Genomic DNA, 69,232 nt, shown 5'->3' on the forward strand with positions numbered 1-69,232 from the left:
ATGGAGGGGATAACTCTTGGAACAGAGGCATAAATGATGAGACCAAGACACCCATGGTTAAACCTGGGAAAGAGTGTTCCATGCAGAAGGCCCGGCAAGTACAGAGGCCCTGCTGGGCTAGGTGTGGAGTTGATGTACTTGAAACATAGAAAAAAGACCAAGGTAGCTACAGCACAGTGAGTAGAGAAAGGCAGGGTATAGGGGTGCTGGGGCTTTAGTGTTGGTTAAGCATCTGCCTCTTGGTTTCAGCTCAGGTCGTGATCTCATGGTCATGATATCAAGCCCCATGTAGGGAATCCACACTCAGCGGGGAGTCTGCTTCAGATTCTTTCTCCCTCTCCCTCTGCCCCCACCCCTGCTGTGCTCGCGTGTGCGCGCGCTCTCTCTCTCTCTCAAATAATTTTTTTTTTAAAAAAGGGAGGCTATAAAGTTGAAAGATAGCCAGGGACCAGACAGGCCACAGAAGACATTCATGTTTCACTCTAAGCACATAGTAGGAAGGTGCTAGAAAACTGTGAACTGATTGCCTTGGGTACCACTAGGGCAAGAACACTAGAGAAGCAAGAGTGGACACTGGAAGTCTAAATAGGAGGCTGGATATGGTGGGGAAAGTGGTAGTATTCAAGATGTATTTTGAGGGGCACCTGGGTAGCTTGTTAAGCATCTGCCTTTGGCTCAGATCATGATCCCAGGGTCCTGGGATCAAGCCTGGCATCCAGCTCCCTGCTTGAGGGGGAAGCCTGCTTCTCCCTTTCCCACTCCCCATGCTTGTGTTCCCTCTCTTGCTGTGTCTCTGTCAAATAAATAAATCTTTTTTAAAAAATTGATTTTGAAAGTTGGGATGCGGTGGCTCAGTTGTTTAAGTGCCTGCCTTCAGCTCAGTCCCAACAGGCTCCTTGCTCTTCAAGGAATCTGCTTCCCACTCTGCCTGCTACTCCCCCTGCCTGTGCTCTCTCTCCCTCTCTCTGATGAAAAATAAATAAGATCTTTAAAAAAAAAAAAGAGCATTGGATAAAGGACTTAATGTGGAAATGTGGTGGGAAAGGGAAAAGGAACTATTAATGATGACTACAAGGCTTTATACTGGGCACCATTAACCAAATGCCATCAGCAAAAATTAGGAACATGAGCAGGTTGGGAGAAAATTTATGGAAACAAATGCACTTATTAAAAAAAATTTTTAAATAAAGATCTTATTTATTTATTTATTTATTTGACAGGGAGAGGGAGCATAAGCAGGGGGAGCTGCAGAGGGAAAGAGAGAAGCAGACTCCCCGCTGAGCAGGGAGCACATGAGGTTAGATCCCAGGACCTGAGATCTTGACCTGACAGAAAGGCTAACCCACTGAGCCACCCAAGCGCCCCCCTCATTAACATTTTCATTTCACAGATGAATAAATAGCTTGAGAATGATCAAATAACCTGTCCAAGTTCACACAACTGGTAAGTGGAATTACTATTTTCACATGAATTTATTTTTACCCTCATAGTGCCCAATTATTAATCATCTCCAATTTACAGATAAGGAAACAGACCCAGAGATGGGAAGCCCACACAGCTAGCAAGTGGCAGAGGCGAGCAGTTATCAGATCTAACAGATTTATTTTCCAATAAAGGAGTCCGGCTGAGAGACTGATAAGGAATCCCTGCAGACCAGATAGAAAAGAACGTGAAGTTTGAATAAAAAAACATCCTCAGATTCTCTTTCAATGTTTTGAAATTCCCGAATATGATTCAAGGACAAATTCCAGAGGCCAAGAACTGCGGAAAGGACAGCACCTTTGTCCTTTGTAGCAAAGTGGTTCCCCAGCCGCCACATCAGAATCACAATCGCTACCCAACAAGCAGATTCCCGGCCTCCAGCCTAGCCGTCGCTGTGTAACCATCAATGGAAGTCAGACCCGGAGTCTCCAATCTACACACTAGCGCTCCAGAAATCGTCGTCGTATACTTGACTTGAGAACCGTGAAGTATGCACTGAATCCCGGCGGCTACCCCTACACTAGCAGCCCTGCTACTCAGGATACCCCAGCCCTCCGGGCCTGTTTCCAAAACTGAAAGAAGGGGAGGGAGCGGGGCAGGGGAGGGGCGGAGGAATGGTAACCAAAAACTCTGTCCCGGACCCTCGACCTGCCCCCAGCTGTGAGACCCGAGCCACACCACTGGCCAGTGCAAGCCGGAACCCCGGCCACCCTGCGATACAGAAGGGCCGAAGCGGTACCCGTGAACCGCTACGGGACCGGGAGAGGCCGTCACCTCTCCCCGCCTCCAGCTTCCAGTGCACCGCCGCCACGTTTCAAAAATTCTGGGACGCCCTCTGGGGGCGTCGCCGGATGCGCCCGTGACGTAACTGTAAACACACCCCCGGCCTTTTAGCTCCTCGGAAACCGTGTGTAGACCTCTCAAAGAATAGTGACGAATTTCCGGGTGTGCCGGAAAGTGCTGTGCACTTTACGACTCGTGCGTTCTGCCATGGATTCCACAGGAAGCCAGAGGGCAGTTTACGACAGCGCCGATTGTGTTTACGGCGCCGGCCGGTGCGCGCGCATCTTTCTTCCTTTTCCCTGTTCCTTGGAGGGTAACCGGGTGCGCGGTGTTCGGCCTGGACCATCTCTCGCCATCCGGGCCCGGCAGAGGCCTTTACAGGTGAGTGGAATGTTCCCTAGGGTTCCGTGGATCTCTGGAGCCGGCTTGGGCTAGGCCCGACCTTCGGAGGCCTCCCGGAAGAGACCTCCCGTACGTCTGCGGCCGCCTCTGGCCCTCCACTGGGCGGGGCAGAATCCACCTTCGGGGACCCCAGGCCGGACACACTTAGGGATGCGGCTCACGGCCTTGTGGGTGAGGTCCCTCTGGCCTTAGGCTTCGCTTTGCGTCCACGGGCTGAGGGACTTTGATAGTACTTGTTCACCCCGTTGGGTCTCAGGGTCTTCAAAGTAGCCAGAGGCTCCCAGAATGTGAAGGAGGTATTTGGGGGGGGGGGGTCCAGGCTGAGCAGTGTTTGAGCCTAACGTGAGGAATTCACAGTCCAAAGGTTTTCTTCCCTTTTTTGTAAAATGGAAGGCTGTGGTGGCATAAGTTTGATCTCTGCTCTGAAACTCTCTCCCCTCTGGAATGATGGCATCCGATCTGGAGTGGCTGTGATAATCTACACAGCACCGTGGCCTGTCAGCCACAGGGCACCTTCTGAGTGCCCTGGGGTGCCTCTGCTGCCCAGGGTGCAGCTGTCACTCCGATGCAACTGACCGGCTGTTTGTGCTTCTGGTTCCATTCTGCTCATGGTGTATGTGTCGAAGTCCTGCGGATTCCTCCCACCCGCTGGAGAAATGCATGCCAAGCCTTGGGTCTGTTTCCTTCTTGAACTGTAGCAGAACAACTGGATTTTTTTTTTTTTACACCTTTTTGAAATATTGTTGACTGGGTTACTAGGTAGGGATACAACCCCATTTCTTCTCGGGTGGCTGCCGAGCTATAACATAAAGGGAAGAATGCTGGACTTGGGGCAGACAGCCCTGGAAATCAGCTGTTTTGAAACAGTGGCCAGATCAACAGCTTAATTGGTCGAGCTGCAGACTTTTAATCTCTGAAGTGTGGGGTGTGGGGGAGTTAGTGCTGTTAACTCATTTAGCACAGTGTCTGACACTCTGTAGGGGCTCAATAAGTAGTCACTGTAATGAGACTTGTCTTGAAGCTGCCATCTCTTCTCTCGGTCCTCTTCCCGTGGTATATCTTAAGTTTAGAGTCGGAGGGTGAATCCCGCTGGTATGTTTCCTCTTGCTGTCACCCCGGTTCACTTCTGCAGGAAGCCTCAATCTCCCCATCGTGAGACACTGAGGAGAGCTTTCTGTGATCACTGTGCTGTGCACTTCGATTGCTCTGGAAATATTTGTGCAACGGCTTTTCGTCTAGAACGCACCTGAGGATTACAATGGATGATCAGTGCATAGGTTTTTGTTTTGTTTTGCTTTTTAGATTTTATTTATTTGACAAACGGAACACAAGTAGGCAGGGCGGGGGCAGGGGGGGTGGGAAGCAGGCTCCCTGCTGAGCAGAGAGCCCAACATGGGCCACGATCCCAGGACCCTGGGATCATGACTGGAGCCGAAGGCAGAGGCTTTAACCCACTGAGCCACCCAGGCGCCCCAAGTGCATAGGTTTTTGATAGGAACTGTCAGGTGAAGATCTATTTCAGAGGAGTTACAGCATGACCAGAGCGCGGATTCCAGCCAGACTGCTTTGGTTCAAATTTTTTCATCAACTAGCATTGCAAATTTGAAAAATTTCTTAGCTTCTCTGTGCTTCAGTGTTCTGATCTGAAGAGCGGGGTTGATACTAGAAGCTACCTCAGGATTGTTCGGGGCATTTACTGGGTTTATGCAGGGTAGACACCAAGAACAATAACTGGTACTTGTGAACATCTACAAACATGGGACGTATGGACACTTTTAGGACCTAGGGCTTACGGTAACCTCATCTTTCTGACAGGCTTTTTGCTTGGCTCTTTGTCCCCTTGTTCTGCATAAGGATTTGGATTGATGACAGAAAATCAGAAGAACCAAGAAAGAAAGGTTACACATCAGGCTATACTTACGGACTTCTTTTTTCTCAGCACCCTGTGTGTAAATACATTTTTTGCAAGTCCCAGATGTAATTGTGTGGCATTTTACAGTCAAGCATTTTCATATGTATAACTACCCAGTCTTTAGCAATGATTTCGTGCTGTGAGTTAAACCAGAGTCTTATTCACTTAACAGATGAAGTCTTAGAGAAGCTACAGATTGTATGACTTGGTGAAGGTGTTTCTGAGAACTAGAACATGGTTATTACACTGGAGAAAGGTTACTACATTCCATCAAAGCTGAGACACTACTGAATTAAAGAAGCAGCTGTATGTTATGTAGCACCAAGAAGGACAAACTGCCAATTAGGATAAGAGAGCCAATGAAGCATAAGGTGCAGCCTCATTTCAAAGACATTATAGTGGGGAAAGTGGGTGTCAGAATTGGTGCAGTATGGTAGATCAGTTTTGTTTTTTTTTTTAAAGATTTTATTTATTTATTTGACAGAGAGAGATCACAAGTAGGCAGAGAGGCAGGCAGAGAGAGAGGAGGAAGCAGGCTCCCTGCTGAGCAGAGAGCCCGATGTGGGACTCGATCCCAGGACCCTGAGATCATGACCTGAGCCGAAGGCAGCGGCTTAACCCACTGAGCCACCCAGGCGCCCCGGTAGATCAGTTTTGTTAGTGGTCTTCAACGTCTTAAGTATTCACGATATTATCTACGAGAAAACAAACTCAGTAGGAGGTCAACAGCGGAGTGTTCCATTTTGTGTGTTGCCTTTCAGATGTTGTCATTATGTCTTAGCTTCCCGCAGCGGAAGCCTGCTTGTACTCAGAGGCCTTTCTTCATGAAGCTACTCACATTTTTTGTATTTTTTAGGTTTTAGAAGATGGCAAAGTTCATGACCCCCGTGATCCAGGACAACCCCTCCGGCTGGGGTCCCTGTGCCGTGCCCGAGCAGTTTCGGGATATGCCCTACCAACCGTTCAGCAAAGGGGATCGACTAGGAAAGGTACTTGCCTGTTCGTGAAAGTGAATCTTTTAAGCTGTGACTGCAGCCCTCCGTTACTCCATTTCGGGTTTGTTCTCTCCAAAGTGTAACTCCTGTGTTCCTTAGGGGGACACCAGCTGGGGAAGGCTGTAACGCCTGGGTACTTAACAGTAGTCCTAACAGAGCTAGGCATTTAAAGGCCTTACTATCCCCAGTCTGTCTTACGTTCTTCCCAGATGGCATCTTCACTTACAGGGGTTTCTGGGTCCGCAGAAACGTGTCTGACTGACCTGTGTGCTCTCCTCTGCTGCTGCTCCCACAGGTTGCAGACTGGACGGGTGCCACATACCAAGATAAGAGGTACACGAGTAAGTGTTCCAACGGACTGCCCAGACCAGGGCCTTGGGAGGATTGTTGCTTTTTCTAGTAACCTCCATCCAAAAGCATTCTAGAAAAGGAACAAAATGATGATGATGATAATTCGTAGTTTTTAGGGCTGTCTGAACTGTAGGCAGTATCCACTTTTTTTTTAATGGCCCTAAAACTTGGACTGCTCATTGAAGTGATCTAATCTGTTATAGTGGAATTTTTTTTTTTTTTTCCCTTCCACTTTCAGGGAGCCATGAATCTTTTTACATATCCTTTGAACTCATTCCTGTTTTGTAGTGCAGTGCCTAGGATTTTCTGAACCTAGGAAGCCAGTCAGAGGACTCCGCATATTAAGATTTCGATCCAGTAAATGGGGGGCGGGGGGTTTCTGTGCCAGCTGAGATTGCTGGAAGGGGCTGCTTGTAACCCAAGTGACAATGATCTGAGGCCGAGGTCAGCAGTAAAGTGTAACATGACCTGTTGGACGTGTCTGCCTCAAGCACCCGGTGGTGCAGGTGTTTGCCGTTTGCATAGCGCACGCCCCATGTCTGCCCCTTCTGGGAGAGTAAAGGTGGACTCCTCTTCTTACAGACCAAGGCAGGGCATGAAATGGGCTTGACACCCTCAAACTCTGTCTTGACTTAGAAAGCTCTTTAGATCAGAGCTGTTCAGACTTGAATGTGCACATGAATCACCTGGGGATCTTAAAACTCTGATTCTGATTTGGTGGATGTGGGGTGAGTCCGTCAGCACGCACCTCTGCTAAGGGTCCGGGGCACAGTTTGAATAGGAGGGCTCTAGACCAGCATGTGTGTAAAGTAACTGTAGCAGCTCTTACACATCCCTGCCTTTGCTTGCAGATAAGTACTCTTCTCAGTTCGGTGGCGGAAGTCAATATGCTTATTTCCACGAGGAGGACGAAACTAGTTTCCAGCTGGTGGACACAGCACGCACACAGAAGACCGCCTACCAGCGGAATCGGATGCGATTTGCACAGGTAGGCCAGGAACCAGCAATCCGACCGTCTTGGGGCCATTACCACTGGCGGCTACCTGCTGAAAATGCTACGTTGTGTGTACTGATGAAAGCGCGTTTTCGTGGGTCTTCCAGTGACTTCCAAGTGGCTGACCATTGATACGTTGTGCTGAAGTAAACTTACTGGGTCCAGGGATAGGTTTAAATGGTTTGGCTTTTTGTCATAGGCTAGGACATCGTACCTCTGTGCCAAGAGGGGGTGCATGTGTCAGGTAAAAAGGTGCCTGTTGCTTCATTTAATCGCTGTGTGCAGGCTTTATTAAGTAGATGGTCCAGTTGGGCTGCATCTTACTACATAAAGAGCCAAACTGCAACTCTAATAAAAGCCCGTAAACCTACTTCAATAAAAAATACGTGACTGTGTGTCCATGCGAATGCCAGGGAAAGCTCTCCCATTAAGCCTTGCCTCTTGTCCATCAGATCCCCAGGATTTTAACACGGGGGTTTTTTTCTTACTTCGCAGCGGAACCTCCGCAGAGACAAAGACCGACGGAACATGTTGCAGTTCAACCTGCAGACCCTGCCTAAGAGCGCCAAGCAGAAAGAGAGGTGAGGTTTCCTGTCCTCACCCTTCCAGGGCCGAGCGTACTCTGAAATTCCTGGGCCAGAGCAGGAGGACAGTTGTCTTCCCCAGCATCGCAGACAAACACAAAAACCTTCCTGACACCAGCAAAGCCACTGTTTGAGCTTGTCCTCATTCTCCGAGGGCCATCGTTGGCAGGTAGCACAGCTGGAGAGTACTTGGCAGTGGCCGTGCGCTGGTAAGAAATGAGGGCCGGTAAGAAGAGCTCAGGTGCTTCCCTTGGTCAGTTGTGCTGCGGCCCGAGCCCAGGGCCTCCTTCACACGGGGCCCTGGGAGCCACGTCGGCCAGCAGCCCTGCCCAGGCCGGGGCTGCTAGTGGCCAGTGTGGGGGCGGTGTACCTCTCCTGGCCCTCGTGTGTACACTCCTGCTCGGCTCTTTTTCACGAAGCCCCTGTGTTCTTGGTTCCAAGAAGTCAGTGACAGTGTTGCAGGTTAGCAGAAGAGGATGGCAGCTTCTGCCTTTCAAAAACCCGCCGATTTAAAGATCTGCACCAAAAGCAGAGTCTTCTTGTCTTTCTAGAGAGCGCATACGACTGCAGAAAAAATTCCAGAAACAATTCGGAGTGAGGCAGAAGTGGGACCAGAAGTCGCAGGTAGTGTATCCACACCAGAGTTCTATCTAGAAATTCAGTTTTGTCTGCTTATTTGGTTTTATAACTGCTTTATCGGAATCTTCACGCTCTGTGTAGTCCACCCATTTCAAGTGTACAGTTCGGGGTTCTTGGTATGTTCATGGATGCGGGCCTGCAGCCAGCAGAACAGTCTCGTCATTCTGGAAAGAACCCCATGCCCTTCAGCAGCCAGCCTTTGCTCTCTCTACACAGCCCTCAGCTACTACCAGTCTCTTCTGTCTCTGGGTTTGCCTCTTCCAGACATTTCCTATACATAGACTCCTGTGACATGCGGGCCTTTGTGTCTGGCTCCTTCCACGGAGCACGTTTTCAGGTTCATCCAGGGCCTCCTTATTGCCAAGTCTGTGGTACGAGTGTACCACGTTTCATTACCCGTTCCCTGGGACACAGACGTCTGCGTGGGTTCCGCTTGCTGCTGGTGGGGAAATGCTGCTGTAAACGTTCGTGCACGCGTGCTTGTGGGGATGCCGTGAGAGCGCGAGGCGCACGTGAGCAGGAGACGGGCTCCGGTGGCAGCAGTTAGGTTTTGCGGGATGCGATGCTTGCTGGGCTGACATCCTGTGAGGCATAAAAGAAGCTGCTAGAAGTTCTATACGTGTGAAAGAGCTGGTGTGCCCTGGGTGCCGACATCACCTAGGAGGAAAATTCCTGGTTGTTTTTGACCTCTTGCCCCCTTCGGTCCTTTTCTAGACTACAAAGCCCAGAGTCGGGGTGCTATCTTAGAAAGCAGCCAGCGTGTGGCACCGGCTCTGGAGGGATTTATTGAGTAAGAGCCCTCCACGCTGTTAACCTGTCTTCTCCTTCTGTTACACGCTGGCTGTCGTTCTCCCTCCACTGGTTCTGCACAGAAACCCCGAGACTCTTCGGTGGAAGTCCGTAGTGACTGGGAGGTGAAGGAGGAGATGGACTTTCCTCAGTTGATGAAGATGCGCTACTTGGAAGTGTCGGAGCCACAGGACATGTAAGTCGTGTCTTCTGCCACCTTCTGCCACGCACGTGTGTGTATGGACCAGCGAGTGGCTCTTTCGGCAGGAAGAGAAAGACCGTAGTTCATCAGAGGCAGAGCTTCTCCTGATGTCACAAAGAGCTGTTTCCCTCGGGTAGTAGATAGAAGTCAGTCAGTGGGGGCCAGAGTGCCAGGCCAGGAACCTGCATGCCCAGAGGCCTCCGGAACTGCCCATGTCCCTGTCTTGGCCTTAGTCTCCCCGTCATTAAAGTGGGGAGTCTGTGTCAGTCAGTTGTGTTCACGCTGTTCTGTGGAGCCGTATCCAGAGCTTAGCAGACAGGAATCTGCGTGAACTCTGGGAGCTTGTCTCTCCTGTTCCCGACAGAGAAAAAAAAAAAGCCCTCTCTCCTTTTATAGGTGGGATTTCTGGATAAGACTTCGGATTGCACAGCATTTTCCTTTTTTTTTCTTTCTTTTTTTCCTAAAAATTGGTTTATTTCTTAGAAAGAGAAAGCAAGCACCGTAAGCAGAGGGAGGGGCCGGGGGAGAGGGAGAGAATGTCAGGCAGACTCCGAGTCCCCTCCGGGCGCAGAGCCTGCTGAGAGCTTGGCCTGAGCCGAAATCAAGAGTCAGGCACTCAGCCGGCCGAGCCACGCAGGCACCGCTCTGTAGCTTTTTAAAAACGAAGACAAAAAGCTGATGGTGCCGTTTGCCTTGTCGCCTGGCCGCTGGCCTCAGCGAGTGCTGCGGGGCCCTGGAGTACTACGACAAAGCCTTCGACCGCATTACCACGAGGAGCGAGAAGCCGCTGCGGAGCATCAAGCGCATCTTCCACACCGTCACCACCACAGACGACCCTGTCATCCGAAAGGTGGGCCCCGCGGGCATCCGCGTGGATTCCTAGGCCTCAGAACCCCCTCCGTCTTCGACGCTCCCAGATGGGGCAGGGGCCGCTGGGACGCGGCCACCCTGCGGCCTGTGCCGTGACACGGGCGTTAAGTGGAGCCGGACCCGAACCCCAGCCCTGCCACCCTTCCTCGCGCCGCCTGCCTGAGCCCTCCTCTCCTCACCTGGGAAGCGGGGCGAGTGTGCTTAACACAAGCCACTGGGTTGAGGCGAGAGCATAGCGACATGCCATCCTGGAATGTGGCGCATGCTCAGTGAGCTGCGGTCCCTCGTGGCGGGGTGTGGAGGAGGGCGACAACACGCCTGCCTGCGGGAGCTTGCGGACTACCCCCGCCAAGCGCTAGCGGGGTGTGTACTTGGATGTGAGGGCGTGAGAGCTCCCTGCCGAGGGCCAGTTAGAGTATCCTCACCTCTTCCTCCCCCGTCCTCTTTGCAGCTGGCGAAAACCCAGGGGAACGTGTTTGCCACAGACGCCATCCTCGCCACGCTGATGGGCTGCACGCGCTCCGTGTACTCCTGGGACATCGTTGTGCAGAGAGTCGGCTCCAAGCTCTTCTTTGACAAGAGGGACAACTCCGACTTTGGTAGGAAGCCTGTTTGGGAGCAGCACAAAGGTGTTGGCTGTCTTATTGGTTCAGAGCAAGTCCCTGGTTCTAGAGAATGGGCAGGAAACCGTCTGTCTCCCCACAGCACTGACAGCCGAGGCCAAGGCACCTCCTCGAGGCCCCAGTACTGTGCTTCCGAATGTTACTTCTTTGGAATGTAGGGGTAGCACTTTCCTGACTTCTGCCAGTGCTCCGTTCCACCTTTGACGTTTACTTCATGGTTTTCTTTAAGTTAAGGGTTTTTTTTCCTTTACTTCAGTGTATTTTTTTTTCAAAGATTTTATTTATTTACTTGACAGACACAGCGAGAGAGGGAACACAAGCAGGGGGAGGGAGAGGGAGAAGCAGGCTTCCCGCTGAGCAGGGTGCCTGACGCGTGGCTGGGTCCCAGGACCCGGGGATCATGACCTGAGCCGAAGGCATACTTCAGTGTATTTATTAAGGGAAAACTACACATGCGTGTGTTCGCTACCACACAAACACGAGTACGTAGGCCCTGAAGGGAAACCAGGTCACTAAAGCAGGATAGCAGCGAAGTAGAACGATTCAATTCCATACCTGAGGCTTAGGGTCTTTTCTTAGTCAAAAAGCTAACAAAATCAGACATTCTCTTGAATCCAAAAAGATTGAAACGGGACTGGTTTCTTGAATTTAACATTAGAGAAGATGTGAAGTTACCCAGCAGCGCTCCCCGCTCCTCCCCTCTCTCCCCCCACCCCACCCCGCCCCCCTGCTTGGGAGAGCCGGCTTGGCAGGTGGTGGTTCCTTGAAGGACAGGCCTGTGCCCCTCCCCGTAGTGCCAGGCACGTTAACGGCTCGGTTTCGTGGGCGGGTGACCACGCCGCTGCTTTTGCAGACCTCCTGACAGTGAGTGAGACCGCCAACGAGCCCCCGCAAGATGAAGGCAATTCCTTCAATTCGCCACGCAACTTGGCCATGGAAGCGACCTACATCAACCACAACTTCTCCCAGCAGTGCTTGAGAATGGTGAGGCGGTGAGAGCCTCTGGGCCTCTGTTTCCAGAACATCTGCTTGGTGGTGGGCTCTGGGGTGGTGGGACTGAGCAGGGCAGACAGGGTCCGTGTCTGTCACAGAGGAGCCCACGCTGGGGCTTTGAGGTCAGGCTGCCTGACCGAACCCTAGACCCAGCACTTCAGAGCTCTGTGCGCGGGACGTTCTCCGTGAGGCTGGAGTCCTAGGAACACTGGTCTCGGCCAGACAGGCTGTAGGGATTCCTTCAGCTCTTTGACAGACTGATTACAAACACCCTGTTTAGGTGCTGGAGATCTAGCAGTGAGCTGAGTTCTACTCTCAGGAGGCTTCATTCTAATGAAGGAGGAAAGACCATAAACGAAATAAACCTCTGTTAGGACAAGTGGTGGCGTGCGCTCTAGAAAAATGAAAAGGGAGGGGGGTGTGGCTGCTCATTCAGACACACAAAGCACACAGGCGGCCCATGCAAGCGTTCGGGATCTCTCCGGGTTCATGCTCGAGGTCAGGAAGGGTAAACCACCCACCCCACCCCGGAGGGCTGCAGGGGGCCGGCCACGGCTGTAACTAAGCTGAGCACAGGATCTGGTCAATGGTCCCGGCCGCAAGTGCTCACTGTCTCCTGACGCCTCTGTCTCTTGGCAGGGGAAGGAAAGATACAACTTCCCCAACCCAAACCCATTCGTGGAGGATGACATGGACAAGAATGAAGTCGCCTCAGTCGCCTACCGGTATGTCAGCGACCCGGGGGGGGTGGGCTTTCTGAAAGCCGGGGTCTCCAGTGGCTGAACAAGCTCCTTGTTGGCTGCAGGTACCGCAGGTGGAAGCTTGGAGACGACATCGACCTTATTGTCCGTTGTGAGCACGATGGCGTCATGACCGGAGCCAACGGGGAAGTGTCCTTCATCAACATCAAGACCCTCAACGAGTGGGATTCCAGGGTGAGGCATGCTTGGTCACCCTGTCTGTGGTTCCTGCGGGCTCTGCTGTCCCTGGCTAGCCTTTGTGAGCCTTGGTGCGTCACTTACACAGCTACCAAGATTTTTTTTTTTTTTTCTTCTGAGTTTTTCCTCCCTTTAGTTCCTCATTGAGAAAGAGATTGTGCCTGTGTAGACCGTGGCTAAGGCTAGAACTTTTCTGCTCGTATGGCACGCAGGAGGCACACAGGAACCAGGAGTAGTGATGTTCTCACAGGACTTTGTCCCTCTCTGTTCCGCTCTGCCCTCCCGTGGGCTTCTCTCTGCAAGCATCTGGTTTTGATCTCTCGTCCTCCGGGTTGGCAGGTGTCCTGTAAGCCCCGGAGCTCTTTTTTTTGATCTGTTCTTTCGCTTAGAGCAGCCACAACCTTCCCTCCAACCTTCTGATTTCTTCTTCCAATTCCTTCCCTTCTTGAATTTCGAGATTCTCAGATCAGCGAAGATTTGGCTCTTCAGGAGGCCTCTTGAAAGAAATGGGCTTCCTTCATCTCTCCTCTTTATGCTTCCCTCTCCTGCTGGTGCTGCAGGATCGTTGGGCTGCGCCCCTCTCTGAAGCTGCCCGGGCTTCTGACTTGACTGCGGGGGGCAGTGCTCCAGGGCGCCACTGTACCCAACAAAGGGTTCTCCGTGGCAAGGACAGCTCAGGGGCACGTCGAACAGCATCTAATGCGACATTGAGCCGTTGTGCTCTGCCTTCATTAGAGACTAGGGGACCCACATTTACTGCTGCTGATTCCTACTCCCCAGGTGGCCTTGGCCTCTGCCACCTGACGAAGGAGCGCATCAGAAGCCCTGCTGCGAACTCGGCTCTGGGGCCAGTGGCCTCTTCTCAGACTTTCCGCTGGTCCCCCCGATAGCATTCAGCATCACTGTCACCGTGTGGCTTTGCCCTCTGTGGTGCTCCCAGACTCCAGCCTCGCACGTTTTTTCAGTCCTTCTCTTGCTTTCTCTGCTGGCTCCCCTCCTTTCTGACTTCCAGTGGAGCCGCCTTTCAGGTCAGTCCCTCCACAGCTCTCTATGCCACAGTTACTTCTCCATAGAGCTCTGTGTTCGTTTTCTCTTGCTCTATAACAAAGGCTCTAAATGAATCTGAAGGTTCTGGAAGAAACATCCAGGCTCATTCTAGTTAGTAGAATTCAGAGTTCCTTGCTGTTGTGGGCTAAGTGCCCCATTCTCATACTAGCTGTCCGCTGGGGCTTCTTGGCTCCTCGAGTTCCCCCACATCCCTTGCCCGAGGGTCCCCTCTGTCCTCAGATCAGCAACAGCTCAGCAGATTGTTCTCGTGCATTCAGCCTCTGACTTGACCTCTCTGTGTCTGGCTTGCACCCAGGTGGTCTCCCTATCTTAAGGGACCTTAGTTACATGCGCAGAATGCCCTTGACATAGAAGGTGCCTAACCATGGGCATGACCTTTCCTCATCGGCACGGTTTCCCGCCACACAAGCGTTGGCGCCGTCGGGAGTCATCTCCCGATGACTTAGTAGAATTGTGCCTAGCCCAAGCCTCAACCTTGAACTGTAAGCGTGGTTCCTTAGATCTGCTTGGGCTTCTCGGATCTGCGGTCCGTCTTCTCCCTCGGTTCTGCCGTCATCGCCCACTTCAGGATGCTGTCGATCGCGCCTGTTACTGTGCACTTGTTGGTCTAGCTGACCTCCTCCGCGCCCTCCCCGTCCCCACTCGCTTGATTTCTGCCAACTCATTGTCCAAAACACTGCTCCCTCCGCGCAGCACAGCTATGTGGAAAGACTCTCGAAATGCCACAGCAAACTCACAAGAGTGGTCTTGAGGGAATCGTATCTGTCTAAATCCTATTCCTAAACGGTTTGGGCCCAACTACTTAAAGGACTAGTATTTTGGGAGGCCTCTGGTTGCCATGAACCAAGACAATCTGAGAATCTCTGCACATGACCTTCAGCCAGTCACTTCGCTTTGGGTCCCAAGTTCTCACATCTGCGCACGAGGTAGTAGGAGCAGATGATCTCTTGGTTTGCCCGTGTATATACACAAGGTCAGACTCTGGCCTCCTCTCTGCGGCCTCCACCCCCACCCAGGGCTGACCCGATCTGCAGCCTGTCTTTCCCTCTGTACCTCTCCTGTCACGCCAGCTCCAGCCTCTGTCAGCATCCGCCCCGGGGGAGCCGTCGCTTTCCCTCCCAGGGAGCTCTCCCTTCCCACACCGCACACAGTGAACGCTTGCCACTGCCATTCATACGGCCCTGTGTCACTGTGCACGCATGGGTCCTGGTCTAGACAAGAGGGATAGGGGTTTGCTGGGCCCCCGCTGTGCGCCCAGGGACCGTGTCTTTGCCTGTGATTTACCTGCGGACTCCCCGCTTCCAAGCCAAGCCCACAAAGGAGTCCCTTCTCTGCCGGAAGAGGTCCCAGGCCTCAGGCAGTAGGGGCCCCCCTTCACGCCTGGGCCCCGCTTGCCTCCCGCAGCACTGCAACGGCGTTGACTGGCGTCAGAAGCTCGACTCGCAGCGAGGTGCCGTCATCGCCACTGAGCTGAAGAACAACAGCTACAAGCTGGCCCGGTGGACGTGCTGCGCCTTGCTGGCCGGCTCCGAGTATCTCAAGCTGGGGTGAGGTTCGCGCGGGCGCCCAGAGTCCACCAGCTGCAAGGGGCGGGGTGGGCCTCGCCGCTGTCCCTGGGGAAGACCTTGGGGCTGCGGGTGTGGCTGTGCCCCTGTGCGGCCTGCCCCCACCATGGTCGCCCCTCTCCCCTGCTAGGTACGTGTCCCGGTACCACGTGAAGGACTCCTCGCGCCACGTCATCCTGGGCACGCAGCAGTTCAAGCCCAATGAGTTCGCCAGCCAGATCAACCTGAGCGTGGAGAACGCCTGGGGCATCCTGCGCTGCGTCATCGACATCTGCATGAAGCTGGAGGAGGGCAAGTACCTCATCCTCAAGGACCCCAACAAGCAGGTCATCCGCGTCTACAGCCTGCCGGACGGCACGTTCAGCTCCGATGAGGACGATGAGGATGAAGAGGAGGAGGAGGAAGAGGAAGAAGGTGTGTGGCAGGCCTCCTCCTGAAGTCCAGGCAGGGCTGTTGGCTAGCTAGGGATCGAGCTCCGCGGCCACTGTTCTCTGGAGCCCTGACGTGGGACCGGCCGAGTGCTCCCGGAGACTCGACTCTGCAGCAGCCTGCCCTCCGGCGCCTGGAGCTGCTTCCAGAGCCTTCAGATCCCATGAGGGGTGCGGGGGGAGAGGGGCCTCCTGGAGGCCAGGGTGGGAAAGAAGCATGGAGGGAAAGGCGGTGGAATGGTGAGCCAGTGGTCTGGAGGAGGAAAGATGCTCTGGGCTGGTTACACGCGCCCCGGGCTGCCTCTTTCCTGCTTCATTCACCAGCTGGCGACTGCAGGAAGTTCCTCGTAGCCCCATGACGATCCAGAACGCAGTGGGGGAAATCACAAACACTTCCCCAGCGTGACATGGCTCATTTCTCTAACGTTTTCTGTCTTTCAGAGGAAGAAACTTAAACCAGATGATGACGTGAAGCCGGAGTGTGTCGTTCCACTGAGCCTGGAAGGGGTTTGGATGCGTAGTGGAATGCTGATCTGATTCGGGCTGTCTGAAGTGTGACAGTGGAATAAAGTATAACTATTTAGTCTCTTACCTTTATCATGTGCTGCTCTGGGATTGGCAGCCTCTCTTCCCCCAGTACCTCCTGGGAGAGGGAGGGTGAGATACGGCTGTGTTCTGTCTGGAGTTCATAATTGGGCTCCTTCATCTGTTACCCGTTTCATACCCCTGTTAGAGGGTGAATGTCCTAGATGTGTCTGTTCTTGGAACCACCTGACATGATCCTTTGCCGGGGATGGTTGTCAGTTTTCTGAAGCACCTATCAGAGGTCCCCCTGAGAGGTCTGTTTCCACAGGCAGGGGTGCCTGCTGGCCATGTGCCAGACTCAGCTCCTGCCCTTAGAGACATAAATCACTAGTAAAGGGAAGGAGGGCATAGTCTTTGAAGGTTGAGGTGGGTGTGCAGCTTACGAAGGAGACTGCCCCAGAAGATTCTGATGGGTGTCCCACTGGGTGGTGAGAACTGGTTTATAGATTGTTTTCAAGCTTGGTTTGGGCCGGTGACAGAGTCCCAAGCCGGCACCCTCAAGGCAGTGTGTCGTAAATCAGCTACAGAATGCTTAGGATATGTAAACTTGTTATAAGTGAATAGCATTCTATTCCTGATGGTTTGAGGTAATTACCCTGCCCAGTATTACGCTAAGCTTTCTATAAATATCTCATCTGAGCCTGACGCAGAACAGGAGTGTTGGTCAGAGTGGAGTCATTGTACTGATGAGGAAATGGGCTCAGCTCTTGAGTAACATTCTGGTTACTACTTTAATCAGAATAATTGAGCCCAGGGGGTCATGGTGGCTCATTGGGAAATCTGGTTGTCTCTGCCCTTCCTCTTGCTCATGCTCTCTTTCTCAAAATCTTTAAAAATAATAGTAGTAATTGAGCCGCAGCAACCAAACGTTTATTGGTTTCATGGAAGTTAGTTAAGGCATGCAACATGCTTCTTGGGGAGTCTTCAAAATAGGTAGATTGTCCAAAAGCACACATGAAAGTGTTAAGTGCCATGAGGTTTCGGAGTTGAGCCTGGTCCTCACCAGACTGGCTCTGCAGACCCAGGATGCAGTCCAGGGGATTAGCAGGGGATGAGTGGGCAGGTGGAAGTCAGTTTCAAACTTGGGTCCTAAAAACTGCACCAGCTTCCACAGGCTTCCTTTGCTTTATCTGTCCACTACTTTTCTCCGTCCTTCTTGGGGCCATCAAGCTGATAAGCTGATGGCTTCAGTCCTAACTCAAACCTTCCACTGCATCCTGCTGCCTGTGAGCCCACTGTCAAGGCCTGGCCATACTTCATCAGTCCTGACTTCCCTCTGCTCACCAGATAAGATGAGCAGCTAATTCCAGTGCTTCATTTATCTGTACCCATTCTCACATCATCCCAACCACCAAGAAGCTGATGTTCCTACTTTGTTTCTGGCAAGGTACTTCACATAGCCTCTACTTTCAGGGTTTATTCAACAAATGCTTACTGGTGTCTTGCTGTATCCCAGGTCCTGGAGGAAGCACAGAGGCCACCAGAGTGACTAAGATCATTTCTGCTCCATTGACCTTTTCTCTGAGGCAGACACAAGCTGTAAATAGATACGTGGCATTCCTTGGGGGTACTTTTGTTCTGAGAGGTCAAGGAAGACTTCTCTAGAGAAGGTCCCAGGGACAATTTTTTAATAAAAAGCTCCAGCCATGCAAAGTTAGATCATGGAGTTCTCTCCACACCAGGCATGGCTGCCTTTCCATGAGAACACAAAGCCTTAATGCCCCTCCAAGTTTCCTGTACCTCTCAGAAAAGGACAAATGTTCTGCCCCTGTAAATATGAAGCGGGATCCACGTTCCCCCCGTGCAAAGCCAGCCTTGATTATCCAGTTCACCTGAGCAGTGGCTCAGGATCATCTCCCGCCTTTCCCGTTCCCTCCCCTGCAGCCACGCCCATTGCTGTGCATTCGCAGCCGGTTTGTCTCTACACCGGCATACCATGGGCCACTTTGTTTACATTACCAAGAATGAAAACGTGACAAAAAACTTATTGGAGAGAGCTCATAATTTGGTGTAAGGGGGACGGGGGATTAATTCCAGGTTCCACTTAACCGTTTGGTCCCTCACGCAAATCACAGCTAAACCTCCATTTGGCCAGTGACTACAGAATATGGGAAACAATCGCCTACCTCTCCTGGTTGGTGGGACAACCAGCCAGTCCTGCATGTTACTGAGCAAATAACAGACTGAATCACTGTGGCAAACACCTGTTTTTTCTGTCCCGACTTCGACCTGGTTTCCAGTCCCCCCAAAACTGGGTAACCAACATGTGTCCGACTACGTTAACGATGGAGTGTTAAGAACTAGGTTTATCTCCAAAAGCCATCGGCTCCCGCGCCTCCCCTGCACGTGGAGAGGCACAGCTTTAACACAAGAGCCCTGGGCTCCAGCGTGTCCCAATCCCCAGCGGTACCAGCCCCCCAGCTCCCCGCCCGCAGGCAGCACGTGCGCGCTTTGCCCCGCGCCCCCGGGAGCCCGTGCCCGCCCCGCCCCTCCCGGCGTGCCGCGCGCCGCGCACGTGACCCCGCCCCCTGCCATTGGCCGGGCGGGAGGGGCGGGGCCGCCGCGGTGCCAGCGCGCAGAGCGCGGCCTCAGTCGACTGCTGGCTGTCGCCGGTGCGGCAGGAAGGTCCGCGGTCCGTGCGGAGAGGCAGGCGCTGCAGGCGTGGGCACCGCGCACGCTCGGAGAGAGGCCTCGCGGAGAGCTGCGCCGGCAAGAGTGTGGCCTTGCGTCGCGTGGCGGCAGGTGTGCTGGGCCAGCACTGTCACGCGATCGAGGAGTCCGCCGCGCGGGGCACCCGGAGGGGGCGGGGCCCCGCAGGCCACACCTCCTTCGGTCTCGAGGGCGGGGACGTAGCCAAAGAGACCTGTTTCTACTGTCTGAGCTGGGGAGGGCTCGGGAAGGGTGTCGGGCACCCCTCAAATTAGGGGAAGAATGGGGGAACACCCACCCTCATACCACCAGGGCAATAAGAAAGGGGGTGGCGCTCCTGGGAACCAAGGCCCTGGAGGAGACGGAGGCGCTCAGATTTCCTGGGGGGAGCCCTAGATCCGAGCTTGAGGGGATGGAGGCTGGCAGATGAGCTCAGAGGGCCTTGGGCTCCAGTCCTGGCTCGACCTCCGATTGCGGTGAGCGCCCAGGCGAGCCCCTGCCCCTCGCCCATCTACCCGGGCCTCGAGGGGCCATCCCCACGGCTGCCACAGGATGGACCTCTGGGCCGCAGCCCGGCTGTGGGGCCCGCTGGGGCTGCTCCTGACCTTGGCCCTGCACCTGGCTCTGTGCCTGCGCTCAGCCCAGACCTCGGTACCCCCACCCCGGGACTACTGCGTCCTGGGTGCCGGGCCCGCGGGCCTGCAGATGGCCTACTTCCTGCAGCGGGCCGGGCGGGACTACGCGGTGTTCGAGCGCGCCCCGCGGCCCGGCAGCTTCTTCACGCGCTACCCGCGCCACCGCCAGCTCATCAGCATCAACAAGAGGCACACGGGCAAGGCCAATGCGGAGTTCAACTTGCGCCACGACTGGAACTCTCTGCTCAGCCACGACCCCCGGCTGCTCTTCAGACACTACTCCCGGGCCTACTTCCCCGACGCGGGAGACATGGTGCGCTACCTGGGCGACTTTGCCCAGCGCCTGGGGCTCCACGTGCTGTACAACACGACCATTACTCACGTCACTCTGCACAAGGCCCGGCAGGCCTGGAACGGCCATTACTTCATCCTGACCGACCAGATGGGTCACACACACCAGTGCAGGTAAGGAACGCCTCCCAGAACCCACCTGCTGGCACCCCTTGGTCGGCAGGAGATGTGGAAGAAATGAGAGAATAAGGTCTTTACTTTTATTTTTTCTTTTAATATTTTATCCGTCTGTCACGTTCACTGTGACACCAGCATTGGGTACTCAGCATCGTCTAGCTTATGTACCCAAAAGTCCTTCCTGAGGAACATCTCCTAGAACTAGTGTTCCTCCGAAGACATGCTGGGGAAGATGTCCAGCAGGTGTTAGACGGGCTCAGTGGAATTTCAGACTGAGCTAGAGCGGGAGGCCCCACAGGCAGAGCTGCCGGCGGGCGTTCAGTTTTAGCTTGCTTTGGCTTGGGAGAAAGCTTAACACTGTGTAGACAACCCAAACTCCAAGTCACACATTGTACTGCCCTGATTCCCTCCTCACAATGACCCTGGGGGCAGTTCACTGATCCTCGAGTTACAGATGAAGAGCTCGGGCGGGAGAAGTTGAGTCACTGGGGCTGTGGCACACAATCCGAGCCCATCTTCCTCACCCCGAAGCCTGTACCTTCTCTGCTACACCAGGCTGCCTCTCCCTCCCAGGCTGTGGGGCTGCCACTTGGGTCCCAGGCAGTGCCAGGAGGTCATCTTCTCAACGCCCTTCGCCGGAGGCCCAGCCTTGTCCTTTGCTTGTTACAGCCCAGGAAAGAAGGGCCGTGCCAGCCTGGGACCCTTGCATTTTAGCCCGCCAGATAACCGCCTAGGGGAGTCAGATCTGAGCTGGGTGGACAGGGTTCGCAAAACAAGGAGCCACAAGGGCTGCAGATGTCTTCTACAAGCCCTCCGGTTCTGTTTTCAAAACCATCTGTAATCAAATCTCAATGCATCCCTGCCCAGGACTGTAACACCCTCCAGCATGAATCAATCGGGCTGATCTGGTTTCACATTCTGACTTGGCTATTGTAGGAACTTGGGAGGCCATAGGCCTCTAGGGCCTGTGTCCCCTCACCTGGAAAGCCAAAGAACACCAACTCAGGGCTGCTTTAGGCAGTGAGGTGATGCACAAAACAGTCGGTAGGGGCCTGGGACAGAATTCCTGCTCAGCAGTCCTTTGCATTGGCCCAGCCATCAGAAAAGGGAAAGTGGACCAAAGAAAAAGGGAAGAGTCATTTTCAACACTGAGGGAGTCACTTGGGCTGCCTGCTGTGTTCAACATTAGGGGAATTACTTAATTTCTTGTGTTCCCTTCTCAGAGAGTTGGATTAATTCTCATGTTTGCCATCATCCCAGTGCGTGGGAAAGGAGACCATCCACTGGAGTGGGCCTGGGAGGGGCAAGGGGGAAAAGTCTGTCTGATATTCTGGGATAGGTCAGTAAACGGATGAATGAACGGACATTCTCTGGCTTTTTTAGGAGCCCTGGCAGCCTGGGGAAGGCGGGGTAGCCAGGTGGCAGGTGCAGGGAGTAATGTTCACATCGGGGTCTTCCATCTGTCCCCTCCCTGCAGCGTGCTTCTCGTGGCCACCGGTTTGTCGGTCCCCAACCAGGTTGACTTCCCAGGCTCCGAATACGTGGAGGGGTACGAGTCTGTGTCCGTGGACCCCGAGGACTTCGAGGGTCAGAATGTGCTGATCCTGGGGCGTGGGAACTCTGCCTTTGAGACGGCGGAGAACATCTTGGGTGTCACCAACTTTATCCACATGCTGAGCCGCTCCCGGGTCCGGCTGTCGTGGGCCACCCACTACGTGGGAGACCTCAGGTACGCTGCGAGCTGCTCGTGAAATCCGTTCCGCCAGCCCCCTCCAAAGCCATTCCTGACCCCACTGGAACAAGCACCCCTTCCTCTGAGTCTCCTCGTGCCCCGTTCAGACTCCTTTCTCTCTCCTGGTGCTCCCCTCGGGCCCCAGGGCCATCAACAATGGCCTGCTGGACACCTACCAGCTGAAGTCCTTGGACGGGTTGCTCGAGTCCGACCTGACGGATCTGGCCATCGTGAAGGACCGCGAGGGCAAGTTCCACGTCACCCTGAAGTTCTTCCTGGAGGAAGGCAACCAGAGTGCCGACGCCGTCACCCTCCCCCAGGACGACAATGACAACTTTGCCATGCGCGTGGCCTATGACCGGGTCATCCGCTGCCTGGGCTGGAACTTCGACTTCTCTATTTTCAACAAGTGAGTCCACACAGCGGGGAGCTGGGGTCTCCTCGCGAACCCCTTCTGACACCTCCCCAGGGGGGCAGAGAGTCACCATCCCCTGGGCCGGCGGGAGGGCTCTCGGGACGGCGCCATCACGGTGGACGTGGATGCTCCCGGTCCCCCACCCAGGATGGGAGCCTGCTGTGCTGACAAGGACGGGCGGCCCAGAGGCCCTTCAGAGCAGCAGCCACAGGGGCCTTCCTCTGCGCTGGGACTTTCCACCAGACGGACGGGAAAGGGAGCTCAGGCCGAATAAAGAAGGGGAATTTGCTGAGGGGCCGCGTTAGCATAGCCGCTAAGGACACAGCCTCTGAGGTCGGTCTGAGATTCTCTGCGGACCAAATCTGCGGGCTCTGGGAAAGTCACTTAACCAGGCTATGCCCCCTTTCTTCATCACTAAAACGGAGAGCATAGCTCTCTCTCACAGGGCTGCTGTGAGGAATAACATGGGAAAGTACTTGGTATATCCTATAGGCTTCATAAAATGGTAAGACACCAAGTTCACTTCTAATTGTTTTCAACCGCTTTGACACGTTGCTGCCCTAGTACCTTGGCAAAGCTCAGTATCAAAGACTCCGTCCAGTGTCTCTCCCTTTCCTCTGGCCAAGGTGCTGGCAGATGTGGAGAAACTGAAGGGCCTGAAGCGGACCCCCCCATCCCAGCATGTCCCCCAGGACCCCGCCGGAGCCCAAAGCCTAGCCTTGAGTCAGGCTTGAACCTGGCTCTGTCCCTGACTCACCACATCTTCAGGCTGAGCCTCAGGGACTCCCTCTGTCAAACAGAGATCATCATACCCAGCTCTTAGGGGCCTGGTGTGGTTTCGACACAACAAGCAGTATGAAGCATGTGCGCTGAGTTCGGTGCCGAGCACACAGCACACTCGTGCACAGCAGTGTACACGGCAGTGTTTTGTACACAGCAGTGATTTTTACAAAAATCCCTTTCGGCTCACAGGTCCCTCAGACTGTCTTCCGGGGGCGAGTTCAGCAAGAAGTACCCACTGATCAAAGCCAGCTATGAGTCCAAAGGAAGCCGGGGTCTCTTCGTGCTGGGCACTGCCAGCCACTCTGTGGATTACCGCAAGTCTGCGGGGGGCTTCATCCACGGTTTCCGCTACACAGGTGAGCCAGCGGAGAGAACCATCCCCGGGGCTCGTAAACAGACCCTGATTCACAGCAGCCTTCCCGGAAGTCAGTCGTCTTAAGATCCCTGTCTGGGACAGAGGGCCGCAGGTTTCATGGGCTGAGGATAGATCTCGAGAAGCATCAGAGCAGGGCCATGTGGGCGAGGCGTGTGGCTTGCCCTAGTCCTGTGCCAGTGGAGCAGCAGGCATTGCCAAGGAGGCAGAGCCTGAAGAGGGGTCCTGGGGGTCCCTCCCCAGCAGGGCGGGCTGAGAGGTGAGCCTTCGTGAACTCTCCGGGAGCCTCTTTCGGATGCAGTGGCGTCGGAGGCATAAATGAGGTGAACTCCCGGCCCTCGCGGGGCTGTCGTAAAAACTAAGACGATACCTGGGGACCTTGGAGCTGCAAAGCATCATGCACAGATGCTCTGGGTAGCCACAAAGCCCAGTAAAAACTATGGGTTGGATGATGTCAGATCTGAGGGTATAAATGCTCTGCGCGCCAGACAGGCTGATGGTGGGCGCCTGTTACACGGGCCTGGTTTGATTTTGCCACAGACACCAGAAGGGTCCTCTGTCCTGCATCCTGGCGTTTCTGTGTTTAATTCGATCATTCCCATTGGCTTAATATTCGTGTTTGCATTTTACTGTCCTTCCAGTTGGGCAGGGAAAAAGAGTCATGTTTGATTTTCCAGATGTATTTTATGTGCTGTGTGTGGTCAGAGAAGGAAACCAGAGAAAGGGTGTTAGCTGTCTGTAAACCAGGACATCCACAGAACAAACACACACACACACACCACACCACACACACCCCCCCCCCGGAATGGAAGTGTCTGTCCCTTTAGCTGTGTCTCCCCTCTAAGAAATCCTCATCAGTGTTTCCCGTACCTGCTGTTCTGGCACATTCTACGCCGGCTCCCCTGCTTCCTTCTGTCCCCCGATCTTTTCTCAGCTCCAAGACCGAATCCTCACGGCAGCTCCGTGAGGCAGGGCCTGTCGTTTCCGCTCCACTTCCCGATGAGGAAACTAGGGCACAGAGAGCTTAAGTAACTTCCCCCAAGTCCCCCAGCCGGCGGATGGCAGACGGGTAATTTGAATCCACGCGTGTTATCTGACCCTCAAGTTCACAGCCAACCACTGAGCTTCGGGCACGTGGGCGACAGTCCTGGGTGTTCAGGCGCCGACCGCTGTGTGGTCACCACTAGGAGCGGAGGGCCCTGCGGGGGGAGGGCCCGTGCGGCTGTGCACATCCCGCTCATCCTGCCTGAACCTGAGAATCCGGTCCCCAGGGAGACCAGAAGCAGCCAGTAAGGCAGAGGAAAGCCAACAGAAGAGAAGGTAGGAAGGGCACAGACCGTAACCGTGTGGACAATTACTCCCGACCCCCAGCCCGTCCGTCCCACGCTGTATGTGTCAGCCCACTGGCCTCCCTCTCCGGACCCGGGCATGTTTGTCTCTCCTGACGGGTCTTCCCACTGCCAGAGGGAAGCCCCTCCCCAGACTCCACTCGCTGTGTCCGTCCTCAGCTCTGTGCAGAGGGACAGCTGTCGCTTTCCTGCCCTTACATGAGTCTGTCTTTGTGACAGTTTGGAGTTAGGCAGTGAAGGAGAGGGGACGCTGAAAGGGTCTCCAGCTGGGGCCTGGGAGGAAGGGGAACTGGGGCCAGGGGAGCCGGGTGGGAGGCCGGCACAGGGTCTGGGGCTCGCAGAGCAGCTGGGAGGGGTGGCGCGGGTGGCCGGGAGCCCGAGCCCGCCACGCCCATCCTTGCAGCGACCATCAGGGCTGCTTTCACACCGGAAGCAATGGGGAAGCCTGACAGATTAGGCAGCAGAGCCCACAGCACTGTCCGTCTGGCCCATAGTGTAGGAAGCCTCCGCTGACCCCGTTCCAAAGGCCGCCTCTTGGTGCCACACAAGCAAGCGTGTCTTGAGTTCCAAGAAGTCCGTGGGGACTGGATAGGCATCAGGCGGTGAAGGAGCAGATCCTAAGGGCGTCCTGCGTCATGCCTTCCCTCTCTCTGGCCTTCCCAGTGCGTGCTGTGCACCGCCTGCTGGAGCATCGCCACCACGGCGTCGCCTGGCCCTCCACCGAGCTTCCCACGTCACAGCTGACCAGCGCCATCATCCGGCGCGTGAACGAGGCTTCTGGGCTCTACCAGATGTTCAGTGTGCTGGCCGACGTCGTCCTGCTGAAGGAGTGAGTAGCCTGGCTTCACCATTCTTCACCCCGTCCTAGCTCTTCTCTGCCTGTTCCAGGTGTGGAGGGGCCCCGGGGCTCCCTCCTCAGGTGAAGCCTGCAGGGAGACAGGGGAGATCGGTTCTGGGGGAAAACATCAGGGAAATCGTCACCACAGGTAGACAGACAGCCCTAGATGTGCATTGTAGCTCTGCCACTTTCGACCTGTGTGACCTGGACCAAGTCACGTAGCCTCTCTGAGCCTTTCTCTCACCCGCACAGTGGGGGTATTCACACCTGGTGGGCAAAAGTAAAAGCCACTGAGAGGTCACAGTTGGCCCCAGGTGGACAAGCAGTAAACCGAAGTGATGTGAAGCCCCGGTGTGGATCGGCGGGCTACCTCGGGCGGGGACCGGCTGGGCTCCTTATCAATTAAGTGACAGGTGGCAGATCACAGGTGACACCAGCAGAGCAGGGAGGGAGAGGGGCAGTGGGTAAGGGTGCTCCGAGGACAGGTGGCAGGTGAGAAGCAGGGGGGAATCCCTCAGAGGGGAAGCAACCTGACCCAAAGCCAGGGAGGGCCACATGCCCCAAGTTCAGGAACACACAAGGATTTCACAGTGATGAGTGCAAGGTATCCATCCTCCTGACTCCTCTCTTCCATTCCCATTCTCCACCTTCAGACTGTCCATAAACATAAAGCTTTCAAATTACATCAAGAATCTGACTGCCTCTCCCCAGCCCCAGGACTGCCGCCTTGGTCCAGAGGGCCGGCGTCTGTCTCTTGAACTAACCACGGTCTCCCACCTTGGCCCCACGGCCTGCTTTCCACAGAGCAGCCTGACGGTCCTCTCAAAACACAAGTCACACATAGTCAGCTCCGCTCAGTACTCTCCAGGGGCCAGGGGGCCGTCAGAGCACACACGAGCCCTCCTCGACCTGTCCCCAAGCCCCTCTCCTGCCCCTCCACCTGAGGCCACTCCAGCCACATCGGCCTTCTTCCTGTCCCTGGAAGACACCACGGCAGTCGCTCCCTCCCAGGGCTTCCCTGTTACTGTTCTCTCAGCCTGGGTCACCCACTCCCCAGATACATTTCCGGTTGCTTGGAGTTTTCTGGAATCTGTCCCAGTGTAAGCCAGGGCTCAGCTGTGACAGTAATGGTAAAGTGAGGTGCGTGGGGATGACCAGCGGCTGTACAAGGGACACGCGCGTGCACGCACACGCTCCTCAGCTCTGCCACGGCACTGAGGGTCTGGCCCTCCCGCGCTGCCATTGTCCCCAGGAACGCCACGGCATTTGAGTACCTGGAGGAGTTCCCCGTGCAGATGCTGGCCCAGCTGGAGACCATCACGGGAAGGAAGGCCAGGCATGGGCTGTTCGTCATCGACATGGAGTACGGCAGAAACTTCTCTGGGCCCGACAAGGACGTCTTCTTTTATGACCGGTCTGTGGGGCACACGGAAGACGCCTGGCGGTCTAACTTCCTCCACCCCGTCGTCTACTACTACCGGCATCTTCCCACTGGTGAGCTGGGGCGCGGCTCTCCCCCGAGCGCAGACGTCCTTCCGGGAGCTGGGCGCTGCTCGGACCCCAGGTCTCTCTCCCGTCACACCTGTCACCTCCCACACAACTTCTCGCGGCTGGCAGAGGACAGTGAGGAGCTCCACCCAGAAACCCAACGGGGCAGAAGGTCCGGGAATAAGAAACAGTGTTCCCAGATTCGGGCGCATACCATGACCGGGGCAGGCCACACGTGGAGTGTCGTGACCCCCTCCAGGCGCCACACCAGCAAGAGGGACAGCCTTGCTGTGTGTGTCCGAAGGAGGGCGAATGTGGAGGGAGAGGGGACCTGGAGACGGACTCTCAGAGGGACCGGGGAAAGGCCCTGGAGGTGGTTACCACAGGCCGGTAGCCTGAAAAGCACAGAAAAGCTGGGCAGTGTTCTCGGGCTGTGCTTTCCTTGCTCTGGGGCCTGAGACCATTCCTGCAACTCTCTGAGCCTCCGCTTCCTCATTTGGAAAGTGGGGATAACAGCAGGATTGTGTGAGGAAAAATGAGATGAAGAACACAGAATGCGGGGCGCCCGGCCGGCTCAAGCGGAGGGGCGTGTGATTCTTGATCTTAGGTTGTGAGTTCAAGCCCCACTTTGGGTGTAGAGATTATTTAAAAGATAAATAAAATCTTCCCCAAAAGAAGCACAGCACACCAGCATGGTACCCGGCACAGAGCAGCTACCAGTAGGTGAACGCCCGCCTCCCCACCCCCGGCGACACCACTCCTGCTTCAGAAACTGAAGAGCTGTCCCTTGGAAGAGGATGCCCTAAGAACAGACAGAGGTGATGTCAGCAGGTAGAAGTGACAGGAACTCAGGGTTCTTGTCAGAATTGGGAGTAGCTACTAATCAGAGCTGTCACAGTGGAACGGGTCACCCCTAGAGTCGAGTGTCGCAGTATAAGGGTGGTTGAGTCCTGGCTTAATAGCCACCTGCCTGGGATGCCACGGAAGGGACCCCACACCAGGCACGAAGCTGGCCTAGGTGAGCCCTCGGGCCCCTTTCGAGGCAGGGCCTCTGAGTCGTGTCCCAGAAAGGGCCGTTCGGAAGCGGTCACAAAGAACCTCAGTCCACGTGTGCCTTAGAAAGACCCCGGGCGTGAGTCATTAGTCTTGGTTCTGCTTTCTGACACCACAAGGAACAAATCTAGTCTCTTCCTCATGCCAGCCTTGCAAACACAGTGATGGCTGTGGGACAGGCCGGCAGCTGCCCAGCACAGTGTGTCGGGAAAGCCGAGCACGAGGGAGCGAGGGAAGCACCTGGGACGTGTGGGAACCACACTGTCGTCTCCGGGATGGGAAGCCCAGCCTCCAGGCTCTGACACAACTCCCCCTCTCTGCCCCACAGAGCAGGAGGTGAGGTTCCGCCCTGCCGGCTGGGCCCTGCCTCGGCCCACGGCCATCCACCATGTCGTGGAAGATTTCTTGACCGACTGGACTGCCCCGGTGGGGCATATCCTGCCTCTGAGGCGCTTCCTGGAGAACTGTTTGGACACCGATTTGCGAAGCTTCTATGCAGGTAACCTAAGTTCCTAGAAGGACCAAAGGGACTGAGCAGGAGGTCAAAAAAAGACCTGATCAATCCGTGCCCTGCGGAGTTTTCAGGATTCATAACCAGAACCCACACCTGAGAATTCTGTTATCCACGAGGTAGAGGTGTTCAGAGAGACCCTTACCAGTCCAGCACACCTGAAGTTGCTGAGTAGAATTCATTTCTTAAAGAACTGGCAGGGGGAGAAAAGGGAGATCTGAGAAAACCATAAAGCCCCTGCCGGACGTGGGATAGCTGCCAGCCACCAGCAGGAGCCCGGAGCCTGGGTAACCGAGCCACGCTTGGGGGCGGGAAGGTGAGGCTGGGGCAGGGAGGGAGGTCTGTTCAGAGTCCTTCACCTAAGCTCAGATCTCAGTGGCTCAAAGAGGCACAAAACCCTCTCAAGAGGGAGATGGTGGAGACTCGGGCTTTTTGGTTCTGGGTAGAATCTCCTCCTGAGAATTTCTAACCACTAAGCCTCCCTCATGTGAGTTTGGGGCCAAACTTCACACTGTCCTCATGGTGTAAAAATCACAGAAGGAAATGCAAGTCTTCTGTGAAGAAACAAACTTTATCTTTTTATTTAAAGATTTTATTTTTTTGACAGACAGAGATCACAAGTAGGCAGAAAGGCTGGCAGAGAGAGAGGAGGAAGCAGGCTTGCCACTGAATAGAGAGCCTGATGCGGGGCTCGATCCCAGGACCCTGGGATCATGACCTGAGCCAAAAGCAGAGGCTTTAACCCACTGAGCCACTCAGGCGCCCCAAGAAACAAACTTTAAAACTAGAGAAAGGAGGGGGCACCTGACTGGCTTAGTCCGTTAAACGTCTACCTTTGGCTCAGGTCAAAATTCCAGGGCCCTGGGATCAAGGCCCAAGTCAGGCTCCTTGTTCAGTGGGGAGCCTGCTTCTCCCTCTGCCACTGCCCCTCTCCCCTTCGTGTGCACACACATACATTCGCGTGCACTGTCTCTCAGATAAATAATAAAACCTTTAAAAAAATAAATAAAACTGGAGAAATACATATATACATAAAAGAAAACTAGGGCTCAGGGAGCCTAGGTGGCTCAGTCAGTTAAGCGACCGAATCTTGGTTTCAGCTCAGATCATGACTCAGCGTCCTGGGATCGAGCCCCAAGTTGGGCTCCACACTCAGCATAGAATTTGCTTGTCCCTCCCCCTCTGCTTCTCCCCCCTCCCAGCCCCACTCTCTCCCTCTCTCTCTCTCGAATAAATAAATTTAAAAAAAGAAAAAATTAGAGCTCAAAAAGTTTCCACAGATAAAGTTCCAAGTAAATAGAACCCACCCCGACCCCCAAGCAAAAAGCACTTAACACATAAGGACACAAGCCTCTGTGAGGGAGCGTCAGCAGAAAAAAAACAAACTTCTGGATCAAACCCAAAAAGACTATAGGAATCGGAATAGTTAAAAATAGAGGATACAAAGTCTGCCTAAAATATGTAAAGAAATGAGAAAATAGATTATCAAAGATGTAATTGGGCAGCATTCAGGAAGAGCCAAATAAAACTTGTGGAAATGAAAAAACATATAACTAGAAACAGCCTAGGGGTGCCCGGAGGGCTCAGCCAGTTAAGCATCTGACTTGTGATTTCAGCTCAGGTCATGTTCTCAGGGTCCTGGGATCAAGCCCCATGTCAAGGCTCTGTGCTCAGCAGGGAGTCTGCTTGGGATTCTCTCTCTCCATCCCTCTCTGCCCTGCTCACAAGCTCACTTTCTCGAAAACAAGTAAATAAACTTAAAAAAAGAAAAAGAACTCAACCTAAAGATAAAGTAGCACATTAGACAGAGATGAAGAGAGAATCGGTGAATTGGAAGGTAGCTCCGACAGAAGTCTGAGGACCCTGAGGGAGAAGTGACAGAAACAGGCCCAATTTCGGTCTTTTTTAAAACACCCTGAATGCCTAGAATATCTGCCCTTTTCTGTTCAGCAAACATGTGTTGAACACCAGTTGTATGTCAGGTACTATTCAAATAAATCAGGTGCGAGATGATCAGTGTCTGGCCTGCAGGTCAGAGGGCACATGTCCTTGTTTTGGCCCCAGGTGACATCGTCGGCCAACCTCAAAATCAAGATGTATACACTGAGAGAGCTGGCTTAAAACAGCAGTGCAGGCTGATCGTCTAAATATATAGATGCTCAGACATCATTCACAGCACAGCTCCAAGTGCTGGCCTTCTGCAGCCATCACCTGCCTTCACGCACTGGCCCCGGAAGTGATGGGAGTCAGGTCTAGAACTCTCCACTACAAAATGGCTGCCTGTTTCTCGAGGTTTCAGGATTACTCAAAGATGGCCATGCCCCTGAGGGAGCTTGTCCCGCCCTGGGTTATGGCTGCCTCAAGTACATCATCCAGACCTCGGGGCCCACTGGCAGAGGGCACAGCTGTCCACTCCCTTGGTTGATGTGCGGCCGCTAGCTCTGGCCCTGGATTCTGCTGGGCTTCTCTGCCAGCTTCTCTGCCCCCTCCCTGCCCCTTCCGGGGCCCTGAAGAAGGGCTGACCTATGTCATCAGAAGGTGGTGCTTGCCCAAAGCCCCCTTTCTACCACTCTCCCAGCTCCCCCTGCACCACGGTCCTCCCTCCTCGGGGAGGACGATCATGCCCTGTGTTGCCAGGGACCATCTGGACCGGAAGTCAGAACTGAGGTCAGAAGTGCCGTCCGTGTGGCCCCTTAGAGCCTGTTCACCCATGTGGGCCTCACAACATCCTTTGTTACGTGCCCGAGTTTCTTGAGATCAAAGGCTCAAGACAGTTTTTGGATGTGCACTCCTTCCCGTCCTGTCTAAATCCCCGAGAAGACCAAGTCCCTTATCTGTTTCATCTTTTCTGTTGTTTTAAGACTTTATTTGACACAGAGAGAGAGAGACAGTGAGAGAGGGAACACAAGCAGGGGGAGTAGGAGAGAGAGAAGCAGGCTTCCCGCTGAGCAGAGAGCCCAAGGGGCTCAATCCCAGGACCCTGAGAGCATGACCTGAGCCGAAGGCGGATGCTTAACGCCACCCAGGCGGCCCTCTTTTCTATTTTTTTTTTAAGTCAAAGTTACATAAGCACTCAGCTAAAAAGGCTTTTTCTCACTTCCACCCTCAGTCCCAGAAGGAAGTACTTCTGGCTCTTCTGGTGGTTTCTTTGTATTTCTGAATAATAAGTACCCACAGCTGTTTCCTGACAGGGCCGACTTGACCCGTACACCAGCTTTGCGCTGTTCCCCAGTGTTCTCTTCCCTCCCCCACCCCCGCACAGGGCTCACACCAGTGCTTTCCACACCGTATCTGCAACCCAGAGATGGCTGAGGGAATGAAGCCTTGCAGGCAGCTCTGAGCTCCCTGCCCCAGCCAGGCCAGCTTCCAGAAGGGAAGGCTGAGGGTCTGCTCCGCAGTAGCTGAGCTCCCAGTGGACTGGGCCCAGATCTTGGGAGCGGAGTCATTTCTGTGGTTTGCTTTCCGTCTAGAGCCTCGTTCTTCCAGAATATCCGGGCACCATCCTTGGAACTTCAGGGAGGGATGAGCCCCACCAAAGTCAGCTCCCGGGCTCACAGGGTGGAGGGCCCTGGGCAAGGCCCTGGGGCATCAGTACCCCCCTCCCCCCACACCTCTCGGTCTTACTCATCCGTCTTTTGCTTTTGTGTAGAATCCTGCTTCCTGTTTGCGCTCACACACCAGAAGCTGCCGCCCTTCTGCCAGCAGGGGTACCTGAGAGCACAGGGGCTCGTGGGGACCGAGAGCCTCCGGCGGCACGGAGTAGAGAGCGGACTCCTGCGGGACTACACCACGGCGGATAGGCGCCGTGAGGACGGGGCCCGCAGCCCACTGGGTGGCTCCCGGACCCCGGGGCCCCCAGTCCGGCCCCCCGAGAGCAACAAGGAGGAGCTGTGACCACCAGGAGGCTCCCAGCCAGGCCCCCAGCTGGCCCCTCCGTCCCACGGACACACGGTTGCCAGAGACACTCAGACTGTCACGGTGACCAGGGTCACTGTGAGGGGTGGCATGCGCTGGTCTCCCCTCCAGTCTGGTCCTTGGGTGCCTGGGAGATGGGATCCTGAGAAGGCCACCCTCGGCCAAGTGGGAGCTGCCTTCCACAGCCAAGCTTGTCTGCGAGTGAACTGTCACTGGGCACCAGGCTGGCTCGGTTCTGTCCCCATAAGTGCCCAGCGGTCCCATTTCCTCCTGGACTACTCAACAGGTGAACTGGGATCCCACCCGCCTGCGGACTGTGTCCCCAGTTGAGCTGTCCTCATCTTCAGAAGGGTTCGAGGCAGACCCTTCAAACATCCTCAGCCATCTGGGGCAGGTGGGACTGTCACCCCTGACGAAGCGATCGGGTCAGAGAAGTTAGGTGACTCCCAGGGTCCCACCAGGCATCCCTGTCTGGGTCCCCTGAGGATCCACCACTCTGCCTCGCCCTACCCCCATCCCTGTTTCCAGAACCCGGGGCAGGGGCCAGCCCAGCTTATCTTCATAGGCCCGCTGTCACCGGGCAGAGACGGGACAGCTCCTGCAGAGCCACGTTATCTCACCGGGCAGAAGCCGAGCAGCAGGACTCAGAGCGGCGCCCGCCCCAAGACTGCGCTCCCTAACTTCTGTCTTCAGCACCTGTGCCGTCTGCTCTCCCCTCCTGCTCGGCACTTGCCGCTTGCCCTGCCCCTGCCCCTGCCCTCTGACATCCCAAACAGCGCCCTGGCCTCTGGTCTGCCTGAGCAAGTTGTGTAAAACTGTCCCCATGCTGGAAGGGAGGATTCTTTGTGAGGGACCGGCTCCACCTGTTGGTTCAAAACGTGTGCAAGGAGGCGTTTCTAACTGCGTCTGTGTGATGACAAGGCCTCTGCTCTCTGGTTGCCCAGCGGCCCTCTCTCTTCTTCCCCACCAGGAATCTGCTCCCTTCACATGCACCCGTCAGGCCACGGAAAGCATTCATACAGAAGAATAATCACGGTGACTTTTTTTCAAAGCCAGGACCCAGATGATTGCTTTTTCATCCATTCTTGCTGGGTCCCTGCATCCACGCAGAATTCAAGGGACGCAGGCTTTCTGGATCCACGGCCCTTTTCTGGAAACTTCCTCTTGGCCTCCACTGCTGGGCCCACCTCCTGTCTGCAGATCCCTCTCTCTCCAGTCGTGTGCAGTTAGAGCCGTGACACTCTGCAGCCCAAGCGTGTGACAATACGTGGCATAGCTTCCCCGGGGGCGGGAACATCTAAAGATCTCTCCCTGATCCCGGAGCGAGCGTTGGGTCTGCCGTGTTTCTTACAGATGATATGTAAACCGGATTTGGGCCCCGTCAGCGCCCCCCGACCAACACTTTCTTTCCCAAGACTTTTTTTTAATCTTTTCACTAGGACTGTTCCCATATGTCAGACCCTGCCACACACCTCACACCTAACCAGCCACTGAAGGCAGCTGAGCGCCTTCTCCCAATCAAAGTTCAAGGTGCTGCAACAAACAATTCACCGACGCCTGCGTCACCTCGGCTGCTGCTCCTGTCCTCTGCCAAATCGTCAGTGCCCTCAGAATTTCAGCCAGCTTTGTCTGTGTTTCAGAAGACCTGGCTCCATGGTGCAGCTGATCAGATGCCTTCCCTGGTATTCACCATGTAAAACTGGTCAGTAATTTGGAAAAGAAAATAAATCTCACTTCAAATCCCTATTTCATACTTCAGAATTAAGTTCAGAGCAATTTTTAAAAGCTGTATGGAAACTGGAGGTGACCAGGGAATGTTACAATGAAAGCAAGAACTGTCCGACCTCAGAAGCAATGGGGCAATTCCCCAGAGGAGAAGGTTTAACGTTTCCAACCCATACTTTTTTTTTTTAATTTTTATTTAAATTCCAGTTAGTTAATGTTCCAGGTGAAATTTTGTGTTTTGTTTTGTTTTGTTTTTAACTGATCTCTACACCCAATGTGGGGCTCGAACTCCTGACTCCAAGATCAAGTGTCACATTCCACTGACCGGACCAGCCAGGCGCCCTCCCTCCCATACTTAACTAATGTCGGTAATGTGACCATTTATAGGATAAAAATTAAAAGGCAAACAGCATGGGTAAAAACAGTGACAGCAGAATACAACACACAAAAATATTATCTTTATTACACAACCGATTGGCGTTAATGAGAAAAAAAAAAAAAAGACTAAGTAACTGATGGGACATTCACCCAATAAAATACCACACGGCTCTCAAAACCTCCCAGAGATAGGAAAGGGCCATGCCATAAAACATACATGTGTGACCAAAACCAATCGAAAAGAAGCAGGCGACGAGAGTGTAGTTGTGAACTACTTAAAGCTGTGTAAGGCTGGGGAGCCACAGATGGGGGAGACTGGAAAGGGCATGTCACAGAATGTCAACAGTAGTCCTATGAGGTTTATGGAGGCATTTTTCTTTCTCCAAATACGTGATTACACTGTAGAGTGAAATAAATACATTTATTTTTTTAAAAATCACCTTTGCTTGTGGGATTTAAATTGCTGGGGGTGATAGGAACCGGAAGCCCTCCCAGGGGACATGCTCTGGCCGAGTCCTCGTGGCGCCCATGGTTTCATCCCTCTCGCAAGTCCGGAAGACACCACACCCAGTGTTGAGGGGGAAGATGTACCCCCTCCCAAGAAGGGAATTTTAAGTGGTGCGTGCTCCTCTGCTACAGTCTTTGGACTGACTGATCCAATACAACAGAGGAGATCTCTGGAGAAATGTTCCCTCCCAGTGACAGAAAATGTAAAAGCAAAAAAGTCCTCATTTTGTACAGGTCCCCCGGGCATAATCTCCAATCCACTGTAGAGCCTCAAATTCCTTCTGTTCCTCAAATAAAAATGAGGGTGTCACTAAAGTCTGTCTAGAAAGTAAATCACCAAGAAGTGAATTTATCTAAATTAACCCTAACATCTAATCATTTACCGAGTATTTATTATGTACCCAGAACTGTGCCATGGCCTGAAAGGGAAGCTCACAGATTCTCTGCTGCTTCTCCTCCAAAGAGCTGGCAGTCGTTCCCCTCCTGCTGGGTGGGAGCAGGACTGAGTGATTCACTAACGCAAACGAGGAGAAGCCACAGGATGTCATTTTCATGATTAGGTTATAAAAAGACTAGCATTCACCCACCCAGAGACTTCTCTCTTTCATCGCTCTTGCGGGCCATGTTGCAAAGACATCCAGGCACCTATGGAGAGCTCCTTGGCCAGGTGGCAAGGAACTAATGCCTGCCAAGAGCCAGGTGTGTAAGTCCGGAAGCAGATCGTCCTCCAGTCCAGCCTTTAGATGGGTGCAGGGCTGGCCACCACCTTGAACACAACCCCATGAGCGACCGCCAGACAGAACCCACCCAGCTCAGCCGCTCCCTGACTCCCAATTCACAGAACTTGGAGATAATGCCTGTTGTTGGAAGCCCCTACATTTCAGGGGCTTTGGGGGGGCATGTTTTGTTACACAGCGATAGATAACCAATACATGCTTTAAGAAACTTACCTGCATTACTTTGTCACCACAACTCTAAGAGACAGATAATCCTATCCCCTATTCCTACCCTGTTCTCCCCATTCTTATGCTGAGAACAATTACACAGCAGGTCCGTGGTGAGATGCTTTGAAAATCCACTTCCTTCCAGCCCTCCTCTAAATATTAAATCACTGGCACGCCTGGGTGGCTCAGTGGGTTAAGCCTCTGCATTTGGCTCAGGTCATGATCCCAGGGTCCTGGGATCGAGCCCCACATCAGGCTCTCTGCTCCACAGGGAGCCTGCTTCCCCCTCCCCTCTCTGCCTGCCTCTCTGCCTACTTGTGATCTCTGTCTGTCAAATGAATAAATAAAATCTTTTTTAAAATAAATAAATAAATAAATATTAAATCATTAATGCAGCCACATCACCTGTGGGTTTCCTTCTTGTGAACACTGGTGAACAAGAAATTAAGGGACACAACTCTCAAACCTAAGAAACAGGAAGTCAAGTGTGCGTGGCCCCACCGGGTGGCAGGGCAATGCTGAACTGTTGATTGCACAGAAACGTACCCTCAAAAGGAGTATTCATCCATTCCACCAGCCAGACATCCGTGCAACCCAGGTGGGGGCAGGATGACTCAAATGGGACGAGGAAAGCTCTGGAATCTGGAGCATCCGCCTCCCCCAGGCTCCAGCCTCAGTTAGGATCCTCGGTTCTCCGACCAATTACAACATGAGCCCCAAAAGCTAAATTGGATTCTTCCCTGGAAAAGAAACCTGTAGGCCGCATCATTTCCCTGAAGATGCTAATTTTTTTTTCTAATTTTTTTTAATACAGTAAAAATGCTGACTGGGGAGAAGAATTTGTCAGACTGCAGGCTTTGAAGAAGCATTTAATTCAGTCTGGCATCCAGACAGAATGTAAATCTGCTACCAAGGGAAGCTGACGGGCAAATGGATGAGAGGCTTTTGCCCAAGTATTTGATCCAAGTACATCACACGACTAATTCATCAACCCTGAAATAAAAAACAACAGCTGTATTTAAGCAGGGAAGAAAAGACCAGCAGAATATCCTGTCTCACTCCTTTCTCAATTCTGCATACTGATTTGCCAGCTCTTCTGGAGAGAGCCCTGAGTTTCGTGCTCATTGCAAAATGTTTCAAAAGTCTGCCGCCTGCTTTCCCCCCCGCCATTCTCTTGGAGATATTACCATCTCAGACCAGTCTCTCGAGTCATTCCAAATCATTATAAATTAGTTAGGTGCAGAAAAGTCTCACCCTCAGAAAAAAATATGATGCTATCTAGCTAGAAATGTTCACCGTGTGTTATAACCCGTCATTGTAATTTAGAAATACAGCAAGTATGAAAGTGTATAGATAAGCCCCCTTCACACCAGCTCTGTTTCAGTTTCAGATCAGTCAATCAGGAAAAGGGGATGAATCCGGAAGCCTGCGCCATGAAGCACCATGGTACATTAAAGATGGCCGCAAAGGCTATGACAATTTCTATCAAGATGTGAGGTGTGTGTCCCCTCCCCTTGACTTAGGGTGGCTTCTGGAACTGTTTTGACCAAAAGAACATGGTAGCAATGATGCCACACCGATTTCTGGGTACAGGCCCAAGAGGACAGGCAACTTCACTGCTTCTTGGGAACACAGCCACCCCATGGAGAAAGGCCCGTGTAGACAGGAAGTGAGGCGCATGACCAGCTAATAGCCTGAACGAACTTGCAGCCATGTGGGTATGCCGTCTTGGAAAGAGATCCTCCAGTCCCAGCTGAGCTCCCCATGCAGAGCAGAGATGAGTTATCCCCACCAAATTTCACATCTGTGCGGAAGATGATTCTTGCCGTAAGCCACTAAGTGTTGGGATGGCTTGTGACACACCAACAGGTAACAGGGACAGACACCATGGAGAGTTATAAGGTGGCTTCAGTGAAGGTTCCTGTGTAAAAGCAGGTATATTATCTGTATTAGCAGATGTTTCTTGGTTTTGGTGGGTTTTGGGGGTGGGATGGGGAGCAGAGGGAGAGGTAGAATCTTAAGCAGGCTCCACACCCAGCACGGAGATCATGACCTGAGCCAAAATCAAGAGTCGGACACTTAACCTACTGAGCCACCCAGGGGCTCATTAACAATTAACAATTGTTAATGAGTGATTACAAAGATAATCACAAAGCACACTCAACGAAAAACTCTTAGTAAAATATAGCTATGGTTTCACACCATCTAGAGTATATACACTGAGGGATCAATTTAAAAGACAAGAGTGGGTCAGCTCCTTGGCTCAGTCAGAAGAGCATATGACTCTTGATCTCGGGGTTGAGTTTGAGCCCCACGTTGGATGTAAAGAGTACTTAAATAAGTAAATACTTCCTAAGAAATTATTTAAAGAAAAGTGAAAGAAAGAGAAGCACGAGCAAGTTAAAGAAAAGAAGACTTTCATACACTCAATACTTGTTCCATGGTTGCCTGAAATTAACTGGTGGAAACTCAGGAGTCTGAAGTCTGTCTTTGCCTCCAGAAAACCCCAAGTAGCCTGCTAACCCTTGTACATGTGGGCGAGTCAACAAGACAAACTAGTATTTCACTGCACTCAGACACCTAAACTGGGCCAACACAAATTTTTGATCAAAGGAACCTCCTCCAGCATCAAAGTCATCCCAACTTTGTTACGCATGAATTGATCAAAGAGGCCTATGGAAGGATTATTGGACTTGAAGCAAAGGGTCCTTAGTACAAGCATGTTTGCGATCCACAGGCCTGCCCCTGGAGAACCCACTGAGTGTCCACCCAACTCCAAGGGACCACCCACCACAGGGCAGACACAGAATGCAGACTGGCCAATCAGAGAATGAACCACAGCTGGACACATGACCCAAACAGAGCCAATCACAGCCTTGTCTGAGACTCCACATAAGGACACTGGGAGGGAAGGGGACTTCCTATTCTCAGACCAGAAACCCAAAGCTGGACGTCTTGTGTCTGGTAGTGGCCATCTTCCCCACCACATAGGGAATGAAACCAGCATGCTGAGGAAAGCAAAACAAGCGGAGGAAAGTCCATGGAGCTCTGCAACATTACGGAGTGATGATCCCCCTGTGCCTAAGCTAGCTGCATCCTGAACGTGCCAGTTCCATGAGCTAACAAGTCCCTTTTCGTGAGTGGGTTTGAGTTGGTTCCCGCAGGAGTCGCCAAAGGGGCTTGGGCTTGTCATGAGAAGAATTCAAAGACAGACAGGCGGCACAGTGGCCCAGCAACACCAGCAGGAAAGTTCGTTACAACGCTCTTGACGGCCCAGAGGAGGGTATTTTGTTTGAAAAATATGGACATTGATGTTTGTGAATCAAGAAGGGATTCAAAAGAGCTGGATTCTGAATATGTGAAACGTAGCAATTTCTTTTTTTTTTAAGGTTTTTTATTTATTGGGGTGCCTGGGTGGCTCAGTGGGTTAAAGCCTCTGCCTTTGGCTCTGGTCATGATCCCTGGGTCCTGGGATTGAGCCCCGCATCGGGCTCTCTGCTCAGCCTGCTTCCTCCTCTTTCTCTCTCTGCCTGCCTCTCTGCCTGCTTGTTATCTCTGTCTGTCAAATAAATAAATAAAACCTTAAAAAAGAAGAAAAAAATGTAAGTTTAAAAAAAATAAAATAAAGATTTTTATTTATTTATTCATGAGAGAGAGAGGCAGAGGCAGAAGCAAGCTCCCCACAGAGCAGAGAGCTGGATGAGGGACTCAATCCCCAGGACCCTGGGCTCATGACCTCAGCTGAAGGCAGACATTTAACCACCTGAGCCACCGAGGAGCCGGTGTTTATAAATGTCTTATTAGGGATGCCTGGGTGGCTCATTCAGTTAGGCGTCTGCCTTTGGCTCATATCATGGTCCCAAGGTCCTGGGATCAAGTCCCAAGTTGGGCTCTTTGCTCAGGGGGGAGCCTGCTTTTCCCTCTCCGTCTGTCTTCCACTCCCCCTGCTTACTGTACTTGCTCTCTCGCTCTGACAAAACAAGTGAATAATGTCTTTAAAATTTAAAAAAAATTAAAGAAATTTCTTATTAAATATACTAGTATTTTCTTTTTTATATATGCACAAGACCCATATTAAATTTTCTTTAAATAAATCAAAAAGAGGGACATCTGGCTGGATCAGTCAGTAAGCATGTGACTCTTGATCTCTTCCCCTGGAGAACCCACCAGTGGGGAGAACCCACTGGTGTATAGATTACTTAAAAATAAAATCTAGAAACTCAGTCATTCAGGGGCATCTGGGTGGTGCAGTCAGTTGTGCCTCCGACTCTTGGGTTTCAGCTCAAGTCATGATCGTAGGGTCATAAGATCAAACCCCACATGGGGCTCTGCGCTCAGCATAGAGTCCACTTAAAATTCTCTTTCCCTTTGTCCCTCCCCCACCTCTGTCTCTCTAAAATAAATAAAATACATCTTTAAAAAAAATTCAGCCAGTCAATCAAAAAGAACTCTTTCAATAAGCATAAAATAAGAATTCTAAGTGATAAGAAACATTGTGTCATAGTGTTATAACGGACAGTTTTATTATTCCCAGTTCAAGCAGAAAAACAGAAACCACGCAACACATTTCAAGTGAGGGAAAATTAATAGAATCTTCTATACACACACCGAGGGTCGAAGAGGCAAAGGGAATGCAGAGATAACCTGGGAGTAATATGTGCAAAACCAACACCAGCCCCACCATGGGCTCTGCTACCCAGACCTCTGAGAAAGAGGCACTGCTTTCCATCCTGCTGGTGCCCCCAGAGGGGGATGATGAATCTGGGGCTGAGGTCCCGAAGAAAGCCAGGGCTGGAACCTGTGGCTGCTGCCTGGTGAGGAGGAGCCAGAGCTCTGGGCAGTGGTAAGAATGGGAAGCATGGGGCGCCTGGGTGTGTCAGGTGAGCACCTGACTCTTGGTTTCAGCTCAGGTCATGATCTCCAGGTGGCGAGATCAGCCCCACATCGGGCTCCCCGCTCAGCAAGGAGTCTGCTTCCCTTGCCCTCTCCCCCCACCCCTCCCTCTGCTCATGGGCACTCTCTCTCTAACATAAATAATTCTTAAAAAAAAGAAAAGAAGAGAATGGGAAGCAAATAGGTAGGAACCATCCCTTCTCCCTCCTCTTGCCTTCTCGTCTCCGTCAAATAACCCTTGGTGGCAGAAGCTGGCCAGCAGGCAAAGGCGCCATGGCGTTCCCAGGTTTCTAGCGCTGTCCTCATGAAGCACAGTGTGGAAGAGAGGATCGGGAGCTGAGAAGCAGGCTGAGGAACAGGCACAGCAGTGTTTCTATTTCTCAGTGACACATGAAATAATTGCGCAATTTACATTCAATGGCTCTTAGGTTCTTAGCTAAGATAAGATATCTTATCTTAGGTAAGATAGCTCAGCTAGTAACGTGGAAGCTACTGCAAGGCCCCATATCCTAGTGATGGAAAAGAAATGTTTAGTCCTCCCCAAGTAACAGGGGGCATGAGCAGTGCAGAGTGGGTATGTGGTTCCACGGGGTCAGGGACTCAAACGCCTACTTTTTTTCTCTGCCGTTTTCAACATCTGACTTAAAGCCTGGGACCCAAGGAGTTACTCCAGTTCCAGCCAACACAGCCACAGTCAATTAGAGAGAAAGGGATGGCATGCCCCATCCTTTTAAAGCAGATACTACCCATGGGCCCAATCTGGCCTTCTGCCTATCTGTGTGAATAAAGTTTTATTGAGACACAGACATGCCTATTTATCTACGCATTGTCCATTTCTGCTTTTGCACTTACAGCAGAGCTGAGTAGTTCCAACAGAGGCCTTAGGGCCTGCAAAGCCTAACGTATTTATCATCTGGACCTTTAAAGGAAGAGTTTGCTGATCCTGACTTTAAAGGAACAGCCTGAGGTTGAACAAGTGACTTCCATTCCCACAGCCTGGTCACACGGCCAGAGGAAACCGCGAGAGAGGCTGGGATGTGCAGTCTTTAGCTGAAAAGCCTGGGCTCAACATAAAATTCTGTTACTCTGGAAGCCAACAGCCCTTCCATAAATTCTGCCTCTGGCTTTCCTCTCTCCTGACCTCCCCATCATCTGAGCCACTAAGTGGTCTGAACCGTTCATTTGCTGAGACGAGATGCACTTTATTTTACTGTTTTCTATAAATTCCCAGCATTTTAAACTAATTATAATACCAACTACCTACCCAGTAGCCGTTCCCTCAAACTACCTATCCAGTAGCCATTCCCTCACTCCTTCCTTGCTAGCAGTTTCCTGATTTTGTTCAGGGCGTGTGTGGCGGGAGAAGCTCCGGGAAAGTGGGCGTGGCTCCACAGAAGAACCCTGCAATTGGTCAAATCCCATGGCCGCTGTTTTATCCGTTTGGAAGTGACCATGTCACCTAGTACTGGTCATGGAGAAGGAAGGAGAGTTTCAGGGGAAGATTGTCCTGCCTGATTTTTTTTTTAAGATTGATTGATAGATTGATTGGTTGATTTGAGAGAGTGAGCATGCGTGCGCACACACACGCACACACACACACTCATACATGAGTTGGGGGAGGGGCTGAGGGCGAGCATCTTCAAGCCCACTCCCTGCTGAGCACAGAGCCCGACATGGGGCTCAATCCCACAACCCAGGAGATCATGACCTGAGCCGAAACCAAGAGTCAGACGCTTCACCGACTGAGCCACCTAGGCACCCCTCCAATAGCTGTTTCTATAGCACGGTTATACTGGTTCCAAAAAAGATAAAATATATATCTTTTTACCCTTGGTGAGTGTCTCAGACTGCCATAACAAAATACCACAGACGGAGTGGCTTAAACAACAGATATTTAGATATCTAGGTCTCATTGTTATGGAGCCTGAGAAGTCCAAGGTCAGGTCAAGGGCCTGGCAGGTTCAGTTCCTGGGGAGAGCTCTCTTTCTGGCTTGCAGATGGAAACCTTCTCGCTGCCTTCTCATAACCTCATTTGACAGACAAAGAGTGAGAATGCTCTGGTCTCTCTTCCTCTTCTTGTAAGGACACTGGTCTGATCATGGGCACCCCACCCTTATGACTTCATCTAAATTTAATTATCTCCCAAAGCCCCGCCCCTGCCCCGCCAAACACCATCACACTGGGGATTAGAGCTTTGACATATGAATTTGGGGAGGACACTAACATTCAGCCTGTAACAGTGGGCTCTCGGTCTTACACATATATCAGTGAATATCTGTGGTGGATGACAGCCAGTGGACCAAGCCCGGGACCCTAAAATAGAAGCAGAGTGACCTCCTCAGAAGCCAGTCACTGATTTCTTTGAGGATAATCTGTCACCTTTACAGAGAGGTAACTGTCTCCTTGGGGTCCCTTAACTCCTTAACTCACCCAGAGTAGCTGTTTCTAACTATCTTTTTTTTTTTTTTTTTAGATTTTATTTATTAGTTTAAGAGGGAGAGAGAGAGAGCATGAACAGGGGGAGGAGCTGAGGAAGAGGGAGAGAGAGGTAGGAGTTTATCTGAGCCACACGTGTGTCCCTAGAGAACTATATATATATTTGTTGGTTTTATTTATTTATTGACAGACAGAGATCACAAGTAGGCAGAGAGGCAGGCGGGGGGGTGCTGAGCAGAGAGCCGGATGCGGGGCTCAATCCCAGGACCCTGAGATCACAACCTGAGCTGAAGGCAGAGGCTCCACCTACTGATCCACCCAGGCGCCCTGAGAACTGTATTTCTAAACATAAACACAGTTCACACTTATTCCAAGAAAGAATAACTTTGCGCTCCAGGAGTTGGGAGGTTTGGAAAACAGAAAACAGAGGTGATATAGATCATGTGTAAGCGAACAGAAAGTGAAAAGAAGGGACATGAAACCTTACCTGACCCCAGCTTCTGCTCCTTGAGACACTCAGCTGAATGATTACTGTCTCGCAGAACAGCGGAGTGCATCCTCCATGTCACTTTTCGGGCTACTCAGTAAATATGGAAAAACTATGTTCACAGGGACGCCTGGGTGGCTCCGTCAGTGAAGCATCTGCTTTTGACTCGGGGCAGGATCCCAGGGTGCTGGGATCTTCTCCCGCTGTCCCTCCCCCTGCTCCTGCCCTCTCTCTCTCCCCACCCCTCTCTATTTCTCAAATAAATAAAATCTTTAAAAAGCCAAATTACCTGAAGGGGGCGTCAGGGCTGGCTCAGTCAGTATAGCAGGTCACCCTTGATCTCAGGGTCATGAGTTTGAGCCTCACATTGGGCACAGACTTTATTTAAAAGAAAAAAATAAAAATGATAATTACCTGAAGACACTGGAGAGCAACCCAGGTAGGCAGAACTAGGAGAGAGTTGACACGCTGAAGAAAGAAATAGCATTGCGTGAGTTATCCATTTGGTAAAGTTCTTCACTGAAGGCCAGACTCCAGCTGGCACCACACAGCTCAGCTAAAATTCCAACAGAAGCTGGAGTCTTGCTGGCTCAAGGAACCAGAGGAAAGAGTTAAAGGATACCAGAGAAGTAGGAAGTAAGGTTGGGGAAAATCCTCAAAAGAGAGCCACAGGGGCACCTGTGACTCAGTCAGAAGAGTGTGCAGCTCTTGATCTCAGGGTTGTGAGTTTAAGTCCCACACTGCATATAGAGAGACTAGTAAATAAAATCTTGGGGCGCCTGGGTGGCTCTGTGGGTTAAAGCCTCTGCCTTCGGCTCGGGTCATGATCCCAGGATCCTGGGATCGAGCCCCGCATTGGGCTCTCTGCTCAGTGGGGAGCCTGCTTCCCCCCTCTCTCTGCCTGCCTCTCTGCCTACTTGTGATCTCTGTCTGTCAAATAAATAAATAAAATCGTTTTTAAAAAATCTTAGAAAGAGAGAGTGCCAGAGAGATGGGGCCCAAGTTCTGCATATAAACTCTGTACAAATCTCTGGCTGATCCCTGAACTACCCATGTGAGGGGTGAATTATAAGCAGCTCCGCTAAGGCAAAAAAATGAACAGGATTCAGTCCTGCTCACCACAAAGGAGACAGAGCTTGGAGTTCAAATTGAGCCAAGTTAGCTGTCCACTAAAACAAAGCAAAAAAGAATCAACATTCTTTGGAGAAATATACAGAATTCAGAGTATCTGCAATGAATATATCAATCGCAATGTGATACAATCCAGAATTATTAGAAATATAAAGAAATAGAACCCATACTGAAGAGGAAAGCAACTAATGAAGAATGATTTGGAGTTGATCCAGGTGCTGGATATACCAGACAAAGATTTTAAAGAAGTTATTATAAATATCTTCAAGGACATAAAAAGTGTTCACAATGAGTAAATAAATAGAAAATTTCACTAGAGAAATAAAAACTATTTTAAAAAATGGAAATTCTAGAACTGAAAAAATAGAATACTGGAAATCAAAAGCTCAGTTGACAGTTTTTTTAAGATTTTATTTATTTATTTGAGAGAGAAAGACAAAATGAGAGAGAGAGAGAGACAGAGACAGAGAGAGACAGCATGAGGGGGGAAGTCGGAAGGAGCTGCAGACTCCCCACCAAGCAGGGAGCCCGATGTGGGACTCAATCCCGGGACTCCAGGATCATGACCTGAACCAAAGGCAGCCACCCAACCAACTGAGCCACCCAGACACCCCCAAAGCTCACTTGACAGTTTTAACAGCATATTGGGGATGACAGAAGATTATCAATGAATGTAAAGATAGATCAGTAGAAAAAATCCAATCTAGGGGCACCTAGCTGAAAAAGCATGTGACTCTTCAACTCTGGGTCATGAGTTCAAGCCCCATGTTGGGTGTAGAACTTTCTTAAATAAATAAATATTTTTTAAAAGGAAAAGAAATGAAATAACCCAATCTGAAGAACACAGTAAAAGAATCAGAAAATCAAGAATATAAGTAATTACAGGACAATACAAAAAGCTCTAATATATGTATAATTGCAGAGAAAAGAGGAAGTGGAATAAAAACAATTTTTTTAAGATTTCATTTATTCATTTGAGAGAGAGACAGAGAGAGCCCAAGCAGGGGGAGAGGCAGAGAGAGAGGGAGAAGCAGACTCCCCACTGAGCTGAGGATCCAACATGGGGCTTGATCCCAGGAACTAAAGATCATGACCTGAGCTGAAGGCAGTCACTCAACCATTTGAGCCACCAAGGCACTGCTAAAAAACAATTTTTTAAATTAATAATGTCCTGAATTTCCCCAAATTTGGTGAAATGACTAAATTTAGATTCTGGAATCTCAGTGAACCCAAGCAAGATAAACACAAAGAGAACATTACAGCATATCACAGAATGCCGAAAACCAAAGATAAGCAAAAGATCGTAAAAGCAACTAGAAAAAAACAACGCATTATACACATGGAATGAATAAGTGCTGACATCTCACTAGAAACCACGGGCACCTGGGTGGCTCAGTGGGTTAAAGCCTCTGTCTTCAGCTCAGGTCATGATCCCAGGGTCCTGGGATCGAGCCCTGCATTGGCCTCTTTGCTCAGCAGGAAGCCTGCTTCCCCCTCTCTCTATTCCTGCCTCTCTGCCTACTTGTGATCTGTCTATCAAATAAATAAATAAAATCTTTAAAAAAAATAAATAAAATGAAATAAAAATAAAAAAAGAAGAAGAAAGAAACTATGGAAGCCAGAAGACAGTTAAAGGGCATTTTTAAAATGCTAAAGAAAAGGAAGAAAGTACATCAACCAGAATTCCATGGCTAATGAAAATACTCTCTAAGAATTAAGACAAAGACATTTTTAGATAAACTGAAATGAAGAGGAAACAATCTCCAGCAGGCCTGAACTGTAAGAAATGCTAAAGGAAATTCTTTGGGTTGAAAGGAAATTATATCAGATGAAAACCTGGATCTCTTTAAGAGGAATTGAAGAGCCCTGGAAAGGACAAATGTAGACGTAAATATTAGGGGCGCCTGGCTGTTTCAGTCAGTGGAGCATGGGACTCTTGATCTTGGGGTTATGAGTTCAAGGCCCATGCTGGGCATAGAGATTACTTAAAATTAAATCTAAAAACAAATAAGTAAATATCAAAGATTGTATTTTATCTTAATTTCATACTTATATACCAATTTAAAGCAAAAATATCAACATTCCGACCTAGGATTCTTAGCCTAGAGATATAGTGCCTATGAAAACACAGCATAGGGATGAGAAGAGGTGGTAAATGGACCTATCCGGTTTCAAGATTCTTACATTATTTTGTGGGCACGGTATTAACTCTAAGTGACAAGATGTCAGTCTTTTGGTGGCTGAGTAATGTAACAGTGTATCTATGTACCACCTCTTCATTAGCTGTTTATATCACTTTGCGGTATCTTCCTGAAGCAGAGCGCCTGCCCTCCACGGTATCGTCAGCAATACTACACCCAATTCAAATCTCCATCCTCCTGCCTTCCCAATGGCGGTCCTGTTTCTACTTGTAGCCTTGCAGCAATTACATGATCACACCTTTGATTGATTTCTTGAGTGTTCAGAATGATTCGATAAGTATGAATTTGTATTTGAGGGAGGAGAACAATGTAATTCTTCCCCCCAGAATTTTCTGATTGGATGCTCGACATGAAGACTATGAACCCGGTGACAGGCTGGATTTTGTTGTCCCCCTTCTATGAGAACTGAATGCCACTATGATATTGACAAGCAGGTACTTACTGGTGACACCACTTCATCCACCCCAGGTTGACGTTTGTTGTGGGAAGATGTCCTACACATAATGTCTACCATTTTCTCCACTTACTATTTAAGCTTCGATGGACAAGCTGAGAGTACCATTTTCGATGGCCATGTGGTCTGACTGAAGTCCAGCTGTGACCTTTCATGGTGTCTAATGCTCTCTCTCTTTATTAATATCCATGTCAGTGTTCTAACTAATGGCGCCTCTGTGTGGCAGATTAACCTTTGTAGTGTTTGAATCTTTCAGCCTCACTATGCCCATCAGTCTAAATACAACTCAAATAATAATTTTTCTTCTTAAAGGATTTTTTACCTCTTTTCCTTTTAAAACATGGTTTCCAGGTGATGAGATCAGTCAGGGGTGTCACTGAGAAAGCCACCAGTAATTGGCCAGCTGACCTGCCTGCTGGTTGGTCACCAGTATGAGGCCAACCTGAGAAATCCCTGGTGATTGGCCAGCGCACACTGGTGACAGCCCATGGTGGTGACATCACTTGGAGAAGGCATTGTGATGTCCCAGGGCAGTTATAAAAGCTTGGCAACAGCCCAGGCTGCAGTGAGGAGAGAGATGGCGGTTCGCTCACAGCTCTTCCTGCTCTTCCTCGACTTCTATGTCCTGTTTCCTGCCCCTGCCCATGGCAAGCACCCTGCCCACTCCTCCTGCCCCGGGCCTCTCTCCAATACGCTACACACCACCTTCATGTTAGCACCTACGTTTGTGCCCCTCTGTGGTGCGGAGAGTCCCCGAACCCGTACACGGCGACTCGCTGACCCATTTCGCACTCGGAGGCTGGCCCAGGTCCTCAGGGACACGTTCTCATTTGGCACGTGGGGCTGGGACACTCTCTACCAGAGTTCCATGGATTCTCAGCCAGCTGGGCCCCACAACTCTGGAGTCACAAGCGTGTTCATTACAGGAAAGCTGGGTCCATGTTATGAGGGAACACTGGGCACACTACTACCATGGAGCGCTCCAACCTGGCGCAGCACAGGGCACATGTATGCTCAGAACATAGAGACGACCCAGATGTGCACAGTGTGGGGAATGTCTGAGCTGTCTGGTGGCTTAAGCACACACTGTGATAGTGGGCTAAATGCGCGCCATTGGATCTTGAGCCCAAGCAATGAGATCTGGGCTAGGACAAGCAGAGACCTAGATAGGAGGCTCACAATGTGTCCCTGGACTGGGAGACCAGCAACTCAGCTCTTGGCTTGGCCAAGTGGCCACCTTCACAACAGGCTTCCCATGTGTCCTTGGACCGAAAGAACAACAACTGTGCTCTCTAGTGGGGTAAGCAGGCATTCTGACCATCAGTATGCCTGGTGCCCGTCGACCTGGAGACCAACAACCCACCTCTTTGACCAGCCAAGGAGGCTGCTTCACAGCTGGCTCACCAGGGGCCCATGGACTGGGAGTCCAGCAACTCAGCTCTTGGCTTGGCCAAGTGGCCACCTTCACAACAGGCTTCCCATATGTCCTTGGACCAAGAGAACAACAACAGCGCTGTCTAATGGGGTAAGCAGGAATTTTGACCATCAGTATGCCTGGTGCCCGTTGACCTGGAGACCAACAATCCACCTCTGTGACCAGCCAAGGAGGCAGCTTCACAGCTGGCTCACCATGGGCCCGTGGACTAGGAGTCCAGCAACTCAGCTCTTGGCTTGGCCAAGTGGCCACCTTCACAACAGGCTTCCCATGTGTCCTTGGACGAGGAGAACAACAACAGCCCTGTCTAATGGGGTAAGCAGGCATTTTGACCGTCAGTATGCCTGGTGCCCGTTGACCTGGAGACCAACAATCCACCTCTGTGACCAGCCAAGGAGGCAGCTTCACAGCTGGCTCACCATGGGCCCGTGGACTGGGAGTCCAGCAACTCAGCTCTTGGCTTGGCCAAGTGGCCACCTTCACAACAGGCTTCCCGTGTGTCCTTGGACCAGGAGAACAACAACAGCGCTGTCTAATGGGGTAAGCAGGCATTTTGACCATCAGAATGCCTGGTGCCCGTCGACCTGGAGACCAACAATCCACCTCTGTGATAAGCCAAGGAGGCTGCTTCACAGCTGGCTCACCATGGGCCCATGGACTGGGAGTCCAGCAACTCAGCTCTTGGCTTGGCCAAGTGGCCACCTTCACAACAGGCTTCCCATGTGTCCTTGGACCAGGAGAACAACAACAGCCCTGTCTAATGGGGTAAGCAGGCATTTTGACCATCAGTATGCCTGGTGCCCGTCGACCTGGAGACCAACCATCCACCTCTGTGACCAGCCAAGGAGGCAGCTTCACAGCTGGCTCACCATGGGCCCGTGGACTGGGAGTCCAGCAACTCAGCTCTTAGCTTGGCCAAGTGGCCACCTTCACAACAGGCTTCCCATGTGTCCTTGGACCAAGAGAACAACAACAGCCCTGTCTAATGTGGTAAGCAGGCATTTTGACCATCAGTATGCCTGGTGCCTGTCGACCTGGAGACCAACAACCCACCTCTGTGACCAGCCAAGGAGGCAGAGTCACAGCTGGCTCACCATGGGCCCGTGGACAGGGAGTCCAGCAACTCAGCTCTTGGCTTGGCCAAGTGGCCACCTTCACAACAGGCTTCCCATGTGTCCTTGGACCAAGAGAACAACAACAGCCCTGTCTAATGAAGTAAGCAGGCATTTTGACCATCAGTATGCCTGGTGCCCGTCGACCTGGAGACCAACAACCCACCTCTGTGACCAGCCAAGGAGGCAGCTTCACAGCTGGCTCACCATGGGCCCATGGACTGGGAGTCCAGCAACTCAGCTCTTGGCTTGGCCAAGTGGCTACCTTCACAACAGGCTTCCCATATGTCCTTGGACCAAGAGAACAACAACAGCGCTGTCTAATGTGGTAAGCAGGAATTTTGACCATCAGTATGCCTGGTGCCCGTTGACCTGGAGACCAACCATCCACCTCTGTGACCAGCCAAGGAGGCTGCTTCACAGCTGGCTCACCATGGGCCCATGGACTGGGAGTCCAGCAACTCAGCTCTTGGCTTGGCCAAGTGGCCACCTTCACAACAGGCTTCCCATGTGTCCTTGGACCAGGAGAACAACAACAGCGCTGTCTGATGGGGTAAGCAGGCATTTTGACCATCAGAATGCCTGGTGCCCGTCGACCTGGAGACCAACCATCCACCTCTGTGACCAGCCAAGGAGGCTGCTTCACAGCTGGCTCACCATGGGCCCATGGACTGGGAGTCCAGCAACTCAGCTCTTGGCTTGGCCAAGTGTCCACCTTCACAACAGGCTTCCCATGTGTCCTTGGACCAGGAGAACAACAACAGCCCTGTCTAATGGGGTAAGCAGGCATTTTGACCATCAGTATGCCTGGTGCCCTTCGACCTGGAGACCAACAACCCACCTCTGTGACCAGCCAAGGAGGCTGCTTCACAGCTGGCTCACCATGGGCCCATGGACTGGGAGTCCAGCAACTCAGCTCTTGGCTTGGCCAAGTGGCCACCTTCACAACAGGCTTCCCATGTGTCCTTGGACCAGGAGAACAACAACAGCGCTGTCTAATGTGGTAAGCAGGAATTTTGACCATCAGTATGCCTGGTGCCCGTCGACCTGGACACCAACAATCCACTTCTGTGTCCAGCCAAGGAGGCAGCTTCACAGCTGGCTCACCAGGGGCCCGTGGACATGGAAACCACTAAATCAAGTCTGTACTAGGCCAAGCAGGCACCTGGACAGCGAGTTCATCATATTTCCATGGACACAGATCCTTCCTTCTCCCCAGAAGACAGGGCACTCAAACATTGGGCTTTCCAGCTGGCGTCAGATTAGGAGACCTCCAATCCTGCTCAGCATTACACCAATTTGTCCAATGCAGCCATGGAGACCTGGAAGCCTCCAAAACATCAGCCGTCCATCCCAGGACATCATGGGCCTAAGAAGCCACTGGCACACTATCTTGACCCCCCAATCTATGACTGCATGCTTTTCACTTCTGCAGGGAAGGGAGTATTTAAGTCTCTTCTCACTTTCAATGTCCTTCAGCCTAAGGTCCTTGTGGCCTGCTATCTCTTCATTATTCATTTTGTGGGGAGGTCTCCTCCTGATGAGAAAACTATGCCATGCCATAGAAGGTGAAACAGGCCAGGTGTTTCAAAACTTTGTTTTCAAATTCATGGCAGGAAATGAAGAAGGGCATCGGGAGGAAGTAGTGCAGGAGACCCAGGCACTGAACTATATGGAGTCATTGGCAGAAATCCTCCAGTTGAAGGAACAGTGTTCCATCCTTGAGGGAGAGATGCAGGCCTTAAAGCAAGAAGCAAAGCAGTACACTGAGAGGCTGGCTCAGCTCCATGAGGTGGAGAAATTCTTTACTCAAATTAAGGTCTTCCTCGATGTTTCTGCCTTACACGCAGTGCCCAAGGGTTAATCTTCATGCAGCCACCCACTATGGCAGTGAAGGGGAGTTCGGAAATAGGAGTTCATCTCCCCAATTGATGGTATGTTATGAATTTCGATATTAGGCAAATAAACCTTTTAAAATAAAAAAATAAAAATAATTTTTTTAAAAAAAAAATTAAAAATGCGAGACCCAAGGGCACCTGGCGGGCTCAGTCGGTACAGCATGCGACTGTTGATCGCAGAGTTGTGAGTTCAAGCCTCTCATTGTGTTTGGAGCCTACTTGAAAAAAACTAAAAGCAACACCCAACTATATCCTGCTATAAGAGAAGCCATTATACATAAAGTCCCAGATAGACTGACAATATTTTTAGATTATTTATTTATTTGACAGACAAGATCACAAAAAGGCAGAGAGGCAGGCAGAGAGAGTGTGGGGGAAGCAGGCTCCCTGCTGAGCAGAGAACCCAATGTGGGGCTCCATCCCAGGACCCTGAGATCATGACCTGAGCCGAAGGCAGAGGCTTAACCAACTGAGCCACCCAAGCACCCCCAGGCTGACAAAGGATTAAAAAACAGTGGGTTAAGCCTCTGCCTTTTTGTGATGGGTGGCTCAGTAGGTTAGGCAACTGACTCTTGGTTTTGGCTCAGGTCATGATCTCAGGGTAGTGGGATCAGGCCCCACATCAGGTTCCATACTCAGTGTGAAAGAAGAAAAGGAAAAAGCAAAGGCTTAGGATATGAAAGTCATTCTTACTCAACGGGACCTCATCATAATTCTTGGGATACTTTCACAAACTAAAGACATATATACTTATCGGCAGGCCTAGCCCCACCACATCCCTGCAGTCAGTGGGAAGAACCCAGGACACGTAGTCAGAAGATCTGGATGTAAGCCTGCCCTCACCTCTACCTTTGTGCCTTTGGCAAGTCACATGACCTCTCTAAGACTTGATTTCCATCCATAAACAGTATCTAAGGGCCATACTGCCGGCCCCATTTTACGGATGAGGAAACCGAGGTTTACCTGGGTTACGTCACATGGTGGGTAAGTGGCAGAGCCAGGATCTATTTCAGGTCCACGTAACTCCAAAGCTCACATGTTCACGGACCTGGGCCCCAGAGACCTAACCCCAGCACACTTGGGCTCGCTTTCCCAGCCTGGGTCTATGATCCACACCTCCAGGGAAAAGTCCATAACTAGACCCAATGTTGATTCTAAAGGATACCTTTTCAAAGAGATTTGTACATGTTAACTCTTATTGACGGATCACGTTAAAGGCACCGGAGAGTTGAGCTGTTAAACACACAGCTGCAGACTCGGAGCCACCAGACCTGCCTAGAGATCTCACCCCAACAGCGGGCAGGTTCTGGAATGATCCCTGGCACCCCCCAGCCTGCACGTGTCCGACGGCGTGGGGGAGGGGGGCACATGAGGGCCCACAGCATACGCCTGCCTGCATTGACAGTCACTGCACTCCAGACCAGCCATCCCAGGAAGGCACAGTGGCCGGTCGGGGAGTTAAGGGTTACGGTGCTGTTCCAATGTCCAGACTTCACGTTCAGGAAGGGGTGAGGGGACATTGTGTGACTGCTGGAAGCACAACAGAACATGAATCACCGCAGAACACGAAACCAGCTTCTCGAACTGCAAGGTGTACCTCACAGTTCTAACAGTTCTGCAAAAGCGTTTTTTAAAAAACATTTAAAAATCATTAAAAAAAAACACATAAAAAAATTTAAAAATTTTTTTAAGAAACCAGCAATTACCATCAAGATGTAAACTGAAAGCAGATACTCTAGGAAAAATAGCTCTCGGAAGCACTATGAGCTTACACGTGGCCCACTACCTCATCCTGCAGTGGTTTTTTGCTAAAGTGCCTCCCTCGGAAATCCTAGGACACCCAGTCACGGAGATGCACCTGCATCCCACATCAGTGCCCTGCTCCGCACTGGACCTGATGGCAGCTGGCCCACCAGCGCTGGACCTCCCTGGCCTGGCCTCGAGGAGACTTGGGAGCCACACTGCCACCATGTGGACACTGCTAGTAATGACCACTGCTGAGAACCACCCCTGCCTGCCCCAGCCCGCCCTGCCCTGGGTTTGAGCCCCACAGTCGCAGTCAGATGGCCTAGACTGGCTGGCTGGTCTGTCCGGATTGGAGGGGCGTGGGTGGGTAGCAGCAGTCTAGAGTCAAATCAGCCCCTTGCTAGGGGAAGGAGAGCACCTTTAAGCTTCTACCTCCTACTATTTGAGTAACCCTGGACAAGCTATGTAACCTCTATGCGCCTCATTGTTCCCATCTGCGAGATGGGAACTCACAGGGCTGTAGGATGAAGCGTGTTGATACACGCAGGGTGCTTAGCACAGTGTTGGCTGTTTGGTGACTCTTCTGTGTGAAATCAATGGCTTCCAAACCCTCTGAACACGACCCACAGCAGGAAACATTCTACATCACAACCCAGGACACACACAGACACATAACACCAACAACTGTTGCACAAAATCATCCTTGTAACATACAACGTACTCTGACATTTTCAATTCCATTTGTTTGTTTTAAAGCGGATCCGAACCCCTCTATAGATTTCACAAACCCACCGATAGCTCACAGCCTGCAGTCTAAAAACCACTGCAGTAAATTTCAGCAAGAGACAGCAGTATAAGCTACCCCTACCCTAGCTCGGGCTGCTCGCCTTGGCTCTCTTCCCCTCCTCTCATACCTGTGCCCTGAGCCTCCCTGGTGCCCGAGCCGGACCCACGCGCGGGGCACTCTGGCTGGGCAGTTGAACCAGCATGGAGCTGAGGAGACCCTCTGTGGCCTACTGTGAGGGCTGCCCCAGGCCTTGAGGTATGCTGTGGAGAGATACACGGACCCTGCGAGAGCTGACAGTGTCATGAGAGGTGAGGAAGGAAGAAGCCGGGAGTATTTTGTAGTTTCTGCATCAGAAGCATGAGCCCCACGGCTCTGGTCTGTGGCCACTGCGCTCTTGTGGCCACTCTGGCCACTGTGTCCTTCATGGCCCTTCTCAGTGTCTGGAGCATCTTTGTGACATCCCCACACCCAAGGAAGTTTTTCCATCAAAATGAACAAGGCTCTTGGTGCCCTCTAGGCTTTCCGCACGTCCCAGCATGCCTCCCTGGCCTCCCCATCCTTCTCTTGGCTTTGGTTTTTCTGGGTTTGATGCAGCCCATGAAATGTCCTTTAGTGCTCTGATGGATTACCCTAACCCCTCTCCAGCCCACTTTAGTGAGACTCCGTCTGTGGGAGGCCACCAGCCCTCTCATCTGAATTCTGGGAATCGCCACCTGGCCTACCTCTGGATGAAACCTGGACAGTATTGTGGCCCTCTTCCTGTCTTCTTCTCCTCCATCCCAGGCACTGGCTGTTTTCTGTGAAATCGGCAGTGAACAGGTTCGGTCACGAACTGAACCTGAGGAAATGGGGTCAGGAGTTGTGTGGGCAAGAGGGAAGGATGAGAGCCATTGGAAAACAGAGAGTGAATTATAATTGCTTGTTTCGATTTTTAGTTTTTTAAAAGATTTTATTTATTTACTTATTTATTTGAAAGAGAGAATGAGTCGGGGTGGAGATGGAAAAGGGACAAGCAGATTCCCCACTGAATGGGGAGCCCGACACAGGGCTTGATCCCAGGACCCCAAGATCATGCTCTAAGCCAAAATCAGACATTTAACTGACTGAACCGTCCAGGTGCCCCTATATTTTTCATTTTTATTTTTAAGTAATCTCTACACCCAACATGGGGCTCAAACTCACAACCCTGACATCAAGAGTCACATGCTCCTCCGACTGAGCCAGCCAGGTGCCTGGCATTTTTTTTTTCTTTTTAACATTTTTTTAAAGATTTTATTTATTTATTTGACAGAGAGAGGGAGAGAGATCACAAGTAGGCAGAGAAGCAGGCAGAGAGGAGGAAGCAGGCTCCCTGCTGAGCAGAGAGCTCGATGCGGGGCTCAATCCCAGGACCCTGGGATCATGACCTGAGTTGAAGGCAGAGGCTTTAACCCACTGAGCCACCCAGGCGCCCCTTAACATTTTTTTAAATAAATAAATACAGTGGAAGCAAAAAAAAAAAAAAGAAAGAAACAGTACCAGCAGAGTGTTGAGTGTGGTGGTTGACTGACAGATGCACAGAGGCTGTGGAAGTTCAGAAGACAAGTCTCCCACTCGAGACTCAGGGAAGGGTCTCCAAAGATGATACCTAGTCTGGTATCTGGTAGCATTTTCTCCCATGGAGAGGAGAGGGAAACGCCTTCCAGTCAGAGAGAGTAGCAACTGCAAAACTCAGAGAGAGGAGAGACATTTAAGCAAATTCTGGAACTGTAAGGGATTCCCACTGGCTGGAAGGTAGGTCGAAATGGAGGTGTGAGCTGGAGTTCTGCCAATTCACCTGCCTTGTGACCTTGGACAATATAACCTTTCTGCAAACCATTCCCTGAGATATCCAAAGATACTGTTTAATAAGCAGTTCTATGGAACATCCCCTGTAAGCCAGGCACTGTATCAGGTTGCTGGGTAAATGGCTTCCAATAAAAGCTACAAATTCCTGCTATCAGGAAGACTATGGTCTAGGGAAAGAGACAGACACTGTACAATGTGTTATGCAAGAGTTACGAACAAAGCACTGCAGAGAAGGAAGCAGTTAATGCTGCTCAAAGAAGAAGTGATGATGGGATGCCTGGGTGGCTCAGTTGGCTAGGCGTCTGCCTGTGGTTCGGGTCAGTCCTGGGATCGAGCCCCTCGTGGGATCCGTGCTCAGCCAGGAGCTGGCTTCTCCCTCTCCCTCTCCCAGCCACTCTGCCTACTTGTGCTCTCTCTCCATCTCTCTGCCAAATAAGTAAGTAAATAAAATCTTTAAAAAAAAAAAAGTATGAATACTGTTTTTCTGAAAATAAATAAATTGGAAGAAAAAAATAATAAAGATTAAAAAAAAAAGTGATTGTAAGAAGTGATTAGTAGATGTTCCACCAAGTGGAGAGAGAAAGAAAAGCACTTCAAACTGAGCAAAGCCAAGGAGCAGGAAAGAGGCAGTGATACATTTCTAGAGCCACGAGGCCCCGAGTGGCGGTAATCATGTAAGTTCAGGGTGCGGGGAAGACGGATCTGTGACTCCAGCCTGGGACACGTCCTCTTTACGCCCAGTCAGGGTCTCCTGCCCCCGACCAGCACTCCGCCTTCGAGGAGCTCAGCTGCCTCATCTGTAAAACGGAGGCAAGGAACCCCCACACCTCCAGTTTTTAGAAGTAACGGAAGTAAGGCGGTGGGCGGTGCCAGAGTTTGCAAGATCCGGAACCACGCCTTCCTCCCGCCCGTTTCTCCCATGGGTACCTCCCCTATGCTCCCACCACCAGCCTCCTCCCCTTCTTCCCGACCCTCTTCTAGGGCCCGCCAGCCTATTCCGGTCCCTCCCCGAGGGCCACAAAGTATTCCGGTCCTTCCCCAAGAGCCCGCCCCCTCTTCCGGTCCCTCCCCTCCACCACGAGGGCCCGCCCCTTCCCGAGGTCCTCCCCCCCAGGGCCCGCCCCTTCTTCCGTTCTCTCCCCCTTTTCCGGTCCCTAACTGAAGCTCCACCCCTTCCTCTAAGCCGTCTCCCGCCATCCCCATTGGTGGAAAATCCAAGCCGCCCCTCAAGTTGCGGAGAGAAATGCTCCAGGTTGCCTGTCCCCGGAAGTAATGCTCGAAGGACCCTCCCCTGAGGAAGTGACGGCGGGAGTGCCCTTGACTAGCGGGGAGGGCCGGGCTGTGCATCCCTCCGCTCGCGCTGCAGGGAGGTAGGAGGCTCGTGGGGGTGGCTCGAGGTGGTGTTGCGGCGGAGACACGCTCCGGGCCTGTTCCTGCGCTGTCCGGCCGGCCGAGCGGACGGAAGACCCGGGCGGGGCGGGGGGCGGCCTCTCCTCCGTTGAGCGGGATCCCCGGTGGCGTCCGATTCCCCAGTCCCTCTAGACAGGTCCTTTCTACTTTAGAACCCCCACACACACACACACTCCTGTTCCTGTTTCTCGAATTGTCGCGATTCCTCTTTCTTGATCCTTTGACGATCCCCTTTTCCCGTAATTCCCCATTAAAATGCCTGTTGAATGAGTAATAAAGAATTTGCAGACGGCCTTGGGTTCCAGTGTTGACTCTCATTTAATAGTTAGGTTTCTTTGGGCATGTCACATTACCTGAGCCTCGGAGTCCTCCTCTGTGATGCGAGCAATACTGTAGAAACCTCCTCCAGGGTGAGCTGGCAGGACCCTATCGTGTATAGGGCACTTGGGGACGGGGATGGACTTGGCCCTTAGCAGATGCCCCGTAAATGTAGGCTCCTCCCTCGCTTCTGTTGTAACTCCTCGCACATCCTGATTTCGTTTTCGTTGTTAGCCCAGTTTTCCTGTCCTGATTTGCGATTCCTTCTGCTTTTTGATTCTCATTCTTCACTTAACTTAATTCTTAATTTAATTCTTCACTTAACGCCCTGAATCTTGAGCTGCCGCCCCCCAGTACTGCCCAGATACCTTTCTTTTCCTGATGTGTTGACTTCCTGCGCTCTTCCTGCCTTTTCCCCTCACAGATGGCTCAGCGACTTCTCCTGAGGAGGTTCCTGGCCTCCGTCATCTCCAGGAAGCCCCCTCAGGGTCGTTGGGCACCCGTCACCCTCAGGACCCCGCAGTGCAGTCCTGGTAACCTGACAGTAACACCCAACCAAGCCCGGTCGGTATACACCACCAGAGTGTGCACAACCACCTTTAACATCCAGGATGGACCCGACTTTCAAGACCGAGTTGTCAACAGTGAAACACCGGTGGTTGTGGATTTCCATGCACAGTGAGTCCTGGGGGTCAGCAGAAGACTGGGGTGTTTCTTGTGCAGGAATTTGTTGAGTACCTGTTGTGTCTCGGTCCCGCGTTTCATACTTCTCAGACATAGTCTCATTCCGAAGACTGGTAAGACCCACCCCTCGCACTCAAAGATTGAGCGTAGTCTGATAGGACACAGACTAGTGAACAGTCTTCAGAGCTCACTGTTATTGGAGCTGAGAAACACTCACGTTCTGTATCTCACTCCCCAAATGGCTCAGAGGCCCCTTCAACTTGGACCAAAGCAGGAAAAATAGGACGGTCACATCATCTGGCTTTGGGTGGACACCAATTCCTGGCCTTGCAGATAAGGTGATTTTTAACATCTTGCCACCGAAGCGGGAAAGGGCTGGCAGAAAGTTATCATTGCACCATAGTGCTGCCCAAGCACACAGGGGATGGGCAGGGTTTTCTTTTCAGTGCTGTAGAAGTGGGTTGTAGGAATAGTTAAGCGCCTGTAGCCTTCGGATTGTTAGCGTGGCTTTCCTCACTTCCAGACTTCAGGTCCTGACTAGCCAGCTGACCACAAAAGAACTTGGACAAATCTCTGACAGATTGTTCTACTTTCTTTCCCATTCTTTCTCTCTGACTCACCGTGTTGCCTTGCACAGGCCGTCAGATGTCCTTGTGCCTCCCCTTCTTCACTTACAATAGGAGATAAGATCTTGCAAGCTGGGTTTTTAGGTGTTGTGAGTTCAATTAATTGAAATCTCTGACCAGAAAGGGTTTTTTAAAGGCTGAGACTTAAAATAAGGGTCGTCGGCCAGGGGCTCATGGCCAGCAGAGCTTTCTCCCTTCCTCATATAGCGAGAAATTGCAAAACGAATGATAAGTGGGATGATGCCTCATTTTCTTCTCTGACCAGAAAGTAAGACGTGAGTTTGTTTAGTGCCCTGGAGATGACAGCCTGTCGTCACGGAGCTCACCACCCAGAAGGGCGCCCCTGTGATGAGTGCAGGGCCAGCATTGACCCAGGGCCTGGGGATCACAGAATAATCCAGGGCTCAAAGAAGACATTTGGAGGACAACCTTGGGTTGCAGTCCCAGGATGTCTGTCAGACTCTAGGACTTTGCCTCCAGGACCTGTATGGTCCTTAGTTTCTTAGGAAGGTGTTTTTCTTTGTGGGGTTGAGGGCTCTCGGCTGTAAAAACAGAGAAGATCCTGGCTTAGTGACAAGGATGTTGGAGATGCTCCCTAGTACTGGCTTCTCCTCCCTGTGGTTCTGGGCCGGTGAAGTGTGTGAAGTAAGTCCGCATTTTAGAGATCACCCTGAGCCCCATTGCCTTAGTAGCTGTCTCCTCACTGCTTTGAGATGCATAATCTCTGTTACTTGAAAAGAGGAAACTGAGGCCCCAGGACCGTCACCTGGCTGATGAGGAGTCTGTTTGAACCCCCAGATCTTTTAACTTCAAATCTCACATTTTCTGTATAACAGTGTATTTCTCTATTGTGTTCTGATGCGGACTGTGTTTTTAGAAGCCCAGGACCTCTGCAGATTTCCCCTGTTGCGGAGTACTGGCTTTATCGTTTGGCATCTCATCATTATAGGTTCATAGTCGCCATACACAGAGCTGAGAGGGGCAGAAGGCCCCTCGGCAAGATGTAGTTCAAGGGAGGGTTCTGGGGAGACAGAAGATCGATTGCTGAGCGCTCGTGTGATGCACGCTTTCTCTCTCCCCTTGTCAGGTGGTGTGGTCCGTGCAAGATCCTGGGGCCAAGGTTAGAGAAGGTGGTGGCCAAGCAGCATGGAAAAGTGGTGATGGCCAAGGTGGATATTGACGACCACACAGACCTCGCCCTAGAATATGAGGTATGAGGGGCAGGGGACTGCCCCAAAGCCGCTGGTGTGGGGGGTGCTTGCAGCCCTAGGGTAGCTGGGGCAGGACATGGCTTGGGGGCCACCAGTAGCCAATAAGGGGCGTCTCAGTTTTTTCTAGCGCACTCAGTTCAGAGCGCTTTGCGGATGTGGCCTGTTGAGGTTCTGAACCACTCATGTCCCTTTACCACCTTTAGGAAGTGGAATGTGTGATTCAAAACACCAGCTTATTCTCTGAATCTTGGGACGTGGATGCGTTCCTTCGTTCATATATTCACCTGTGCTCGTATTTAATCAGTAGTTATGTGGGAGCCCCGCCACGTGCCAGGCATTCGTGACTCTGGCACCGGAAGACGAATTCCTTGTGTGCAGCACTCTTAGTCTAGCAAAGAACAACAGGCAGACGTTTCGTTTCACGGTATGGAGAGGAGTGCTGAGAGCAGGGGTGCGGAAGAGACTGACGGCTGGGGCAGTGCTGGGGAAGGAGGGATGGTTCCCACTAGGGGGACCTCCGAGTGGGCCCATGGAGGATGCATGAGAAGAAGGGCCAAGTGCACGGCGCACAGTGAGACAGCAGGGAGTCCAGCGTGTTCCGCTGGTGTGTGTGTTCGGTGTCTCTTAAATGCCAGGTGCCGTCTCTCAGTTGTTCATAAGGCAGTGGACAAAGGAGACAAAATCCCTGCCTTCGTGGAGCCTACATTCTAGCTGGTTTGTTTTTTCTTTAAGGTTTTATTTATTTATTTGTCAGAGAAAGAGTGGGTACACAAGCAGGGGGCACAGCAGGGAGAGGGAGAAGCAGACTCTCCACTGAGCAAGGAGCCCGATGCCGGGCTCGAATCCAGGACCCCGGGATCATGACCTGAGCTGAAGGCAGATGCTTAGCCAGTTGAGCCACCCAGGCATCCCTCTAGTATTTTTCATGGCTGGTTGGCACACTTTTTCTCTAAAGGACCAGGTTTGAGGCTTTACGGGGCATTGGTCTGTGTTGCAAATACTCAGCCGCCATTGAAAGCAGCCAGAGACCGTGTATAAACAAATGGGCGTCGTTGTGTGCCAATAAAACTTTATTCACACAATTAGGCAGCAAGCTGGGTTTGGCCAGTGGGCCATAGTTCACTGATCCCTGCTTTAGATGATAGGTACTGTGGGGAAAAGTAAATCAGGAAGAGGAGGTGGGGCTAAGCATGGCACTGGGGAGGGGTTCATTTTTTAAAGGGTGGATGGTGGGACACTGGGCTGTTTCTGTGATACATGCGACTCTGATCTCGGGGTTATAGTTCAAGCCCTGCATTGGCTGTAGACCTTCCTTTAAAAATAAGTAAGTAAATAAATAAACAAATAAAAAGGTGGGCTCAGGAATACCTCTCTGAGAAGCTGACATCTGAGCAAAGACTTGGAGTAAGGAAGTGAACCAGCCAGCTGTTTGGAAGAGCAATCTAGGCAGAACAGACATCAAATGCAAAGACCCTGTGGTCAGGGTGAGCCCAGTTTGCTCACAGAATAGCAGTGCCTATGTGCCTGGAGCGGGAGATGCATGGGGAGTGAGGGCGTCCTCCTGGCCTCGGAGACCAGGCAGCTAGAGAAAGGGAAGAGGTGCACTGTGGCTGGTTGGCCAGTGTGGAGAACTGAGCAGGGAGTGAGAGCACAGGCTGCTGGGAACTAGAGGGGAAGGGGTCAGCAAAGCCATGACGAGGATACTGTTCTTATCGAGCCGAGGTCATACTTGGTGGCCTGTGGTCAGATCTGGTTCCCCGACATATTTGACCTGGACTTTGGGTTCTTTTTTTCTTTTTTAAGATTTTATTTATTTATTTGACAGACAAGAGATCACAAATTGGCAGAGAGGCAGGCAGAGAGAGAGAGAGGAGGAAGCAGGCTCACTGCAGAGCAGAGAACCCGATGTGGGGCTCCATCCCAGGACCCTGGGATCATGACCTGAACTGAAGGCAGAGGCTTTAACCCACTGAGCCACCCAGGTGCCCCTGGGTTTTTTTTTCATTTGACATGAAAATCCACATTTCTGGTTCTCCTGAAGATCTGGCCAGACTCAGCCTCCATCCTTCCTTCCTTCTGTGCAGCCAGTGACTAGAAGAGGGGGCCTGTTCTCTTCCAAGTTTGTAAGTCCAGGTTCAGCGCTCACGAGACCACCGGGTAGCGGTGCAGCCGCCAGCCGGGATGAGGATAGGCTGGCCGCCTGTTGTGCTAGGGTGGGAGTGGTCACCCACGGAAACATCTGCTCCAGACAGAGGCAAAGGAAGTAGATGCTGGGCAGGCAAGGCCACCGATGACCACTGCAGGTGGGGAAGGAGACCTTACTGAAGGAAGAGTCTGTGGCACTGGGCTGCTTACACGGGCTTGGTGGGGAGGGATGACTTGCTGTTTTTGCGCTTGTTTTGTTAAGTAAACAATACCCCCAACATGGGGCTCGAACTCACAACCCCAAGATCGAGAGTCATGTGCCCTACTGACTGAGCCAGCCAGGTGCCCCGAGGCTATTTTTCTGAAGCCCTCCCACAGACCTTTCAGTCCAGGGAGCACTTACTGGCCATTTAGATGCCCCTGTCTTTCTCCTACTTGTCCATCCCTCCCTCCTCCGAGGCCAGCATGGGGCACAGTGATCCTCATCATGGGGATGAGCTTGGGATTGAAGCAGCTAGAACATTCCCCGGGGTGACCAGCAAGTATAAGGTGTCACAGGCCAGTCCCGACACCGCAGCAGTCAGCCTCAGCCAGTGGAACCTCTCAGCAGACACACCCTGAGCGCCAGCCGTGGTTCAGGAGCTGTGGCTAGCTGGTGCGGACTGGGAGAATAACCCATCCCCACCCGCATTCCGGGAGCCTGGTGACGCCGGGCTGGCCACCAAGGTCCTATAGTCAGGCCTGGAAAGTGCATGTAAGAGAAGACCCCTTACAGGATCTTCTCGCTCCTCCCTCTGACCACTGTCCAGGCCACTCGGGAGGACCTCAGGGCAGCTGGGCCCGCATCACCTGGTCCCGGCCTCCTTGTTTTGCCGGCCCCGGGCGGATGTCACTACAGTGCTAAGGAAGCTCCAGCCGGGGTTGTCCTGACCCCCTCCCCTAGCCCTTCCTTCCTTCCTTCACACCTGTTCTTCTGGAAGACAGCCTGAGGAAGAAGTTTCAGCCGAGAGATCCATAGTACCTCCTGAGACAGCTTCCTCCTTTTCCAAGTGTTGGGTGAACATGTGGGAGACAGTACTTTAAATTATATTCAGGGAGGGGCGCCTGGGTGGCTCAGTGGGTTAAGCCGCTGCCTTCGGCTCAGGTCATGATCTCAGGGTCCTGGGATCGAGTCCCGCATCGGGCTTTCTGCTCAGCAGGGAGCCTGCATCCTCCTCTCTCTCTCTCTCTTTGCCTACTTGTGATCTCTCTTTGTCAAATAAATAAATAAAATCTTTAAAAAAAAAAAAATTATATTCAGGGAATTTGGCGCCTCTCCCCGAGCTTTCCTGAACTCCCCCTCACCCCCCAATCCCCTCGGCCCCAGCGCATGCCCAGCACACACCCTCAGGGTGAGTCTCCTTCCTCACACAAATTCTTCTTGCCCCACACCTCTGCTTCGGTCAGCTGCCCACCCTAGAACTCCACTCTCTGTCAGAGGAGAAGGAAGGGAAGGAAGGCCTGGGGTCCTTGGGGTTTCGATGCCCCCCTGCAACCACCCTGTTGCGCACTGCCCTGACTTGGCTGAAAAAAAGCTCTCTGCTCTCCCAGCAGCTCGTCCCCACTGGGTGGCCGGGCGTCCCCTGATCGTTCGGACCTTGCCAACTACAGGGGCAAAGAGCAGATCCAGGTGTGGGCCCTGGAGCCTCTGTGCTCTCCTTCAGGGCTTCTTCTGACTTCCAACTTGGAGCTGTTATCCTTTTATTTTCTCCTCATATAGAGAAGAAGACCCTTTAAAAAGCAGTGGAAAAACAGCCAGGTAATAAATAATAAGGAGGAAAAGTCACCTGTCATCTTAGAATCCCAATACAATCATTGTCACAATTTGGGTTGATTTAAGCTTTTTTTTTTTTTTTTTAAATATTTTTTTTTTTTTAAGATTTTATTTATTTATTTGAGAGAGAGCATGAGCAAGGAGAAGGCCAGAGAGCGAAGCAGACTCCCCATGGAGCTGGGAGCCTGATGCGGGACTCGATCCCGGGACTCCAGGATCATGACCTGAGCCGAAGGCAGTCGTCCAACCAACTGAGCCACCAGGTGTCCCTGATTTAAGCTTTTATTTGAATTTTTTCCCTTTTAATGTTTCACATAACCTCATAGAACAGTTCATTGAGTAGTATATTTCATGGCTGGAGAGCGTAGTACTTCAATTATTACCATACCCCATACTTCGAAAGTATTCTAAATCAGTGCCTCACAAACATTCATATGATCTGGGATATTGTTTAAAAGTAGATTAGGAGAGGCTCCTGGGTGGCTCAGTGGGTTAAGCCTCTGCCTTCAGCTCAGGTCATGATCCCAGGGTCCTGGAATCGAGCCCCGCATCAGGCTCTCTGCTCAGCAGGAAACCTGCTTCCCTTCCTCTCTCTCTGCCTGCCTCTCTGCCTACTTGTGATCTCTGTCTGCCAAATAAGTAAATAAAATCTTCCAAAAAAAAAAAAAAAAGAAAAGCGGATGAGGAATCAGTAGGTCTAGGAAGAGGCAAAGATCCTGCTTCCCCGCAGGCTTCTCAGTGACCACTAACAGCATGTGGAACCAAACATCAAGAAGTAAAAGTTCCAAAGGCCTCTGCTGACCTTCTAGGGGGCACGCGAGACTCTCACCTGGTGCTGTCCGTCTCATGGGTTTTGACAAGTGTGCAGTCACGTGGACCCACCGTCACAGTTCTGTACAGAAGAGTTTCACCATCTTAAAAGTCCCCAGTGCTCCACTTTCTCCTCCCTCCTCCCCTTGGGCCCCTGGCAGCCACGGATCTTTTTACTGTCTCCGTAGGTTTGCCTTTTCCAAAATGTTGCATGGTTGGATTAGTTTTTTTGTTTTGGTTTGGTTTTTTTTAGTAGGCTCCATGCCCGGCTCCGAGCTCAGAGCCCAGCGTGGGCCTTGAACTCACAACCCTGATCAGATCAAGACCTGAGTGAGGTCAAGAATCAGACACCTAACTGACCGAGCCACCCAGGTGCTCCTGGATTTGATTGTTTTTTTTTTTAAAGATTTTATTTATTTATTTGACAGACAGAGATCACAAGTAGGCAGAGAGGCAGGCAGAGGGTGGAGGGAGCAGGCTCCCTGCTGAGCAGAGAGCCCGATGCGGGGCTCAATCCCACGACCCTGGGGTTATGACCTGAGCCGAAGGCAGAGGCTTAACCCACTGAGCCACCCAGGTGCCCTGATTTTTTATTTTTTTTATTTTTTTAGTAATACTATTTTTTTGCCTGGGGCACCTGGCTGTTTCAGTCAGTGGTGTATGTAGCTCTTGATCTCAGGGTTGTGGGTTCAAGTTCCACACTGGGTGCAGAGATGACTTAAGAAAAAAATAAAATCTTAAAAAAGTAATAATCATAATAATAGCCTTTTACAAGAATCCTCCTGCATCCAGCAGCTTCTCATTTGAAGTATGGAGTCAGCCTTTCGGCCCCTCCCCACCTGCGTGCGCTTCCTTGCCCTGCCAGGGCTCAGGAGCTCCGAGACCAACTTGGGGCATGGTGAGACTCAGGGACTGCAGAGTCATAGATCCCGTGTCAGACCCCAGCTCCACCACTTGGTCACTTCGCTCTCGGGCCTCAGTCTTCTCATCTGTAAGGTGACCCCACCTTGAGGCACGAATTCATGAGGTCTTGTCCGCAAGTGGTTAGCATCTCCCTGACACTTGAGGACCCCCAGTACACAGCGGCCTCACCGCCGGTCACATTTTCCTTTGCGTTAGTTCTGCAGTTAGCCGAGGAGTCCCCGACCTGTGTGACAGCTGGCACGGTCCCTGTCCCTTGGTAAGGCCTCACAGATGGGGGGACGGGAGGCTGGGAAGTCTCTGCAGGATCCTTGAGTTCCGCAGCAGTGCGGGGCTGGGCTGGAGGTCGGTGGGGATAGAGAGAGAGAGAGAGAGAGAGAGACACACACACACACACACACACACACACCACACACACACCCCCCCCACACACACACACACCACCACACACCCCCCCTGCCCTGAGGTCTCAGCATCTCTGGCCCAGCCTGGGAGGCTCCAGGAGGTGGCATCACAGAGCAGGAGGAGCAGTGCCTCTCGGCGCATCCCTTCGTCCTCCCTCCAGCTGCTCTGGCAGAGTGCAGAGGGAAGCAGCGGTCCTGTTCCCCTGCGGCCCCTCTTCCACTTGGATCACATTCCAGAGGAGTGTGCCAAGGACCCGCGCGCGCTTCCATTTAAGGCCGTGTTTACAAGCACCGACCGCTGCTGATCTGTGAGCCACACTCGCCACATCCTCCTCCTTGCGGGGAGGGAAGCCCAATCCCAGCCCAGGTGCTCCAGCCGTGTCCTGGAAAAAACAGCCTCTGGCAAGCGTGCGGCTGTGTGCACTCGTCTAATTTAGGCTCCCCCTCCGAAGAGCGCCCTTGGTCAGTAAGGACTAGACCTTGGAATGTCTGCTCTATGTCTGCAGCGTGGCTGTGTCTGTGCATTTGCACGGATGTGAGCATGGTAGGACTGGTCTGGTGTCCCTAAGAACTGACACCACTCCCAGCCACTCCGGCCAGCATAGTCCTACTTAGAGGACACGTAAAAGCCATTAGACCCCTTCTCATGCACCGGCGTATAGTTTTTATGCAGTTACAGAAACGGGACAGGGTGGAATCCAGTTAGGGCTTGAGCCTTGTCCCTCAGTGGAGTGGCTGGACTCCAGGCGCCGTAGCTGCCCTCACAGACCACTAGAGGGCGCATAAGAACACAGCTCTGGGGGCACCGGCTGGCTCTATGTGACTTTTTTTTTTTTTTTTTAAGTATTTTATTTATTTGAGAGATGGGGACAGAGATAGTGAGGGAGAGGGAGAAGCAGGATCCCCACTGAGCCGGGAACCCAACTCGGAGCTCCGTCCCAGGACCCTGAGATCATGACCTGAGCCGAAGGCAGACAGACGCCCAACCAACTGAGCCACCCAGGTGCCCCCAGAGTGTGTGACTCTTGATCTCAGGTTGTGAGTTCAAGCCCCAGGTTGGGTATAGAGATTACTTAAAAAAAAATAATAAGATCTTTTAAAAAAAGATAAAACACACAGCTCCATGCCCGCTTTGAGACATCCCATGGTACGATCCGAAGCAAGTCTCCCTGGGCCCTGGCCTGTGCCTGGAGACGGGGCAGGCTGCCAGCTGGATCCCTGCCCTTCATGCCACCTCGCGTATCACAGTCATGAACAATGAGGGCAAGAGCCAGTGGTAGGACCACAAACCGGGGCACACGCATGGTCAGCCCGCTGCCATGTGGGTCTCCCTGCACATTCCCTCTGCCACCTGCATCAGCCCCAGGAGAGCCCTTGACGGGGTTTCACGGGACTCATAGGAACTCATCTCCCCTCCTGTCTATCCACCCGAGCCTGTTAGGGGAGGAGGGCAAGGCCTGCCATGGGAAGTCAGTGGGGGCGTGGGGGCAGCCCCCCAAGACTGGAGAGCAGGCCAGTGTGGCCTTCGGTTCTCTTGTAACTGACCTGGGCGCCTTTCGAACTCCCAAGTCTGGCTCCCCAGGATGACTCATGGGCAGGAACGCACTCGGAATTCAGGAAGACTTGGTATGTTTGTGTAAATTGCTGTTGTTACTTTGTAGTTAACATGTGTAAGAAAAGAATGTTTATCTTGTTCTGTTTATCCATTTAAAAAAAAAAAAAGCCTACAAATGTCAGGCAGGGAGCCCAGGCCGCAGAAAATGCTCGATGCCACAGCAGGCAGTGGGTCTCGTGGACGTGCCATGGAATCTGTACGGGTCCCCCGAGGGAACTTGAGAAAATGCTTCATAGGCCAAGAATGTTGCCCTCCGTCCCCCCTGATAAATAAACATCAGCTCATATATGGCTGAGCCCTTCCTCCCACACCGTCCAGTATGAGTCAGTGACTTTCTGGACCCTGCTGGCCATTCACAGCAGCGAGGGACGGGGCCTGTTAGACTTTTCGGACACGCTCTCTGCGGCCACCATTTGTTGAAAGTCCCTGCGTACCGGGAGCGGCCAGGTCTGACCCTCGAGGGCCCTGCCAGGCGCTGAGACTGCTCGCCTTACCTGGGGCAGCCCGCGGACCTGGAACCGGTGCGCTCAGTGGCTCCGTTGTGTGGATGGGAACAAGAAGACGGAGCAGTGAAGGGGCTTCTGCAGAGCGGCCTGGCTTCAGGTCAGCCCTTTCCAGAGCCTGAGCTCCCAACCACCCAGCTTTATCTGTGAATCTTTCATCTCTGTCCTAAGCCTTGAAGGTCCATCCTGTCGCTCCCATTTTACGGAACAGGGCGCCGAACCCCTGAGGGCCAGGACTCAGACCCTCACATCTCCACGCCTCCCCCGCACTAGGCCGGATTGCCCCTCGGGGAGCTCCCCCCTGCCCCCTGCCCTGGCCTGCAGCTGTGTGGGCTATTTTCATCCCTCCTTCATTGCAGCCAAACCACTGGGCCAGTGAGTCAGTCCTGCGGTTGGGGA

General features: G+C 52.0%; 3 protein-coding genes across 3 annotated transcripts in view; all 3 read left to right on the plus strand.

Moving 5' to 3' along the window:
* Nucleotides 1-2,540: 2,540 nt before the first annotated feature.
* On the plus strand, nucleotides 2,541-16,209 carry EIF3D (eukaryotic translation initiation factor 3 subunit D). The gene is made up of 15 exons (XM_044226825.1): nucleotides 2,541-2,646; nucleotides 5,436-5,568; nucleotides 5,870-5,915; nucleotides 6,777-6,913; nucleotides 7,415-7,500; nucleotides 8,055-8,127; nucleotides 9,015-9,127; nucleotides 9,851-9,983; nucleotides 10,455-10,602; nucleotides 11,480-11,610; nucleotides 12,259-12,344; nucleotides 12,425-12,554; nucleotides 15,030-15,172; nucleotides 15,321-15,604; nucleotides 16,060-16,209. The coding sequence occupies exons 2-15, from the start codon at nucleotides 5,446-5,448 to the stop codon at nucleotides 16,071-16,073; spliced, it is 1,647 nt and encodes a 548-aa protein (XP_044082760.1). The 5' UTR covers nucleotides 2,541-2,646; nucleotides 5,436-5,445; the 3' UTR covers nucleotides 16,074-16,209.
* A 3,189-nt stretch (nucleotides 16,210-19,398) lies between these two features.
* Nucleotides 19,399-34,945, plus strand: FOXRED2 (FAD dependent oxidoreductase domain containing 2). The gene is made up of 8 exons (XM_044226948.1): nucleotides 19,399-19,952; nucleotides 21,433-21,684; nucleotides 21,833-22,096; nucleotides 23,075-23,241; nucleotides 25,271-25,436; nucleotides 26,698-26,939; nucleotides 28,315-28,485; nucleotides 32,147-34,945. The coding sequence occupies exons 1-8, from the start codon at nucleotides 19,405-19,407 to the stop codon at nucleotides 32,389-32,391; spliced, it is 2,055 nt and encodes a 684-aa protein (XP_044082883.1). The 5' UTR covers nucleotides 19,399-19,404; the 3' UTR covers nucleotides 32,392-34,945.
* A 22,647-nt stretch (nucleotides 34,946-57,592) lies between these two features.
* The window catches only part of TXN2 (thioredoxin 2), a 12,480-nt gene continuing 840 nt past the window's right edge, over nucleotides 57,593-69,232 (plus strand). The window contains exons 1-3 of the mRNA XM_044227702.1: nucleotides 57,593-57,743; nucleotides 58,526-58,779; nucleotides 60,499-60,622. Of these exons, the coding sequence (XP_044083637.1) occupies nucleotides 58,526-58,779; nucleotides 60,499-60,622 (378 nt within the window). The 5' untranslated portion in view covers nucleotides 57,593-57,743. The remainder of the gene's footprint in view (nucleotides 57,744-58,525; nucleotides 58,780-60,498; nucleotides 60,623-69,232) is intronic.

Source organism: Neovison vison, chromosome 12 (genome assembly GCF_020171115.1).
Source record: "Neovison vison isolate M4711 chromosome 12, ASM_NN_V1, whole genome shotgun sequence".
In the NCBI taxonomy this organism is placed as follows: domain Eukaryota; kingdom Metazoa; phylum Chordata; class Mammalia; order Carnivora; family Mustelidae; genus Neogale; species Neogale vison.

Bases quoted from the DNA above. Each gene is read 5' to 3' on its own strand.
- EIF3D (XM_044226825.1), top strand. From the start codon at position 5,446: ATGGCAAAGTTCATGACCCCCGTGATCCAGGACAACCCCTCCGGCTGG. The intron at 5,569-5,869 runs GTACTTGCCTGT...CTGCTCCCACAG, and splicing joins AAGGGGATCGACTAGGAAAG to GTTGCAGACTGGACGGGTGC. The intron at 11,611-12,258 runs GTGAGGCGGTGA...GTCTCTTGGCAG, and splicing joins CCCAGCAGTGCTTGAGAATG to GGGAAGGAAAGATACAACTT.
- FOXRED2 (XM_044226948.1), top strand. From the start codon at position 19,405: ATGGACCTCTGGGCCGCAGCCCGGCTGTGGGGCCCGCTGGGGCTGCTC. The intron at 25,437-26,697 runs GTGAGTAGCCTG...CATTGTCCCCAG, and splicing joins GACGTCGTCCTGCTGAAGGA to GAACGCCACGGCATTTGAGT. The intron at 26,940-28,314 runs GTGAGCTGGGGC...TCTGCCCCACAG, and splicing joins CTACCGGCATCTTCCCACTG to AGCAGGAGGTGAGGTTCCGC.